The sequence below is a fragment of the Mixophyes fleayi genome, chromosome 5, assembly GCF_038048845.1.
Source record: "Mixophyes fleayi isolate aMixFle1 chromosome 5, aMixFle1.hap1, whole genome shotgun sequence".
Classification (NCBI taxonomy): domain Eukaryota; kingdom Metazoa; phylum Chordata; class Amphibia; order Anura; family Limnodynastidae; genus Mixophyes; species Mixophyes fleayi.
The window spans coordinates 172626363-172694189 of record NC_134406.1 but is presented as its reverse complement, the minus strand read 5'-3'; the positions used below and the strand labels follow the sequence as shown (position 1 = coordinate 172694189).

At 39.6% G+C, this 67827-nt stretch overlaps 1 protein-coding gene across 3 annotated transcripts; it reads right to left on the bottom strand.

The window, feature by feature from the left end:
* Positions 1–7187: 7187 nt before the first annotated feature.
* LOC142158779 (enoyl-CoA hydratase EchA19-like) lies at positions 7188–57628 on the bottom strand. Of its 3 annotated transcripts, none has more exons than XM_075213037.1 (7): positions 57584–57628; positions 55240–55308; positions 48166–48333; positions 38500–38597; positions 38230–38374; positions 23469–23618; positions 7188–9304 (listed from the first exon to the last, which is right to left on the bottom strand). In XM_075213037.1, exons 1-7 carry the CDS (start codon positions 57591–57593, stop codon positions 9084–9086), a joined length of 861 nt encoding a protein of 286 aa, XP_075069138.1. In that variant the 5' UTR covers positions 57594–57628; the 3' UTR covers positions 7188–9083. The 3 variants fall into 3 exon arrangements, with proteins under 3 accessions (XP_075069138.1, XP_075069140.1, XP_075069139.1); XM_075213039.1 differs by having other exon boundaries at positions 57588–57619; XM_075213038.1 differs by lacking the exon at positions 57584–57628 and adding an exon at positions 57228–57535.
* Between the last annotated feature and the right edge of the window lie 10199 nt (positions 57629–67827).

Below are 67827 nucleotides of genomic sequence, written 5' to 3'. Positions count from 1 at the left end.
AAACAAACCAAATCCATCCAGTGGAAGGCCTAGAACAGGCTCCCTGGGTGTAAGTTCTGACCTAAACCTCAAACCCCTAGTATGTCTTCTGGTATCCAATGGTACCAGTCTGTGAAGTTTTCATCCAAATCCATCCAGTGGATGGCTCAGAACAGGCTCCCATGTTCAAAGTTCTGCCCAGCGTACACTAACGGGATGTCCGACTAGGACCCTAACCCCCCTAAATCCTGTCCAGGATTCACTTGGACCACCTTCCGTTAGTTTTATCCCAATTGGTGCAGGAGTGTTGAAGATATTCACCAACAAACTTCTTCTTTCATATACACTATATGGACAAAAGTATTTGGCAACACCTGTTAACTCAATCAGACCCATTACCAGAGGTCTATAAAATCAAGCACCTAGCCATGCAGTCTCCATTTGTGATACAAAAATGGGTCGTTCTGAATACCTCAGTGACTTCAAGCATAGTACTGTGACAGGATGCCACCTTTGCAATAAGACAGTTTGTGAAATTTCATCCCTGCTGGATATTCAACGGTCAACTGTAAGTGGTATTATTAGAAAGTGGAAGGGCCTGATTGAAACACCTACATTCAATAATTAGCAGGTGCTGGCCAAATACTTTTGTCCATATAGTGTATATGTATAGTGGTGAATCAGTGTTATTGAATATACACTGACCAGCCAGACCGTTACAACCACCTAGCAGAAATAAATAGATCCTATAGCGCTTCCTTTTCATTTGCAAACATTTGTGATACAAAATGGGTCATTCTGAAGTGGTCAGTGACTTCAAGCATAGTACTGTGACAGGATATCACCTTTGCAATAAGATGGTTCATGAAATGTCATCCCTGCTGGATATTTCACTGTCAACTGTAAGTGATATTATTAGAGAGTGGAATCGTTTAGGAACAACAGCAACTCAGCCACGAAACTGAAGACTACGTAAAATCACAGAGCATAGTCAACGACTGCTAAACGCATGGTGCATAAAAGTCACCAATGCTCTGCTGATTCCATAGCTGAAGAGTTCCAAAATTCCACTGGCATTAATGTAAGCATAAAAAATTGTGCAGTGAGAGCTTAATGGAATGGATTTCCATGGTCGAGCAGCAGCATGCAAGCCTCACATCACTAAGACCAATGCCAAGTGTCAGATGGATTGGTGTAAAGCACAGACACTGGCCTGTGGAGCAGTGGAAACATGTTCTGTGGAGTGACGAATCATGCTTCTGTTTGGCAGTCAGATGGGCGAGTCTGGGTTTGGCAGATGCCGGGAGAACAGTACCTGTTTGACTGCATTATGCCAACTGTGAAGTTTGGTGGAGGAGGGATAATGGTATGGGGCTGTTTTTCAGGGTTTGGGCTAGGAACCTTAGGCTTGATTCATTAAGGTACTTAAATTAAGAAGCTTCTTATTTTAGTCTCCTGGACAAAACCATGTTACAATGCAAGGGGTGAAATATAGTTGTCTGTTTTGCACACAAGTTAAATACTGACTGTTTTTTCATGTAGCACACAAATATCAACTTTAAATTTCAGTGTACAAATAAGCTATGAAGTATTTGTGTGCTACATGAAAAAACAGACAGTATTTAAACAGAAAACTAATTTTCACCCCTTGCATTGTAACATGGTTTTGTCCAGGAGACTGAAATAAGAAACGTCTTAATTTAAGTACCTTAATGAATCAGGCCCCTTATCTCCAGTGAAGAGCAATCTTAATGCTTCATCATACCAAGTCATTTTGCACAATGCTATGTTTCCAACTTTGATTCAACAGTTTGGGGAAGGTCCTTTTCTATTCCAACATGACTGTGCCCCAGTCTACAAAGCAAGGACTACAAAGACATAGTTTGATGAGTTCAGTGTGGAAGAACTTGATTGGCCCGCACAGAGCCCCGACCTCAACCCCAATGAACACCTTTGGGATGAAATGGAATGAAGATTGCAAGCCAGGCCTTCTTGGCCAATATCAGTACCTGATCTCAAAAATGTTCTACAGAATGAATGGGCACAGAAACACTCCCAACATCTTGTGGAAAGCCTTCTAAGAAGAGTGGAAGCTGTTATCGCTGCAAAAGAGGGACCAACTCCATATAAAAGTATATGTATTTGAATACAATGTCATTAAAGTCCCTGTTGGTGTAATGGTCAAGCGTCTGAATACGTTTGTCCATATAGCGTGTATAATACATATATATATATATATATATATATATACATACGCAACACAGGTATCAGTAAGGGGAGACGTACTGTACTACTTTTTTTTCCTGTGATGAAATACATAGGACAGGGTTGTCCAACCCGCGGCCGGCGGGCCACATGCGGCCCAGCCAGCCTGTAAATGTGGCCCAGCGGTTGTGGCAAGGGGGCAGCGCTGTTAATGAAAAAAATATCCTGCAAAAGAAAAAAAAAAAAAATACTTACCTTGCGGTCACGTCAGCTGACGCTCCGGCTCCCTCCATGGTCTCCTCCTCCGTGCGGTGGTCGCAGTGAATGTCGGGGGTGACGCCATCACACCCGACATCCATTGCGTAGCGCAGCACAGAGGAGTCACCCGCGCAAACTATCAGCAGCAGTGAAAGATTATCCAGTATCTTATTGTTGTTACTCTGAATTTGTACTTTCTGCACCATGCAATTATGAACTAGCTGTGTTCTCTGTATGTATCTAATATAAATATTAAGAGATGATTGTATTTTTTTATATTTTAAACCATTTTAAATGTGCAGTCCTGAGTAGGGTGAAATTATCACCCACTGTTACCCTCATCGGAGGCTGCTCCATGAGCCATTTTTCCCGCCACCCTATCTTTAAATCTCTGTAGATTTCTATTAGTCCTCGTGATGCTACCTATATCGGTGACCATTTCAAACTGGTCAATAAAAAAAATTATTCATGGGTGCAGAAAGAGAGGAAAAAAAAGTTTTTGCCATTTAATTCCCCGAACCCCACTAAGGGGCAGATGCAGGTAAGTTAAATTGCAGCTGGTAATGGAACTACTGCTTTAATCATGATTCTGCAACAGGTTTCCTAACTCTTACTAACTTAATTTCCAAGTAAGTTTAATGTGTTAACTATGTTTTCTATGTTTTTTTGGATGATCAGCTATCGTTAGTGTTAGTGTATTTTATGTGCGGCCCAAACCAACTCGTCGTCTTCCAATGTGGCCCAGGGAAGCTAAAAGGTTGGACACCCCTGACATAGGGTATCCTTGCTTCCATCCCTGGATGACATCAACTCTTGTCTGGACTCGGGAGATTTGAGCTGGGAATGGAGCCAAAGTGACCCGACCAGCTCATAAAGATCAGCCAAAACTATGATTATTAATTTTAAGGGCATCACCTTCCGCTTTTAGCTGCAATTCAGTATCTCCTTTCCAGAGGCTGCACTGCCTTTGTTTGTTCCTGTCTGCAAGGGGTTAAGCTTTCATCCTTACTACTGGATTTCAATCACCTGTATCTGCCTTTCCCAGCAATCTGAGCCAGTTCATCCAGTGTCTTTGCTGTTGCTGGTCTCTCTGTGAAGCTCCTGTGTTCTGATCCTGACCGACTTCCTGATCATCTCATGTGTCTGGCATACAGCTTCAAGCTTTTCCAGCTTACCTGGACCTCCATGCAAACTGTGCCTGCAGACTATCGCTACCTCCTGGTTTGCAGCTCCAAGCTTCTCAGTTTAACATAGACATCCAGTCTCTCCGTGTCTGCAGATCATCTCACCTGCCTGGTCTCCAGCTCACAAGCTTCTTGGCTATCTGGTAATCCAGTACTGTGTTATCTGCTTTTTCATTTGCTACATCTCAGATTTACCTTTATATTCCGTGTTTAAAAAACCACCTTGTTTAATTTACATTACTCTCCTTGGTGTTCTTACTAGGAATCCTGATAAAGGGTTTTTACCCTTTTTTTTCTGCTTGCTTACAAGTGTGCGGCCGTATTGGGGCCTGTGTTTGTTGACAGAATAATGTGGCATGAGTAGGTCTGAGACTTTTTAGACTGTTCCATGACTGGTTGTGGAACATGGAAAATTCGAGCTCCTAAACTGCATATTGGACACTGGACTATGCTTAAATGTCTTACTAATTGGAATAAAAATAAGTAGTTTTAATATTTCATTTTTTATGCGCTCTTGTTCTTTTCCTTTATTCATTTTCAGCACAGTGTTTCCCTTTTTATCTCCTTTCACTTAAAGATCACACAACTTCTATGGACAGTTGCTTCTAAATGGATTTTGTAGCGCTCAAGGAAGTATATATATCCAATTGTTTGTACAGCTATATGTATATATCTTTTTCTTCACTCAGAGAGGCAAAACTATTCATCAATGGGCGACACATTATTTCAGCACAATGAAAAACTGAAGCCAATGGCCATGCCCTTAAGGTGGACCAGGTACTTACAAAGAAGTACATATTAAAGAGATATCTCAATAGATAGCATATTCATTGTTACATGTACTGCATGTTACAACTTTATATTTTATTGTAAATTCACATCTTCAAATGGCTGCCAGCAGGTGTAAAATATTAATGTGTTAATATCAATGACTGTGTGAATATTCCATGTATTGGTGGAAACATGCTCATTGTGCTCCTGAGAAATTGTCTGTGACAGTCTCCTAGTTGCTACCAAATGATCAGATTTATTAGTTTCACAGAGCCTTCATGCCACACTGACAACTCATATAGCGGTAACAATATACTTGGTTGGGGGTGAGGAGTGGAACTGATGTCGGAAGTATTTCAGTTTGTATAGCAAAATCGCTCTCTGCCAACGAGCAAGAGGACGCACGCATATGCGCCTGTGCAGATTTGCGCGATTCTGACACTTAAGCCATCCTGCGTTCTAATGTAGGCAGAGTACAGTAACGGCATGTACATGCAATTGCAAACTGAGGCAGACCAGGATAAAAGTATGCCTGAGAGAGCAGTATTAATTTCATGTGGTCAGTGGCAGGTGTATATAGAGGATGATGATGCTGGTCTCAAGCATTCATGAACTGTTTGCAATTGGCCGCTTGCGAATGCATGCCGCTTGGGCATATTTCATACTTTTGTGTTTGTGTGTAAGCAAAAAAATTTTCTTTTTGATGAGAAGGGGAGTTTTTTCTGCTGTATTAGAGAGATTTTTCAAGATTTAATAATGACTAATAGCGAATGTTTGTTGCACATAAAACAAATGGGTAAAAACATAGATGCATGTGGGATGTAAGAGTTTATGACTTGCGCCATGCGTATGGCTCAGCATATGGCCATAAATACACAGTTTGTATAGTCTTTTTTAAAAGTAACTTGCACCCATTTTGCAGCCAACTCAGCATCAGCTACAGTATATGCAGTGTCAATACCAAATACTTCGGAGATCATTACACAAACAGGACATAGCAAAAGAGAAGAGGACATGTGTTTTCATCTTCCGGTATGTATCAAGTTATTCATGGTAAAACTATTGCACTAATGTGGAATAACGTGCCTCAGAAGGTTGTGCAGACTTGTTGGACAGTTACAAAGAAAACATTTTTAGCTACATAAAATATACAGTGTATTTTGGAATGCTTATCCAGAGTTTCAATTGATTTGACTGCCATCTTAGAATGTTTATCTTATTGTGGTTGAATAGAATGGGCAATACCAACAAGTGAATAGTTGAGTTTAATAGACTCTTTGATCTTTCATCTACTGATTATGTAACTTAAAACAATGTATTTTGATGGGAGAAACACAAAACGTAGTATAAACTGTATACTGGAAACTGCTGAATAACTGGACTGAAACATATTATTCAATTAAATAGGTTAATGGGCCTTAAAGCATTATAGAGAAGTATAAATTGCTTTTGGTATAATCCCTTGGTCCAGACAGGCAAGCTACTTAAATAGGCTTGAGTGTTACGAGTATGGTAACTGAAATAAAGAAAAGAAAAATACCTGTATTTTAGAGTCGTTTTCACACTCGAGTTGGATGTATTTTCTTGAAGCTCTGAATCCGCTATAGAGTAAATAAGCAAGTCAGTGGCTCTCCTGTGTAAGGGAGTCCAACTCTGGTGGAGAATAATGCTCATAAATACGTCCTGCAGACATCTTGTCCAATTCATTATTTAAATTTCCTGTATATTGATCATAGATCTCAATATTTCAATTGTCCAAAGATGAACAATTAAGATTTAGAAAAAACCCCTAGCATTTATCTCCATTAGTAGGAAGAACTATGTGGCTCAACACATTGTATGGTCTAGATCATGGTTGTCTAGATCATTGTTGTCCAACCCGCGGCCCGCATGCGCCCCAGCATGCCTGTAAATGTGGTCCAGCAGGAGTTTTGGTTGTGGCAAGGGGGCAGCGCTGAAAAAAAAAATTCTGCAAAAAAAAAAAAAAGAAAATACTTACCTTGCGGTCAAGTCAGCTGGCGCTCCGGCTCCCTCCCTGGTCTCCTCCTCCATGTGGCGCTCGCGGTGAATGTCGGGGGTGACGTCATCACACCCGACATCCATTGCGTAGCGCAGCACAGAGGAGTCACCCGCGTGAATTATCAGCAGCAGTGAAAGATTATCCAGTATCTTATTGTTGTTTCTCTGAATTTGTACTTTCTGCACCATGCAATTATGAACTAGCTGTGTTCTCTGTATGTATCTAATATAAATATTAAGAGATAATTGTATTTTTAATATTTTAAACCATTTTAAATGTGCAGTGCTGAGTAGGGTGAAAATATCACCCACTGTTACCCTCATCGGAGGCTGCTCCATGAGCCATTTTTCCCGCCACCCTATCTTTAAATCTCTGTAGATTTCTATTAGTCCTCCTGATGCTACCTATATCGGTGACTATTTCAAACTGGTCAATAAAAAAAATGATTCATGGGTGCAGAAAGAGAGGAAAAAAAAGTTTTATGCATTTAATTCCTCGAACCCCACTAAGGGGCAGATGCAGGTAAGTTAAATTGTAGCTGGTAATGGGACTACTGCTTTAATCATGATTCTGCAACAGGTTTCCTAACTCTTACTAACTTCAGTTTAATATGTTAACTATGTTTTCTATGGTTTTTTCGATGATCAGCTATCGTTAGTGTATTTTATGTGCGGCCCAAACCAACTCGTCGTCTTCCAATGTGGCCCAGGGAAGCTAAAAGGTTGGACACCCCTGGTCTAGATAAAGGGTAGAGAAGACAGGATATTGAGTGCTTTTTCCTTCTTTGAAAATCAAGCTTTTATTTGTACAGTAAAACCACAAGCATTTATTCACAGTATAAGTATGTTAATGGGTCAACATAAAAGTAAAAGAAGATACTGGATGGTGGACTTTAAAAACAAAAAAACAAAACAAAAGCACAATGGTTTTAAAAAGTTTACTAAGCCTCTTTGTACCTTTTGCACAGCAGGGCTTCAAACTACAGTACTCATACTTGCAGAAAGAACGACAATCGTTCAAATTGGTTATGTCAGTATCAGTGATGCTCTATTAATATACAAATTATATGCCAACTATCTATACCTATGTGTAAGATGCTTCTTTTTTGTTCACTATATTGGTTTTTGTGTACTCCCTTGGACATTCTTGGAAGCGACACCATTCCTAGAAGCTTCCTTGGGATACCATCAGCTGAAACAGAGCATCACAAACAGACCGTAGGGAAACAGGCACTTTTTGTTATAAGACTTATCATATAAATCAATATCAATGAAGGACCCTGTTTGAGGTGACCTTGTATTTTGGAAGATATTGGTTGTGCTGATGTGGCACTTTTTGGAATTCTTATCTGTTAATACCAACGCACAATTATCCTATTGGTCGAGTTTGCTACATTCATACAATTGCAAAGTATCTACAACTCATCTGCATTAATAGTGTGCCATTAAAATGGACATAATAATTTTAAACAATGTTCAAAGCGCTTGGTTTCGGTATGTTGACACTTGTGGGAAGCTGGATAGCTTCAGATCCAATCTGCTCTCTTGCTCATTCATGGTTCCTTGCTTGCTTTCCAGGAATGTCCAGGCAACTCTCAAATTTTGGAATCCTCCCAGGAGAGTAAGTCTCCCTCATGGATCCCGTATGTCTTTGTTTTGAATGGGAGTGGCCTTGATGAGGCGATGTGCATCAACAGGCCCTGCCTTCGCTGCATGATTGGCAGAGGTGGGGCCGTGATGACATCACTTCATCATCATCATTTATTTATATAGCGCCAGCAAATTCCGTATCGCTTTACAATTGGGAACAACCATTAATAAAACAATACTGGGTAATACATACAGACAGAGAGGTAAGAGAACCCTGCTCGAAAGCTTACAATCTATTGGACAATGGGAGTTTGAAACACAAGGGCATGTGCTACATCATATTGCACACTGGATCAGCTAGAATGCAAAGGTAAAAGTACTGAGTGGGCTGTGTGTGTACCAATGTTGGTCAGAGGGTTGTCTTGTGTTAGCTGTGTAGAGGGTGGTAATAGGGGAGATTAAGAGGGTGGTAGAGGAATACTATAAGCTTGTCTGAAGAGGTGGGTTTTCAGAGAACACTTGAAGGTTTGGAGACTAGAGGAAGGTCTTATTGTGCGAGGGAGGGAATTCCACAAAGTGGGTGCAGTCTTAAAAAAATCTGTAACCGAGAATGGGAGGATGTGATGAGAGTGGAAGAGAGACGCAGACCTTGTGCAGAACGGAGGTGTCGAGTAGGGAGATATTTTGAGACAAGTGAGGAGATGTATGTCGGTGCAATTTTGTTGACGGCCTTGTATGTTAGTAGAATAATTTTATATTGGATTGGTTGAAATACAGGCAACCAATGTAGACACTGACAGAGTGGCTCAGCAAAGGAAGAATGTTTTGCAGGGAAAATCAATCTAGCCGCTTGGCCCTTGGACCTCCCCGAGGGAGTAATGACTGTATCGTGTATTACTGGCAGTTGGTACATCAGTGTGGGTAACACCCTTTTCATGATAAGTAGCATCATGTAGCATGCTGAGTAGACCCATTTGTCCATTGTCAAATGGGGTTTCTTAAATAGGCTTTAAGTAAATCCTTTTGTCCATTGTCAAACACGTAAATTATGCATCATCCTTGTATATGATTGTTCATCTATAACTTCCCTTTCCTCCCTTCACCTGCACTGAACCTGGTAGCGCCAGCGACTGACTCTTCAATTAAAACCTCTGCACCATGGTTGAATTCAAACTGCATTGCATCTGTGAAGCTGGTGGCGTCAAATGTGCTGTAGTAAGCAGATGCTCTGTCAGCTCGCATGCATTTCTGTGGGAATGCAGATATCTGTTCTGCTAGCTCAATGGCACACCGAAGTCCTAAAAGAATGGCAAAAGAAATAATATCAAATATACCAGCAAAAATATTTTACTTTTTCAAACTATAATTTTAAATGTTGTTGAAAAATGAATGATAACAAAATGAAGACATCAAATGTTTTTACATCAAAAAGTAACCTTGACCTGATACCTGTAAATAGTTAAAAAAACAAAACATGAAGACACAAATGTTTTCATAATACATAAAAATTACAGTATTCCTGCTGCCTTAGTACTTCCCCTTTCCTGCTGTGAATTCAGTATCTAAAGTACAACAAAAATATGGAATAAAGAACACATACAATAGGCAGGTGTGCAGCGTGTGATAGGAGGTCAACAGCAAGTTTCCAATGTTCATATTTAAGATGGCCACATTTTTCTTTCCCAATTTGACCACATAAAGTAGGTTTCAAATTTGGGCGATATCCCACTGTTTTGTTTAGGACCTTAAGGGTGTAATAGGTCTTCTACTAGGAGTATTTATTTTCCTTTTTTGAGACACATGACATTATGGGGAATGGCTGCTTGAGGTCACTTGCAGTTTTTTCGCTGTGCCAGGGGCAGCCTTAGGGGTGCTTTCCAGTTGCTCAGAAACCCTCCCACATTTGAATCACAATAGTTCTATGGTTTCGGAGGAGTAAATGGCTTCTAGCAAACTCCTACTTATGTCTTCATTAAAAGAACTACAACTGTCTGCAGTCTAAGATCTATTTTTGTATGGGTGGTGACTATGGTTTCAATGAACTTTGGCTTCAACAAAATGGCCATGGCCCTGATTATTCTCACATTTTCCTCTAGTGTTTGTGACTTTAGATACAAGGAAAATACAGTAAATTTAAGTAACTTGTGATATTCTGCAGTTTCTTGGCTGCTGCGAGTGATTTGAAATTCTAGGTGAGTAACGAACACTAACTGATTTCTTTCTTTAATTGTGAGTGGGAGATTAGTATTCATTTTGTTGTATTACATTACATTATATTATTTTAGTAAGATGGTAAAGAATAATTTATTTAAATTAGATTAATAATAATGTGGGTTTTATAGTGTACCGTTTACTTTATGACTCTACCATAAGTTATTTATTTACATTGTACATTTCTATTTTTATTATTATTGCAGCAAGTGGTTTTTTTCCTTTTTTTCTGAAACCATGCATTTGGAAACACCTCTAGAAGTCCTTTGTTTGCCCCTGGGTGCACCCTTTTTCTACACTGAACTTGACTTTGTCCTCTGGCTTCAGAAAAATGTCCCTTTTCTGTGATCATTGTGATCTGCACACACTGGGGTTATTTCCAACAATGTTGTTTTTCAAAATTCCTATTTATGTGCTTGGCATCTACATGTGCACATGAGGATGTAGAATTTTGCATGATACAGAATTTTGGAGATGAATGGATCACAAGAGGGTACCCTGTGCCTACTGCAGAACAAAAATTCAAAAAGCAAAGTGGAGGCTTTGCAAGCCACATATTTAAATGAAAAAAGTGGCGTTGAATGGGTAAACTTGGAGATCTTGTTGGTGAGACAGATATAAATTTCTCAACAGGTAGCCTGTATCATGTTCTAAAAACCCAGTAGGTAAAGCATTAAACCAAAGAACTGCCATGTTATGTATGCTTAGCAAAATATATCACTAAGCAGAACCAGCTGTTTTGATTTAATGAAAAACCATTAGAAATCCAAATTAAATCCGTAATTAAGATTAACGACTGATTACTGTACACTATAAAGATTAAGACTGACGTGTTGCATGTCAGGAGGAGTGGGGTTATCTGCATCAGTATTTGGGGCATATTTTTGCCAAATACTCTTAAGTTCTATCTGAATGGTAATATTGATTTAATGTGATGCTACTCTGAACCTAAAAAAGCAATTAAATCAATAGATTTTTTTTTTTTTTTTTTAAAACATGAGCAAAAACGTTTGCAGATGTATTTAATCAGTTTCCTTTTAATAAAAATAATGTTATTTTGCTTCTGAAACTTATGTCTCCATATTCCCTTCTTAATGTCTGTCTCCACCCGAACATCCTTTAGTTACCATGACCTGCCAGGAAAAATATGCCAAATGTCATTCTACTTTGCTTACAGAATATTCAGCAAACAGCACTTGATTTTATTAGGATTAGTTTTAGAGATAGCCCATTACCTGCCAACCAAAACAGTCATATTTTAATTTAAATAAGGACAACAACATACCCAGGATGCAGGGCAGCTGCAGTGAGCCTGCAGAGACATTAGTCACCTCTTGGATGAAACGAAGGTAGTTTCGGGAGGTCTGAATAACGTTCCGTGCTGTAACATTTTACACTTCATACGTGATCACCTCCCTAGATTCTCCTTGTATACAAACTGTACGCATACAAAAAAGAAAATCTTGGCATTGAATTCTGAAACACTTTTCACTTCTACTGTGTGGGGAAAGTCCATAACAAACAAAGTGGCCCTGTGGATCGTTATATCCAGCTGCTTATGACATAAAAGTTTTTTATTTAAATAACAAATTATGAAAAGTAAACGTGCAAATGATAATGGCTGAAATGTCTATCCAAGACGATATGTCTCAGGTCCTCAAAATCACCCCAAGCAAGGGCACGTACCATGTTTTCCCAAACCGTAACTTAAAATGCGTCTTCTTGAGCAGTTGTCAAACTGCACATCAAGCCACAATTTTCAAACTTAATATCACAAACCGCAAATCCATATAAACAATGCAATGTTTCAACTAATGGTTTAAAAAATGTTTGTCTTATGAGGTTTTCCTGCAGTTTTCTAAATATGGTTCTGAGTGGTAAGATTGCTCACATTGCATGCGCTTTGAGTATGATGCGTATACAAAAGTGAATATCACTATTTGTAGATTTTGCAGTAGCCCAAAGTGCTAAGAGCTAGACAGTGCATAGATCTTACTACAGAGCTGACAGATGCTAACATTTTACAGCACTAATAGTGCTATTTTAAAACCAACTGTAAGGCAAGGGAGTAGGGGGGTAAATTTCTCAAGCTGCGGGTTTGAAAAAGTGGAGATGTTGCCTATAGCAACCATATTCTAGTTATTCATTTAGAACATTCTACAAAATGACAGTTAGAATCTGATTGGTTGCTATAGGCAATATCTCGCAACTTGATAAATTTACCTCTCTTTTTGCTCCTCTATAGCCACAATCAGAATGCAGAGATAGAAGAGATGCGTCTTTGCTGATGTGTCTAAGTACTGGAGCAAAATCTGCTGAAGTGTTCCAGTTCCCCAAGGAAAGGCTTGTTCCCATGGAAATCTTCCAACCAATCAGCAGCCAGCTCTCATTTTCATCTGCACCGTTAGTCTGAAGGTAATGTAGTTAAAACAACAATGCTGGCCCGTGGTAGTCATATTTCAGCCGTGAAAATACCGACAGAGATATGACCGACACAAAAATGTTGACAATGAAAATACTGACAAAGAACAAATACGTAATGTTGTAAATACTGACAGGGAAAATATCCCGACAGGCTAAATACCTAAATGGAAGAAATCCCGGAAGATTGGAATATTTGTTAGGCTTTTTTTTTATCATTTGGAATATGGTTTGGCCTTTATTTTTTTTTACACACAACAATTTGTCAAAGCTTACAAGATTAAAAGCTTACAAGACTGGACTATTAAGAAGAACAGTTTAGGTTTGGAGTCTTGTTATTTTTAATAAAATTTTGTGGTAATAAAGAGGGGTTTGGTTTATTTAAATTTAAGTATGTGGAACTACAGTACTCAGCGGGTCTTTGGTGTCAGGGCATGGTGGCACTTGTGGTTCTAAAAGTGTCAGCATGACAGCAAGAGTCAGATATGTAGCTCTAATCCAACTGTTTGGATGAACTAAAAAGATGCCATCAGCAGCTTTATTACAAGTAGAAGGCAAAGGATTGACTTAACAAAGTCCAACCCATATGCTTCAAAATATAAAATACACGTGTATGTTAAAGACCAACCTAATCATCAGCTCTTCTCCCAAGCACTGTCTGCTCTTGCTGCTTGCTTCAGTTAATAATGCCAGCATATGCCAAGTTGTTAAATCATGGTGTCTAGAAGAAATAATGAATTCACTCATCGTTTCCTCTTGTCATATTCCCCATTAATGAGCAAAACAGTTTTGCTAAAATCTCTTAGTATTTTTAAAAATGTAATTATTTTATAGCTAAAATACAAAAAAAGAGCCAAAACTACACCTTTAATTAAAGGTTCCCATAATTATTTGTTCTGCCCTTAGAACATTACCACAATATTTCATGCTTGTGTTTTCCCAAGGATACAATATGTCTCCCTTACAAAGGAGTGAGGCAGTTAGGAGGATTTTTTTTAGTTTTAGCCGTTTTTGTCTACGGTCAGAGCAAATAGTGTAATCATTCTTAAAAATTGGTTACACAAGGATGTGCAGGAGATGAATATGTCAGTGCTAGAATAACGTGTAGACAGCCATAGCATTAAAATGAGAGTATTTGAGCTTAGCTAACCACCACATATTTATGTAGAGACAACTTTGAATTGAGAGGTGACCAACAAGCTGCCAATCTGAGCATCAGAATGTTAACAATACAGAGTAGTGATTTGAGGCTTCATTCAAACTAGTGCTGGAAAATTGTTGTGTCGATTGCACCTCGTATGAAGCAAAGTTCTTAATTCCAAGCCGTTCTTCCCCAGGAGGGGTGGCGGGGCTTTACATTTTTGCATGCCATTTTTTTAACCAGGGGAAACCATTAAGTCACAGGAAGTGCAAACAGTTCTCCTATTTTTAGGATGAACAGGTGCAATATAACTAACTAAATAAGCATCTACTATTATAGTTCAACATCGATCTATTAGTGCTGCCTTCCATGACAGGTCTAAATTAGATATATCAAGCATCTACCTGTGCCTTCCTTCCAGTAAGAAAATCTTGGATACATCACAGGGCTGCCCATTAAGAATATAGACTTGTCAAAAACTTCCACATTCACCCATCCAGTATTCAGCGTTATATACACTATATGGACGAAAGTATTTGGCCACACCTATTAATTATTGAATTAAGGTGTTTAAATTAGACCCATTGCCAGAGGTGTATAAAATCAAGCACTCAGCCATGCAGTCAACATTTGTGATACAAAATGGGTCGTTCTGAAGAGCTCAGTGACTTCAAGTGTGGTACTGTGATAGGATGCCACCTTTGCAATAAGACGGTTTGTGAAATTTCATCCCTGCTGGATATTCAATGGTCAACTGTAAGTGATATTATTAGAAAGTGGAAGGATTTAGGAACAGCAGCAACTCGGTCACGAATCGGAGGACCACAGAAAATCGCAGAGCGGGGTCAATGACGCATGGCACATAGAAGTCGCCAACGCACCTCCTCCATCAAACTTCACAGTTGGCATAATGTAGTCAGGCAGGTAACTTTCTCTCGGCATCTGCCAAACACAGACTGGCCCATCTGACTGTTAAACAGAGAAGTGTGATTCATCACTCCACAGAACATGTTTCCAAAGCTCCACAGTCCAGTGTCGGTGTGCTTTACACCACTCCATCAGACGCTTGGCATTGGTCTTGGCGATGTGAGGCTTGCATGCAGCTGCTCGGCCATGGAAACCAATTCCATTAAGTCAGACACATAGTTTTTGTGCTTCTATTAATGCCAGTGGAAGTTCAGAACTCTTCAGCTATGGAATCAGCATAGCATTTGCCCCACTCTGTGATTTTACATGGTCTTCTGCTTTGTGGCTGTTATTTCTAAACACTTTCACTTTCTAAAAACATCACTTACAGTTGACCTTATTGCAAAAGGTGACATCCTATCACAGTACCACGCTTGAAGTCACTGAGCTACTCAGGACGACCCATTTTGTATCACAAATGTTTGCAAATGGAGACTGCATGGTTAGGTGCTTGATTATATACACCTCTGGCAACGGGTCTGATTGAAATAGCTCAATTCAATAATTAACAGGTGTGGCCAAATACTTTTGTCCATATAGTGTATATGTATAGTGTTGAATCAGTGTTGTTGAATATACACCGATCAACCACACCATTAGAACCACCTAGCACAAATAAATAGATACTATAGCGCTTCCATTTCTCTGTGAATGTTCTCAGGAAGTCGTATAAAACACCTAGATCGACAAGAATAACTTCTCTCTCAGGGAGCTTCAATCTGGAAAAACCAGCTGTCCACTCTATTACACACAATAAACCAATATTCCTGGCGCCAATAGATTTTAGAAATATATGTATGCCTCTAAATGTCAATCTATCTGATTTAATAATCAGGTTTAAAAGACAGGTACTTATAAAATGTGTTTAATAAAATGTGTCTCAACACTGATAGCTGTATAACCACCTGCCTAATACTGTATAGGTTCCCCTCATGCATGCCAAAACAGCTCTGACCCATCAAGACATGGACTCCACAATACCTCTGAAGGTGTCCTGTGCTATCTGACACCAAGACCATAGCAGCAGATCATTTAAGCCCTGTAGGTTGCAAGGTGGGGCCTAGGTGGTTCGAACTTGTTTTTCTAGCACATTCCATGGATGCTCGATTGAATGAGATCTGGGGAATTTGGAGGCCTAGTTAACACCTTGAACTTTGTCATGTTCGTCAAACCATTCCTGAACAATTTTTGCAGTGCGGCAGGGAGTATTATCCTGCTGAAAGAGCCACTGCCATTAAGGGGTTATTTTGGTCTGCAACAATGTTTAGGTTAGTTAGTTATTCAAGTCAAAGCAAAATCCACATAAATACCAGGACCCAAGGTTTCAAAGCAGAACATTGCACAGAGCATTACACTGCCTCCATTAGCTCCCATTCTTCCTATAATGCATCCTCATACCATCTCCTCTCCAGGTAAACAAAGCATACGCACCCGGCTATCCACATGATGTAAAATGAAATGTGATTCATCAAAGCAGGACACCTTCTTTCATTGCTCCATGGTCCAGTTATGGAGCTCACGTGCCCGTTGCAGGCACTTTTGGTGGTGGACAGGGGTCAGCATGACCAGTCTGCAGCTACGCAGCACACTGCAATACTGTGTGTGTTCTGACAACTTTCTATCATAGCCAGCAATTTGTGCTACAGTAGCTCTTTTGTTGGTTTGGACCAGGTGGGTTAGACTTTGCTCCCCTGTGCATAAATGAGCCTTGGACGTCCCTGACCCTGTCGCCGCTTCACAGGTTGTCTTTCTTTGGACCACTTTTGGTAGGTACTAACTACTGCAAACCTGGGAACACCCCACGCGAGACCTGCTCTTTTGAAGATCCTCTGACCTAGTAGTCTAGACGTCACAATTTGGCCCTTGTCAAAGTCGCTCAGATCCTTACGCTTACCCATTTTTCCAGCTTCCAACACATTAGCTTCAACAACTGACTGCTCACTTGACAGTACTATTGTGACAAGATAATCAATATTATACACTTCACATGTCAGTGGTTTTAATGTTGAGGCTGATCGGTGTATACATATGTTGTTAAGCGTTATGACAGTTGACAACCTGGACGAACCATTCATATATATGGAAGAGATGAGCGACAGCCTTTCTTGACAACGGGCTGCCATAATGCTGCTGGTTTGTGACCGGCTGTTTTATATAATGAGAGAAGAGAAAATTCTACAATAATGGAAATCCCAGAAAATGCTTTTCATTATCACAGACTACATATGTCTTTGCTATCAGCATGCTCAGCATAGTACTGTTTGTTTCAGAGATGAGAACATTTAATAAAAAAAACAGATTGTATGGTGGAAAAATGTAATATTACAGAAATAGGGTAGTACTTCTGACGATGTGAAAAAGATGTTAACATGGGGCTTCCTGGCTTTATTAACATAGTTTAGTTTTGAAGGTGTGCTTGACTAGTGTCTGAGCACCTTTTTGTACCTTATTATCATCTCCTGTTCAGAGTCTTAATGTCCCCAATTTTGAACTGGGGGGATATTACAACCTGAAAATAAATGCAAATGTGGGGGGTTATATTCCCTAAATGCTTTGTTTATATCATTGAAAAGCTTTGTTTAGCTCCATAAATGCATTGGGTACCTCCAATCAGCAGTAACAACAAATACTTAAAATATTCCTAGATTAAGCAACACACCTTTAGATGGTTGTTGGTGGGGGGAGCTGGAAAAAAAAAAGAAGAAAATACATACTCGCGTGATCGCGGCGCCGCGTCCCTCCTCTCCTGTCTTCTCCATTCACACTGACTGTCGGGCGTGATGTCATCAAGTCACACCCGACAGTCAGTCAGTGAGGAGCACCGCAGCCAGTCACAAGACCAAGCAAGAAAAGAAGACAAAAGAAAAGAAAAGAAAGAAGCTAACAAAAGGTAAGTAAAGAAACGGAGAGTCAAGGGGAGGAAAGGGACAGTGCTATAAAGAAGGGGGAGAGAGGCGCAGATTAAAAAAATATAGAAAATAATGGCGCTGGTGGAGTATTGACCTCACAAGTAGACTGCTATTATCAGGATATTTCTTTTATCCCTTACCATTGGAACAAGATTCCTTATGCTTTTTTCATTGGACTGTTTATGTTTTTACATCATCTGGATCCAGTGATATATGGATGTACAACATCTATCATTCACATAATAGTGGGGAATTGTATTACTTTGATAGTGTGATTTGTTCTTATATGTCTATATATTTGCCTTAATTGGTATATTAAATTTATATTTGAATACATTTTTTCTATAGCAGTCTACTTGTGAGGCCATTATTTTCTATATCTTTGCATTTTTAGGGTACCAATAGACCCTTAATGATTAGCATGGGAGTTGATCTCCTATAGTAGTTCTATAGGAATCATTGTCATTATTTTTATTATATTTTTCTACTTGACCAATGTTGATACTTAATAGTATCAAAATAATTATTATTTTAATAATTTAGCACTTGTGTTATTTATAACTTTATGAATTTTTGTTTTTTATTCTTAATACGTTTTGGATGATCATTATTTATTATTGTGTATTAATTTATCCCAATTAGCGCAGAACTTAATCCTGTGGTGGGATATCGGTTGACAGATTAAAAAAAGAAGGGGGAGAGAGGCACAGAGTGAAAGAGAAGGGGGGAGAGCAGCATGGAGGGCGCAGTGTGAGCATAAGGGGGTACAGTGTAGTTGTGATGAAGGGGCACAGTAATGTGTGTGTAATGGCACAGGGGGCTTGTGGTAATGTGTGTGTTATGGCACAGGGGGCTTGATGCAATGTAGTGTGTGTGAGGTAGGTGGTGGCTAATTAATGGGTGCTATTTTGTTTGTAGGGTGATGGTGAGGCAATTTTATAGTGAGGACTATTAATTTAAGATGGGGTGGTTTGGGGGCTATTGAATGTGGGGGTGAGTTTGGGGAGAATGAGGTATATTTATTAAATGTGACTATGAATTTATTAATGGCAGTGATGGTTGCGGGAAATAGGTATTGCTAGGCTGTTTGCAGGAAGGGAAATAGGTTTATTTATTAAATGTGAATACTATTATTTTAATGTTGGGGCTGGAGGAAGGCCTAATTATTAATCGTGGGTGCTATTGATTTAACGCTGGGTCTGGCTGTAATTTTCTAAATGTAGCCATTTTTTCCCCCCCCAAATAGGTCCTCCAACATTCCAGGATCCAGACAAGCCGCAACTAAAGAAACCAGCAGCCACAGGTTTTGAAAGTGAGAAGAACAGGTAGGATAGAGCAGCAGAGTGTGTGAAATGTTGTGATTTTAGTAGGGACAATGTCAATTTTTGGTGAGTGTTGTGCCCAATGTAAGGTGCAGGCCAAGACTGAACTGTTTGTGTACACACTGCATTCTTTCTATCTACACTGTGGTGCTAGATGTCTTGAAAGTCAGGAGTGCTTGAACATATGTCACTCTCTGGTGAATTGAGGACCTAGTGATTTTGATGTGCTAGCCATGACCCAATGGCGCATTGACACGCCCCCAACTGTATGACCATACACTCCAATTTTTTTTTTTTTAGCTTACTCGTCTATGAGGGGGGCCCCGTGAATTTGTTGTACTGGGGCCCTGAATTCCTCTTGGCAGCCCTGGGTGTCCCAGTATCATAGATTAGTGATGTCAGGCTCTTGCTAAAATGACATTGGAAAATTGTAGAGTGCAAAGCATTTCTATATGACACAAAGTTTATACATTCAACTTGTTTCCAATTACAATCACAATAATCATAATAAAACAATGAAGTAGATTTTGAACTAATGCATATCTGTTTTACGGCAGTTTTCACCTAATAAGAACCAAAGCTTTCATAAAATGAAAAAAAAAACAACAAATATACTAGAGAGCTTTTTTTTAATATAGACTTTAACTATAAGTATTTTGATGTGTTGCATATTATCTCTAGCAGAATTGATGTCTGCAGCAGTCAAAGATTCCAAGGATTTTTTATTTTTATTTAATAATGAAAATTATGAATAAGTTTGGACAGTGATTAAATTGTGTGATGCATTGCACAGAAATCATTCCTTCCTAGCTCCAGCAACTGTGAGTAATGCTGGTTTCTGGGCCCCTGAGTAGACACAACAGTCATTCATGGCAGTGAACCAGAGTAGGGGCAGGGTTACATCCGACAATTCACCTTCTGACCAGAAGTTTATATTGTTGTCAGGTGACAGAATAATAGTACTTTCACTAGCAACATGGGAAGTGTAAATTGTCCTGACGTAAGTCAAAGGATTTTCACATGGCCCATTAGTTATTAATATGGTAACAAAGGCTCCTATACCAGTTTTATTCTGAAAATAAAATAAAATTATTTTGGAAAATATTACAGACGTTTGTTCTGTACCAGAGGAAAATGAAATCCTCCAAAATGAGTCTTAAAGTCTTTGAATTCTTTAGTGGCAGTGATGAGTCAGAGTACTGACCCAGCTTGGCATGGGACCCAAATAACAAAATATTAATGTGAGGCTTAGCATGACTTAGGCCAGCTGTTTACAGAATAGCAGCCTCTCTCATATGAGAGGACAGAATATGGTTAGGAATCTCCAGAAAAATACTATTCTATGCTCCCAATTTATTACTATAAACTACAAGTTAAAAGAAAACTATTAAAAATTATTTTGATGTAATGTATTGCCACTATACAAAATGTACAATTGTGACATTTGAAATAACACCTCACTTTAGTCTTATGACCATTAAAATCTGCTTGTATAAAATTGCATTTAGATATCACAACAGGCACTCCCTTTACAAGTAATAGCAGGCACCCCACTTCTGTCAAACACAAGGAGAAAGAGACCTTTGGTGGTTTTATTAAATTTTTAGCACTTAGTTTGCGTAACTAGATTTTGCATTTTTTTTTATTTACTTGATGAGTCATCAGTCGTTCAGCTAGTTTTTTTCAATAAGTATTTACATTTTGACCTGTGCACAGTAGTCAATTTCTAAAGTTACACTAAACTCTTATTGGACAGGCTGATGTAAATTTATATCTACACGTGGATGGTAGCCAATGTGACAATGGTTAAGAAGTGGAAGGCCTCTGCGCTGAAGGATTAAAAGATAAATAAGGCTGGTTAATATTATAAGTTATAATAGATTTGGTTATATGAAAAAACATGGAACATGTGGATTGGCTTTTCTTTATGTGATAGATCATATGGGGTGAAAAGAATTGGATGATAGAACCCGTGGGTGCCCATATTATTGGGACTGAATGAACAATTGCACAGTAGAATATTGCTGTTTGAAATACTATATATATATTGCACTAAATAGTTGTAATCATGTGTGTATGTATTGTATAGATCTGTGATGGCTAACCTATGACACGCGTGTCACTCCTGACACGCTGAGGCAGTTTGACTGTCTGTTTTAACCATGCCAAACATTTTCTTTATACAGCACCGCCGTGGATGCTTCTTTGACAGCGCCGCGGCTGCTGTACAACTCCCCATGGGCGAAACGGAGCTGCTGCGCATGCGCGGTCGCAGCAGCTCTTCCCTTGAATATCTCCCGGCATGACTTCACTGGCAGGCTTCCCTGGGGCACGGTAGGGCTTATAATGGATATTTGTAATATTTAATCGTAAAATAGCCTCAAATACTGGCCACGAGCAATCTTCCTTTACTTTTTTAATCCTATATTACAATATTTATATATAAATCACACAGCTCTGCATACCCTGCAGGCTCAGCAGAAATGGAGTCTTTGGTCTATTAATAAAAACACTACATAAGATTGCTTGTGGCCAGTATCTGGTTTCACCCTGTAACCCAATTATATATATATATATATATATATATATATATATATATATATATATATATATATATATATATATATATATATATATATATATATATATATATATATATATATATTATATACTTATTATATACTTTTTTTCGATTTTCGACACACCAAGCTGTAAAGGTTAGCCATCACTGGTATAGATAGAAGTTAAATTATCTCTTATATATATAAATGATTAAATGTTTAGTGTTGTTGGAATCACATGCACTTCAATATTACGGATATGTTACGATATATTGTTTACTCTTTAGAGATCACGTGTAATTATATTTTGTGGTTTGTGTGAATATGATATTTTTGGAAATGTATGGAATTGCCTAATGCAATGGAAAGAAAACCTTATAAAATAAATTTTCTTTTTTCATTTTTGCTTCTCTTCTCTTTGTCGTATTTTGCTTGAAAATAAAAATAAAAAAACCAATTTTTTTTTAGATATTTTATTTATTATTGTTTAGATCAACTCAAATTTTTAGTGCTGCAGCCATTTTTATCTTTGTGTTGACCCCATTTCTGCCATCTCAAATGATGTGTCAAAGTTGTGGTTTAGCATGACCAATGAGCTCTGCAGATACCCGTTAAACAGCAATGCCTCCACGATGCGCAAACTCCCCTCCTTGCAGTTTATTACAATATCTTTTCTCAAAAAATGTAGTTTTTGGATTGGTGCATTACTGAGGAAAGCGCTCATTAGCTACAGAACTCCCTGATCTGTCAATGTTTCACCCCTACTCCCATCAGAAGCAGCAACGTTTTGTTTTCCTAGTAATTCTCCTATACGGACGCGATTCGGATACATGTGCCCCACAATTGCACAGTAATAGGTGCCTGCTGTTAAAGAAGAGTCAGGTTGTGCCTCTATTTCCATTTCCAGGGAGAAGTGTGTTTCTAGGTTCATTTTCCCTAATAGGTACTGTATATAAAACAATAGGGGGGCATCTAGGCACACATGAGAAAAACGAGAGCATTTTGAGGGCACATTGAGTGTACTTTGTAAATGAGGTTCAGTGTATGCCAGTGGTTCCCAAAATTTTGCAGTTTGCGGCACCCTTAGCGTGTCCATAATTATTTCAAGGAACCCCTCCAAAATAATTACCGAGCAGTCCCGTTTTATAAGCAGTTGGGTCAAAAAAATGTAATACGTATTTAGGTCAGGACAGAAATACTTATTTAGTTGTATGCAAAAATAATACAATAATGCATCCCCTCACTCTGCCCCCCCTCCCCTCTGCATCCCCTCACTCTGCCCCCCCTCACTCTGCCCCCCCTCCCCTCTGCATCCCCTCACTCTGCCCCCCTCCCCTCTGCATCCCCTCACTCTGCTCCCCTCTGCATCCCCTCACTCTGCCCCCCCTCCCCTCTGCATCATCTCACTCTGCCCCCCTCCCCTCTGCATCCCCTCACTCTGCCCCCCTACCCTCTGCATCCCCTAACTCTGCATCCCCTCTCTCTACAAAAAAAAAGCAAACTCACCAATTCGGTGGTGCCTGGGACCCAGCATCCTCTCTTCTGCCACTTGTCACTGAATGTCAGGTGTGATGACGCCACGCCCAACATTCAGTGAGAAGGGAGGAGGAAGGATGCCGGGTCCCGGGCGCCGCCAAATTGGTAATTTTTTTTTTCTTTTCTCTCCCTGGCCACAGCACCCCTGTGACAGTGCCACGGCACTCCTGGGAGTCGCGGCGCACACTTTGGGAACCGCTGGTGTATGCAATAACTAGACAGCACCTGCCCTTAGAGTTCAATTAAATATACTAATTACTATGCGTTTTATATGCTATGTACAGCATTAATGCAATTATGTATGTGCAAAATAAAATGTGTGAATTTTGTGTGGCGCACAACAACAACAAGAAAATTATATTAGTTCTGGGATTTGTTTTAACTTCCAAACTGACCTTGTCCATCAGGGACCAACCGATTGGCAAGTCCAAACTCATATGCTTCTTGGGAATTAACAGGCCTCCCGGTAAGGATGAGATCCAGTGCTCTAGAAAGCCCAATTAACTGTGGCAATCTTACTGTTCCTCCGTCAATCAGTGGAACACCTGCAAGAGAAAAATCAGGATTTCCATTAATATTCATTAAGTGTCAAGTGATGTAAAATAACAGCATGGTGCAATAACGTGGGTCCAGCTTATAATTACTCTATACTAACAACCACAGTAAACAAACCAAGAGTTTATAGAAATAGATGTCAAAATGATATCACAGTGCTTACTTTGCATTGAAATACACAGTGTGTTACGGTTATGTACAATGTCACCAAAAAATATGGCAATGACACAGTATAGATGGAACCATGATTTTCGCACATATTATCTTCAGCACTATTCAAAGTTTAGGGTACCTAGAGCCATGTAATCTTTATTTGGACTGCAAGTTCTACAACTGAATCAATGTAGCCACATGTATTCTAAACATCCAACAGCTACAATTGACCTTAGAAGAGGGTGGACACTCGGTGCCTACGTTTAAGCTCATTTGGGCCATCTTTACCTTCTCTTTCATGTTATTGTATGCAATTCATGTCACATCAAAAGTACATTGCTGTGTAATATGTACATTCCCTACAAAAACATAGCAGTTCATGCTACCTCACAGCATTCTCTACAAATACCTTATAGCCCTTTCACATGTGAATAAACACATGTATGTTTTTAATATGCACATTGTGGTCCATACGCATTTGTTATAATGGGTAAACATTACCACATTATAGTTAATGTGCACTTTTAAATTACATGTTAGATACATATTGTATCTGGATAACAACATACAGAAACACCATCATTCCCCCTAAGAGAACAAATCAGAAACATTTTAAAAAAGATAGATCGCCCACATCTATCTAATCAAACAACCACAAAGCTAAATGCAGAGGTTACTATAGATGACATTGTACAAGTTACTAAAAATCAAAAGGTTTGGCTAAGATCAGGTGTAAATGTCGATGTACACAGTGGGGCTTAAAGACGCCCCCTGTAGGCGATGGGCCGTCACCTGGTCCTTGGGCCAAGAGGCTGCCTGAAGCCCGAGGTGCTACGTGTCCCCAGTGCTGTCTGAGCTGGGGGTGCACGAAAATGCACAGTGGAGAGAAAGGCACCAGTGCACAGAGTAAGGCATTTTGCACTATGTACATTTCATTTTCAGGCAGCACCATTTTTATTTTGCCCTAACCTTTAGGCCGGGTGCAAGAATAATTTTTACATTTCAGGCCGAAAGGCTGGAGCCTTAAGGCACTTATTTATTTTTAAACACGGAGCACTTAACACCAAGCACACTTTCACATTTTTTGATTGCGTGTCTTTGTTTTAGGACGTTTTTGTAGGGGTTCGGGTATAGACCCTTATGGGCGACCCTCTCCCCAAGTCTTCTGACTTGGGGAGGGGGGGGGGGGAGTTGAAGATACAGTACCCTGGGAGAAGATTCAGCCATCCACAGGGTAAAGCGGACTACCCGAGCCTTGCAGCAGAGGTTGTCCTGAAGACCCTTGCCTCCTGAGGGGCCTTTAGGTTCCGGAGGTCAGGGCCTCCCTAGCTTCAGCTTACGAGGGCCTAAAAATCTCCTTTTTTCCCCCTCTCTGGGGCCTTCTAGCTCCAGGGGTACGGGGGGCATGGGGCCCTTTCCCTTTTGGGAACGGTCCAAAGTCCCAAGCCCCAGCACAGTACCTCGGGCTTCAGTAATAGTAATAATAATAAAATAACAGGACCTAATGTTTTTTCAGTTGCATACTGTAAAAAATATATATATTGCTGTCAAATTGGCTCCCAACCATTTCTTCAAGGTGAATCTTTCCCTAATACCATGCTTAAAGCCCGTATAGTAGTTACCCATAAGGGATGAAATGACCCATACAACTGTGCTAATTATAGAGCCATTTTTGGAATGTAGCACATAAACTTCTCTTTTTGATTTCCCATAAATAAATATCCTTGGACATTTCTCCTCTCCTACCCTCCACGAACTCTAGACAAATATTCTATTAATTTGATGAACTACAACTTACTGGCAGCTAAAATTAGTCATAGGAACCTAGTGAAAATTATTTTTTTTAATTTGAGTCTGGTCCCCTTGGCTTTCCATAGAAGAACAAATTCCATAAGCTCCTCCCTTATAACACTTATCCACTACTCGGATCCAATAACTATTAAGACTAATTTTGATCTTACCCAACCCTCAATAGCATTCTTAGTAAGCTTTAGTAATTTCATTTCACATTACGCTTGTTCTCCTGAAGATTCCACCCTTCCTACATCCTAACTAAACAATATTACTGTACATTAAGATTTATTTTTGTTTCAAAACCTGTAAATAATTGTTTTTTTTAATATATTTATTGTAATAGAAAAACAGTGTTTGTTTATGTACCTTAAATGTAATATTATCAATTCATATTTGTTAAAATTAAAGTGTGCAGAAAAAAAATACACAGAACGATTGACAGGCCCTATTGTAAATATAAGATTTCAGCATTTATCATTCCAGATTTAAAATAATGTGCATATAGCTTTAAATGTGTGCATTAAACCATTCACACATACTTCTAAAACCAAATTGAGGCTAAATATGCATTTTTCATGTACACGTGAAAGAGCTCCACTTAAAAGAACATTATGTTGGTTTAATAAAATGAGGGCCAAATAGCACAGTTGGAGCAAAAGTATAAATACATTAATTATAGAACTTATTCATGCAAGCACATTGTTTTCATTAATATTCTGGTTTTCTAATGCAAGACTTAAGCTAGGATTTGAAAAAGGAAGGAGGAATGTCTTGGGTAATGCAAAGCAGCAGTGCTGCACCAAGAAATGGGACATTTGTTGAATATGTTTATTGGGTGTGTAGGGTGCCTACATAGCTGATCTGGGTTATAGGGCATTTATGCTATTTGCAACATGTTATTAAATAAGCTTTTCACAGTTTAATAAACTACAGTATTATGCCAAATGAATTATGTAAAATTGTACAAACAATGTAATTTTATACTTTTGCACATTAAACAAATGCTCACAAATGACTATCTGTTTTTTAATTAATAATTTCTCTTCCTGTGGTCAATGTCAAATCTGTATCCACCATTTTTTATTTTTTTGCCCCGCACTGGTTACAACTGGAATAACATATTTCTTTCACTCTACACATTCTATATTGTCTTTTCAGAACAGATAGGTCATAATTGTAGTACCATAGTTGAGTAAATAGAATTTTAATTCTGGGAAATATATTGGAAAAAACATGGGGAAATTAAGTAAATGTGCTCTGTGATTTTATTTTTCCTCAGGGGAGTTCAAAAATGTATTTAAACCATGAAATATAATGCTTATTTTATTTTGACTTCTAATGCTTAGAGCTATACCAAGTATGTCCACTTTATTGGATATGTGATGTATGTATTGGGGCATAATAAAATTAATGCGTAAAACTTGTTTGTTTATGTGTGCGTTTTCTAATATTAGAGATTCAATAAGAGAGATGAACAGGATCTTCCTAGATCTATTAATTCCCTTTAATGCAAATAAGAACATTGTGACAAATGAGATATCAATCTCTTGAGATTGTTTTCTCTATGCCATACTACATAAGATTTACATTGGTATCCCTACTTGCCATCACACCCCCCATCCCTCCAAAGGGGACTCCTCAATTTTTTAGATTTTCTTCCGCTATTGATCGCCAACTCGTTCTTATTCTTTATTTATATTAATTAGATCCCAAGTGTTGATGTTAACACAAATATCTCTATTCCGATTAACAGAAGAGCTTTGTTATAACTGTTATATTTATATTTGTTATAGATGTCGTACCCCTTTAACTTTTCTCTCTTTTCCGTATTTCCCTTACAATTGTTATTTGAAAATCCATTAATTAAAAAAAAAAATTTTTCTTTAAACTGCAGTGAGAGGGTTTAATTGCACACAACTCATATACAAATGTTTGTTACATTATATAAGGGATGAGAAGTTGCATCCAGCAGCAGTATTAACACAATTACAATTAGCAAAATCCCCGTGAAGTGGCGGGTGGCTTAAGCATACATTTGCAAATGTATGCAACCGAGACTTTTGCATTTTTATGTACAAGTAGAAATGGCAGCTCCTTTGCTGGCTATACTAGTGTGCTGGGGGATTTTTCTCTGTGTTTGCTCCTTTTAGGATAACCCCACCCTTTCAAGCACCTGCTATGAGCTTATAAATTGATTGAGCAACTTCCACTTCTGTTATTGACTCAATTACAGTCCTAAGTATGTTGAATTTTAAAACTAGGCTCGTCTTTTTTGCCATTATGGAAGTGGGATGGTACGTGCCCCAATTCGACATACTGGCACTTCTCCCCACTTCATTTTAAGCTGCACACAATGTTCTGATATCCTCCCTCTTCAACACAGTACTGCTGAAAGAAGGAAAGTGTAAGTCTGAATCCAATGAGGGAAGGGGGAGGGGCTGTCTGAATCCAATGAGGGAAGGGGGAGAGGCTGTCTGAATCTAATGCGAATAACAAGTGGCCTATTAATTTAATGGTGCACTGTGAGTGGGGGCTAATTATGTAATTGTGCTATTAAGTAATGACGGGGTATTAAATTTAATGGCATGACCTATTAATTTAAGGTGGGGTAATGGGACCTTTAATTTAATGCTTGGGTGGTTTTCAAGCTACTAATTGTATGTAGGGCTGTATTTGGGGAGAAGGAGAACAATTTATTAAAATGTGAATATGAATTATTTAATAAAACAGAAAAGTGATCTAGCGCTCAGACAAAGACTGTTCTATGAGTGAACCTGCTTTGCACACAGATATAAACTTGACACAAATTTAGTCTGTCATCATGATTGCCATATATAGCTTGATTGTTAATTGTAAACGCAAAAGTAAATTGGTGAAGATAAAATCAACATTTAACATAAGTTTGCACCGAAAACATATTGACATAGCACATAAAAAACGGCTAAAAACTTGCAGCACATGATTGTATAGTGGTTTTTGGCACCAAAAACAGTACAATTTAATACTTAAAAATAAAAACAAACATTCAACCTAAAAGAAAAAGTAATTGAAGCCAATGCAACGGAATAAGTCACTAAGTAAAATTCCTTATCGTGCAGTGCAGCCAACAACAGTTGTGGTAAACCAACAGCGCAGGAGATGTGAGTCTGTGATGGGAGTCTCTGCGTGCGTCCCAGCTTGGAATGCATGAGTAGTTCCTGCGACGTTGAAGGGGGCATGGCCTGATGCGTTTTGTTTGATGAATATACTCGTGTTTATAAGAAGTCCCAGTCACATGTCAATGTAAATGTCTGTTCGCTGCACATACTCTCCTCAAGTGTTACATTTAAGTTGTGAACATAGTTCCTGATGCTTTCTCCTCTTGATGTATAAACATGAATAAAATATTAGCAATGGCAGAATGGCTTCAAATCATTATTAGTATCCACTACTAAAATGTATATGCTGTAAAATATATCTTCAGCATATGAACACAAAATACTCATGGGAACTGAAGTGCTGAAATATTTGCTACTGACTAAGTTATTTTGCTAGGGATTTGCATTTGGGTTGATGTGTGAATTACACACACATCGAGGCTAAATTCCCACTACTGACTGTTAAGCATGGTTGAATGAATATTTGAATATACGCTGATCCACATTAATAATGGATCCCATGAACTGTGAGTACACTAATCGTTGAGCTTCAATATAATTGACACTACACCATTCTAAGTTATAAATGGCACTAATAAGCTATATGGAAAGATCAGAACTCCAATTTAATTATTGGAGTGCTGGATCACCTTCCTGTATTGTTATCTTAAGGTTGGACCCCTTCTAGATCTTCAGCTGCTCCTGTTTGCCCAATTTTCTGGCTGTGCGCACAATTCTTTTGTGTATGAATTATTTAATGTCGGGAATGGTTGTCGGAAATAGCTATATTTATTAAATGTAAATGCTATTAATTTATTACCAGGGATGTTTGGGGGGAGGGAAAAAGAATTCTTATGCTTATTAAATGGAAATACTATTTAATTTTGGGGATGATTGAGTGGAAATGGGGCAATTTATTAAACGTGTATGCTATTAAAATTAATTTCAGAGATGGTTGGAGCGAAATAGGTCTATTGTAAATAGGTCTAAGTGTAAATACTATTAATTTTATTTAAAATTAATAGTTGGGGCTGGAAGCAGGGAGAGAGGCCTTATTAAATGGTTATCATTGATTTAATGCTGGGTTTTTTGGGGGCTTTCTATATTTCCAAATAGGGCACCAACATTACAGGATCCAGACAAGCAGCAGTTGCAAGTAATGAAAGAACAGGTAGGAGAGAGCAAAATAGCCAGCAAAGAGGAGGTAAGTTATTTTAATTTTACAAGCATTTAATGAGCTGTGAAGTGGGTATTGGGGGAGTAGGGGCGCAGGCTGAAGATTTGCCTAGAGCATAGTGAGAGAAGCATGAAGATAGGGGCACATGGACAAATAACAGATAAGGGAAAGTTGAAGGGTCACAAGGAAGACATAAGGTAGAAGAAACACAGGACGGGTAGCCTTACACTATTTAATATGTTTTACATTATACTATATACTGTAAAAATGCATCTAAAATTAATTTCATACTATCAAAATCCACAAAAGCTCCTGGTGACCCCCAGCCATTCAATTTCCATACCAACATTGCTAAATTCCCACTTTGGCCACGGTATAATCATATATATATAATATTAATATAATAAAATTTAAATACGCACACACACAAAGAGAGAAAGAATAGTTCCATGAAATTTAAACATTTAATTTTATTTCCCTTTGTTTGCTCAGAATCTGTAAATGAACTACAGTTTGTATAAGAGGCTTGGTTGTGCTTTATTTTACCCACATGTTTCTCCCTGTGGGGAGGCAGGAAGACAGATTGTGTCACTGAATCTGGAAAATTTGAAGACAGATGTGTCCACCACAGTTGTCAAAATAGGCAGTACATCAAAAAAATATGGTATTTAGCTTGTGTGGCTTGAAAACAGACCACATGATTGTAAACATACAGCAACAGAACTCATGAAAGTAGTTCTCTATGTTTGCATGTGGTGCTGCAGATTCTAATTTTAACCCCGTGAAGCTGTCAACAAATAGTCACTACCATGCAATGAACAGCACGTAAAATGCAGGGCACCACTGCTAATGTACATACACAACCAACGAGTTCTAAGACCAATTATGCCTTGTCTGTCCTACGTGGCATGTTTGATAAATTACCCTGTCTTCGTTTGCGCATTAAAAGGCACCATGAGTTCGGTTTGTTTTGTTTAATATTGCATTTTGGATAGGTTAGTTAATGTGAAAATATATTTGCTTTACGTCTAGTCAACAAGACAGTCTTTCTCAATGCTAAGGAGGCAGCCACACTTCACTCCTTCAGATCTGTTCCTTTGATCTAAGTTTACCATGCCTCCCCTCTTCAGCACAGCTTCCTGATGTAATCTATTGTCTACCACTCACACAATACAAATAAGTCACTCTTTACTGATTGAAAAATATATACTTTATTTGCATAAGGTATACAAAAAAACAGACACAAGAATATTACATTGTGTCACACCTGAAACAAAATACACCATAAAACATATCAGTCATACTTTACAGTACAATACTGGGCATATGGAAAACAATATGACATCCTACACCAGTGGTTCCCAAACTTTCTCAGTTCGAGGCACCCTTAGGGTCACCATAATTTTTCCAAGGCACCCCTAAGCCAAATAATTACCGGGTATTCCTGTTTTTTAAGTATTTGGGTCAAAATGACGTAAGATGTATTTAGACCCCGTCACCATCACATTGTGCCCCTTCATCATATTACTGCGCCCCTTCACCATCTCACACACTGTGTCCCCCTCTTTGCCATCTCACACACTGTGTCCCCCTCTTTGCCATCTCACACACTGTGTCCCCCCCTTTGCCAGCTCACTCTGTCCCCTCCTTCAGCATCTCTATCTCTGTGTCCCCCTCCCCTCCTTCAGCATCTCTCTCACTGTGCCCTCCTCCCCTTCTTCAGCGTCTCTATCTCTGTGTCCCCCTCCCCTCCTTCAGCATCTCTATCTCTGTGTCCCCCTCCCCTCCTTCAGCGTCTCTCTCACTGTGCCCTCCTCCCCTTCTTCAGCGTCTCTCTCTGTGTACCCCTCCCCTCCTTCAGCATTTCTCTCTCTGTGTCCCCCTCCTCTCCTCCAGCGTCTCTTTCCTCCTTCACTCTCCGTTCCTTTACTTACCTTCTTCCTCATGTTCTGCTGTCTTCTTTCCAGATGTCCTCTCTGCTGCCGCTCCTCACTGACACTGTCGGACGTGATGACATCACGCCCGGCAGTCAGTGAGAACAGTGAGGAGGATCCGACGCTGGATGGGTACGTTTTTTGGGGGGTTTTCCCCCTCGACGGCGATCGCGGCACCCCTGTGACAGGGAGCCGTGGCGCACACTTTGGGAACCACTGTCCTACACTATACATCATGTACTGTACTATTCATTCAACATTTAAGGACATTTCCCAACAAATAACGATACTTATAGGGGAGGAGTTATGTTTTCAACCTTCTTCTACCTCAGAACTGTCAATGATGGAATAGTCTTTCGCAGGCTGTGAATCAGCTTGCAACAGTACTGGACCAGCATCATTCTCCTTTTTTAACATGAGGTGATACATAAACTACCAAGTGGTATGAGGGGCCTTTTTCTGTCTATGTGACCATGTTCTAGGGCAGGTGTCAGGGAACTTCTTTACCTTTTACCCCCAAATATATTTAGATACGCCGACGTTACCCCTTTGATTTGAAAGGAAGGAAATCATATATTATTAATTATTGGGGCTAGATTTACTAAGCTGCGGGTTTGAAAAAGTGGGGATGTTGCCTATGGCAACCAATTAGATTCTAGGTTTCATTTATTTAGTACCTTCTACAAAATGACAGCTAGAGTCTGATTGGTTGCTATAGGCAACATCCCCACTTTTTCAAACCCGCAGATTAGTAAATCTAGCCCTTGGAATTTTAAAATTTTGTTGAATCTATTCAAAATTTCTTTGAAAGCTTCAACTTCAAAACTTCAGGGTTTGGAGAAAAGATGTTGCTTCATTTTTGATACGAGAGCATCAATATTGGGGCATTTTGATGTCAGAGCAATTTGGATACAGTCTTCAGCGTCCAATCGATTTCTCTGCTTTGTTTTTATGTTCGTTAGAGTGGAAAATCCTTGTTCGCAAAGGTAGGTTGTTGCAAAAGGCAGCAACTTTTTGACTGCCTCCTCATGTGCAAATTTGAATGCCTTGCCAGCTGTTGACATACAAAAATATGACAGATCTGCTTTGTTTTCAAATGCAATATGTGCTTTATTATTGCATCGAAGCTCAAGAAGTGCCTCTGCCAACCCTTGAGGCTCTTCTGGTACAACAGCAATTTCACATTTAAAGGGGTATACAATCCAACTGACAGCATTACCCCCAGGAATTTCATTTTTACCCCATTTGGGGTAATTTACCCCTGTTCCCTGGCCACTGTTCTAGGGCATCTAACAGTAGATGGGGCATCCCCAAAAAAGGTACATAGATGTTTCCTCTTTTAATAAGAGGCACCAGGAGCAATGTTTGTAACTGCACAGGTTCCAGGAGAGCATATTGGTCCTAAGGGACAGACCACCATGCTATGTCTTTATGTCTCCTATTGAGCCTATTGGAGGCCACATTCTTTCATACAGTTGTTGATGCTGCAGCAGGAAGCCCAGGAATACACTCACTACAGTTGTTTCTCCCTCACAAATTTGGTCACATTCAGGTAAAACTGTGGAGTGTCCCAGTTGTAAGGGAAGAATCTGTTCCACTTTTCCCAGCTGAGGCTCCTCAGGAGGTAGGAAGAAAAAATGACAATTGGAGTTGTCTGAAGAGCTGCTTCTCTGACAAAGAGGCCTGCAGACACAATTACAAAATAAGAAAGCTCACAGCATGGTGGGGATATCCAATATTTCTTTGTCACCTTCAAGAGGCTCCTTGTAAATAAGTGCCCACATTACTCCATTCATTTTGGGTCCCATTTTTTATGAAACTGCAGACGAAAAGAGGTGGGCATACCTGGGCTGCGCACTACAGAATGGGGAGAATCTCTTTGCGCAGCACCAACGTTTCCCTGAGATGGTAAGGCCTAGGAGGCTCCACAGTCCAATTTTCTCTCTGTTATCAGTCTTTACACCCTGTGCCGCTAAAGCTTATGTAAAGTCTTTGCAAGTCTGAACGAGTGCAGTCACTAAAAGCTGATCTGTCCAGAAGACAGTGAAGGCGACCTAATACAATGAACACTTGACCTTTCGACAGTTGTGTCCCATACGATGATCTCTGAATTCTATCTGATTCACTTAGTGAAGAACTCTACACAACAAACAAGAAGAGGTGAGAGAGGGCAGCTGTGTGTCCCCTCAGATAAAACTGGAACGGGGTCAGTCTTCCAGTTGTGCCTTGACATTAACAGCTTTGTGCTGGTGAACATCAGGCTAACATATGAACAAAGTATTTTCTCCAAGCCAATTCTCTGCAGTGCCTTGCATATGAACTCATGCAAGATACAATCAAAGGCCTTCTCCTGAACAAGGCTGACAGCCCTGGTGATCCTTGATGCAATAGAAAATAACCCTGAGCAGGGCGAGGATATCTGCAATCCTGCTGCCCAGAATGTGACAGGTCTGGTACAGGTGAACTATTTGTCGGATGACAGCCATTAGCTGGTTAACAAGTACCTTGAGGAGGATCTTGTAGTCCATGTTAAGGACAGAGATGCCAATTTTTAAGGTCAAGGAGGCATTCTGCCCTCCACCACCATTTCCCTGTATACCTCCAGCAAGTCAGGGCCAATGAGGTCCCACAGAGCTACAGAGTTTGTCGTAAGTATGCTAGTTTTCAGCTGTATCTTTTGCACCCACTAGAGGGCAAGTGTGAATGCGGACTGATAATTATGATTGACACGGCATAGTCTGATTAAAAGTTACACGTATACATGCCACTAGCTATCACAGGACAACTGTATGCAACTAATAAAACGCATTGTATGTACAGTATGCATTGAAATAATCTGTAATGTAAACAAAAAGATATTTAATTTTTTATATAACTGATTAAACTGTTAGAGTTATTTGATCATAAAATAACAAAAGTTTTATGTGTTCTGTTGAACTTTTATTGTACTTGCGCATGTGCATATACTGCAGTGTATTGTGTCTACGTACGGCTATGATTTAGGCAGAGCGTACTTCCACCCAGAATCATCAAAATGGACCTTGAGATACACATGGATTTAAATACTGATGTAACTACGCACATGTTCCATGCTCTTTATAAGTTGATTGACTAGTGGTAACTGGAGTTAAGGGGACTATGTTCTACCAGTGTTTGTGTGGGTTTCCTCTGGGTGCTCCGGTTTCCTCCCACACTCCAAAAACATACTGGTAGGTTAATTGGCTGCTATTAAATTGACCTTAGTCTCTCTCAGTCTGTGTGTGTGTGTGTTAGGGAATTTAGACTGTAAGCTCCAATGGGGCAGGGACTGATATGCGTTCTCTGTACAGCACTGCAGAATTAGTGGTGCTATATTAATAGCTGATAATGATGACACCCTGCTTTAATCACACATCAATACAGATTAATTCACTTTCTCTTGAAGTGTGTGTGTGTGTGTGTTGGTGGGGGTGGGGATTAACAAAAATGTGAAGCACCAGTGTTTTCCCCAGCATCTATTCCCCGGGTGCTCCACCCGGCTGTTTTTACTTGCTACCGTGCTCTTGGAGACCAACAGAGTCCTATTATAGTAGAATCAACCATTGTTTAACCTATTAGAACAGGCACTATTTGAGCACTACAGCCAGCAGTGTGTGTCTGTTAGACCACTGACCACCAGTCTCACCAGTCCTGGCAGGTGTGGGCAATAACCTCCAACATTTTTCATTATTACTGTAAAGTATTACACTGCCCCCACCCAGCTGGCAAAATTTTCTGGGGACAACACTGAGCACCATTCAGGTCAAGGACACATTCATATCAATATCCCATTAATTTCAAAGACATTTTTACATGTTGCACGAATTAGTGAGTCATTGGAATGTGTGGGTCATTGAAATGAATGGGAAAAATTCAGCACAATGCTCGTGAAATTGCTTTCGTTAACCCCACGTATGCGCTACATGTAGAAATCCCATTGAAATGAATGAGCTATTGAGAAACCAGACAGTCTGGGCTCCCAAAGAGATGAATTGACTTTTTTCAAGTGTACTAACACGCTTTGAATACACTGAAATTGTGTTGCAGCAAATTTTTTTGGACGCTGCTAGCTCTAACGTTTGTAGTAATGTAAAGGGGTATGGATGGAAACATAGAATGGGTTTTATTGTTACATTCATTTGCATGCTTAGCATTTGTGTTAAAATCGCAAGTCAGACAGAGGGCCTAGTAGAGTTAGACTTAAATTATTTTTTTCAGAAAATACGTGTATCTGTACAGCACATGTGCAACAAAGATTTATAGGCATACCTCTGCCGCATCTTAGAGAGGCAGGCAACTGTAGGGCAAGTACTGTAATAAAGGGTATACGTAATTAGGACACCTGTCATGGGCATCTCTCTTGTGAGAGCTAGCCCCTGCTATTAAAACTTATTTATTTAGGATGTAAAAACTTTTTGTCCTTATTTAATCCCTAAAAAGTAGTTTTCATTACTTTCATAAACAAGTGTATATGTCGTTCCCTGTTCTTTGCAGTTATGATCATTTCTACATTTTCCTCATTAGCATAAGAAGTGTAAATGGCAGACAAAATGTCAGTATGTTATAGAATAGATAGTACAAAGAAACACAATTCTAAAGAGAAATTAAGGCAAAATTTCCATTGTTCCACTTTTATGCAATATGAATCCCCATTTGTATAGGGAAATTATAAATTATTAAACAAGTTTAGGACCCCAATCAGACTCAAAATAGCTTATGTAGTTCTTACTAAGTGTAGTTTGGTAGTGACAGCACAGTGTTGTGTTACATTTATAATCATTTTTGTTCTTACTTACGGCTAACATTATTACTTATTTCTTAACTGATGGGTGGCAACAATGCAAAAGCTAACTGAGGGCTGGTACTGGCCCGAAGGAGTATAAGCGCCCAGGTTGTTCGTGATTCTGCATTGTGGGCCACGCAGGGGTCAATGTTTTAGCCTGTGGATAGTTTCCAGGCACTGACCAATCAGAAGAGGTTACAGGGGACGGACTGAGACAAGGGGAGTGGATATAAACTTAAGACATGGTAAGGTTTCCGTCCCTCGTCACTGGAAATTGTCCGACCACCCAGTCCCTTTTATGGTCTGTGGCCATTGATTTGTATGCTTATCATGTTTTTTTTTCAGAAGGGTCTCAGTGTTGGTGAATAGCATTCCAATCAGTGACCTTAGACAAAGCATTTGGGTGGTGATGGAGCACTCTCCCTTAAGAGGGAGGCTCATTGTTAGTAACACGTCCCCTCTGGAGAGTTATGGGGCACAGTCAGTGTGGGCAGGCCCCAGCTGCTGAATCAAACGAGGAAGAGTGGGGCCTCTCGACCTAAGAGCGCCATGGGTGATGGGTCGCCCCATTTTTGGTGTTCGTAAGGGCTGCAAGCTTATTAGCCTATGCACTTCTTCACCACCACTAAAAAGGATTTAATTCAATACATTTCTCCACCAAGCAAGTCTCCTGCGCTGTTATTTATTAGTTAATGTAACCGTTGTCAGGGTAAATAATGCAAGGGCATTATGGATCAACCATTAGGAAGCAGATACTGCACAGTCAATAATAACTACTTGGTTTATGATGATTAGACTGACGTGGTAAACTCTACATTAAGACTTCCTTTGTTGTTTCTCAACTCTGTGCTCATGGTACAGCAGTAATATAAACTAAGTTAAGTTTTGGCTGATGTTATCCTTTAATATTTTTGAACTGTTGTAGTAATAACATTATTTTTTAAACAAATTACATTTTCCAGAAGAATTTACAATTTGAAGTAACAATGTCTGAAGTGTGAAGTGCAATAACACGTTTCAAACTTAAAACCACTAAACCAAATACAGAGCTTGACTTGTATAAAGAAAACTCACAAATATATATGTAAAAGCTGTAAAAGAGCTTATTCAAAATAATGAAATAAAGCTTTATGCTAACAGATAACAATAGCTTACACATATCTACACAGCAATGTAAATTCAAGATCAAATATCTTGCGTTCTATCAACATACGGACATTTTTACATACATAGGGGCATATTCAATTGACGGCGGGATCGCCGAAAATCCTGCGCTCGAAAAATATTACCGTTAATACGGTAATATCTCACTGAATTTCGCTGCGAGCTGAAACCCAGCGAGTAAATTACCGTATTATGGTTTTTACGCGCAGGATTACCGTATTAGCGGTAATATTTCTTTCAGCGTGGGATTTTCGGCGATCCCGCCGTCAATTGAATATGCCCCATAGTTTGGAATGTTATTAGTTGTTCCTTTAAACAACACAACTTAGTGGTCTAGTGATCCTTTATTTAAATAAACATTCAGTAAACACCTTACTTACTAAAATGGAGACCTATTAAGGTTGCAGTTCACAACCTCTGACAGTCAATAAGCAATCTCACCAAAACGCCTGCAGAACACTCCAAAAACGGCACTTTTCTCTACTACACGCAGATCTGCCAGAAGAGACAGCTCAAGACCTCCAGCTACGCAATAACCGCTCACAGCAGCAATTACCGGTTTGGAAAATTGCAATCTACTCGGTCCCTGAGAAATAAATATATTATTGATTAATGCAAATGAGCACACATTTAGGTTGAAGAGTAATGTACAAAAAATATTTTTGCTTTTTCTAGATCATATTATGCGTCTCTTTAAACTGTTCCACATACCATGGGTCCAGGTCCTTTGGTGACATCTGGTTCTATCTTGATTGAGCTTGGATTGTGAGCCACTTCTTTCAAATCAAACCCTGCACAGAAATTTCCCCCTGTAGAATGAAAAATATACTGGTATGAAATAGTGAAATGGCCACATCTGAATAACTTCATTTTTTTCCCCCTAGTGTTGTAAATAGTTACGTTATATCAACGGATTGTCATAAAATATTTGTCAGTAATTGCTAAATAAATTTGGTAAGAGGTCACCACTTGAATTGTGAAAATACAATATTGTCAAAATGGCCTTACAATTAAATGATTTGTTATGTTATATATAATATTTTATGGATATATTTCCTTAAAGTGTTTGTGTTACAAATTACAAAGAATTCATATATTACCATCAATTTTAATGTTAGAATGCAGGAAATTCCCTGGTTTTAAATATTACTGCACTGCCGCTAGGAACTCACTTGCTCAATTTACCAAGACCTGGATTGTTATATGATGCCACCAGTGGTGCAAACCTTCAAATATAGTTGAGAAAATGTTTCCTTTATTTAGAATAAAATTATTTTTTGCACTGGTTTTTTTTTTTTCCCTTCATTCTTTCCCTGGTGAAAAACAGTTCTCAGTGGGCCCTGGATGCCAGGGCATGCTGGCATCTGTGGTTCCTCAAAGATTTATTTAATGATGGGAAACTCCTGTCATTCACCAAAATTCAGAGAAAAATGTAGTAATTATTCGCAAATGTTAATAAAAATTATTCACAAGCTGTATACTAATCAGCATAAGATTTGGCCTAATTTGACCAAATTATGTTGGAGGAAGATTTGAGCAATGTTTCGGGACTGTCCAGTCATAGGTCTCCAATTTAAATCACACGGGTAATGGGGACTGATTTTGTGCTCCATATCCAGACACTGCCGCCTTGTAAAATTTTCCTGAAACTTCACCCTCATATGGGAGACATGTATGCTGGAAATATGCTTATCTCCCCTAAAGCGTCTATAGTGCAACAAAATAATATCAAAGATACAGAAGAGCTTTGAGACTGAAGCCCACCCGTTTCTATATTCCACATCAGCACCACCCCCACAGGTCAAATGGTACAAGTGGCATGGCTATAGTACTGAGAAAGATAACCACTAGCCATCAATATGGAGCTAGCAAGTTGCTGCATCAAATATTCCTCTGTACACTGTGTAAATGGCCAATATATCTATCTATATACTGTAGCACTTTTAGTATGTTAGTGTTATACTTAATGTTAATTGATAATCAAGAATGCCATTATTCCTATGTACCCATATCTCTATGCCGCATTTTAATTTATCTTTCTAATTTTTTTTTTTACCCTAAAAAGTACTTAAAAAAAAAAAATGAAAACATTTTAGAAAAAATAATATGGTATAATGTTGTACTGTATAACAATACTTTTATAACCTCCCCCTTTGTCCTATAGCTCACAGTACTTAATTATTTGAATTTTCTCACATCCCAAAGTTAGCTAAATAATCACAGCTAGCTAAATAATGTAAATTTATTAGCACAAATGTGACTTGTGTACGATAGGTAATGACCTATAAAATATATATATATATAAATAAATATAAAAATGTCTAGTGGCGTGTGTTAGTCTGTCTGTGTGTGGAAAAAATAAAACCAAGCTGCAGCGCCACCTGCTGGGCGGAGTTATACACTGACCTACTAAATTCTTAGTGTGTGTGGAAAAAAAAATTCAGAAAGGGCTGAAATTTGGTATACTAAGATGTTTTTAATTTGTGAATTTAATTTGTTAATTGTTAAAAGTGTTTATAAAGATTTAAAAAAATATATATATATTTCTTGAAGGAGAAGTGACAGTTGGGAGTGGTTGGTGGTTGCCGGGGGTGACAGTGGGGAGTGGTTGGTGGTTGAGGCCTGGGCTATGGCCCAAATGCATGACAAGAACCTTTTTAACACCTTAAGTAGCTTGATTTGACTAGAATGCATGAGTATCATGCACGGGTTAACTTTTTATATATATATATATATATATATATATATATATAATATACACACAATGGCTGCATAAAAACAAAAGGGGGAGAAGTATGATTAAGTGCATTTTCTTTAAGTTTTCAAATATTTTTTTTTAATCCCAATATGCTACAAAAAGAAAGTATAACTTTTCCTGAAAAAAATGTATTCTAACATAATACAAAATAAAACTGGGTCAAACATCTATTTTTGAAGGGGTTAAAAGGAGTTAACGTTAAAATATATTTGACATGCAATACATCTAATTACATAATGTATAACGTTTTTCATGTCACTATATTTCACGTGTAGTGTCAACAGCTTTTTTTAAAATAACAAATTGAGTTTTTATTTAAACCACACTGTGGATATCTTATCCAAAGTACACAACATAAGTAAATATTGCTGAGAAACTATACCTTTGCTAATTAAAAAATGCACAGCATAGATAAGACATAGATTGTAAAATCAATGACTTCTTTTTAAATCACAGTAAAGATGCTTCTCTACAGCTGCAAAGTGTTTTTAAATGAAAACACATTCACATTTGGCACCTCTGCAATCCGAGTTAATTAGGGTATAAACCTAACAACCATATCAATAATTATCTTTTTCACTTCTACATTTCAGTTTACTGTGAACCAATGTTCATAGAAACAATTATTAGGTATTTGAAATTACTTTATGTGACAATGTTTTCAATTTAGCGATTGGATTCAATGCAGCAGATAAAATATACTTTACCAACTTCTGAAAAACATGCAACAATAAAAATAAATAAATAAAAAAATATTGGGGATCTCTAAATGATGCATTAACAAAGTGTTTGTAACACAAAACAGCTGGTGGTGGGAGATGTTTGGCATGGCTTTCAAAATGCTTTGATGTGCTTGTTATTTGCCAGATTACTCAATAAAATTCCTGAAGCGCCATGTGACGAGTATAGTGATCTATTCTTTACATTGGTGTCAAAATGAATCCTATATATTAATGCTTATCCCGGTTTTACAAAATACATAATTGCCACCTTTCCCCTAATTTCCAGCCACAGTTCCAGGTTTTAAACATTTATCACTACAAATGGCCAGGGATCAACACGATGACACAGTGTTCACAGCACTGGGGTCATGATTTAGACTACAACCATGGCCCTATCTGTGTGGAGATTGTATGTCCTCCCTGTGTTTGCGTGGGTTTCCTCCAGGTGCTCTGGTTTCCTCCCACACAGTCTAAAACAAACTAGAAAGTTAATTGGCTTCCAGCAAAAATGGACACTAGTGTTTGTGTGGCAAGGACTTTTGGACTACAAGCTCCAGTAGGGCAGGGACTGATGTGACTGTTTCCATAGAATAACAGCTGAGCCCGCCCAATAGATAGGTCTTCCTCACCACTGCAACAATGTAAATTGTTTTGAGCCCTAGTAGGAAATTTATATATTTTTTAATTTCGACTAACTGCATAGCAACATACATTTTTCTGCATGTTAGAGGCGATCCTTCCCACTCCTTTTATTCTGTAGGCTTTAGAAGTCAACATTTCTAGAGGGATACTTAAAAAAAATAGGATCAAACTCAGTAAACAGGATTGTAGTGCTGCAAGATACAATGAGAGAAGATCGCATATGAAATGCTTAGATTCAAAGGCTCAGCAAATATTGTCCCTGGAAATTATTTTAACATTTTGTAGTATAGTATGCAGAATTAAATGCTCTGCAAAACTTATCTGTCAAATAGTTGTTTAAGTAAATTATTACATTTGATAAGTGTCTTGCACACTGATCTTTAATATTGTGCAGATCTGTTGTTGCTCCATTAAAATATATACAGGTCAGTTATTGCTATAATTTTAGTTTACAACTTTCGCGAAACTCATTTATTTTCCTCCCTAAACTAATAGGCTTAGTAGATGCTAAATAGTAAATCATTATCATTTATTTATATAGCGCCAGCAAATTCCGTAGCGCTTTACAATTGGGAACAAACATTGATACAACAATACTGGGTAATACATACAGACAGAGAGGTAAGAGAACCCTGCTCACGACCTTACAATCTATAGGACAAAGGGTGTTTGAAAACACAAGGGCACGTGCTACATCATATTGCACACTGGACCAGCTAGAATGCAAAGGTAAAGGTATTGAGTGGGCTGTGTGTGTAGCAATGTTGGTCAGAGGGTTGTTTTGTGTTAGCTGTGTAGAGGGTGGTAATAGGGTAATCTAGGGAGATTAAGATGGTGGTTGAGGAATATCATAAGCTTGTCTGAAGAGGTGGGTTTTCAGAGAACGCTTGAAGGTTTGAAGACTAGAGGAAAGTCTTACTGTGCAAGGGAGGGAATTCCACAAAGTGGGGGCAGCCCGAAAAAAGTCCTGTAACCGAGAATGGGAGGATGTGACGAGAATGGAAGAACGACGCAGATCTTGTGCAGAACGGAGATGTCGAGTTGGGAGATATTTTAAGACAAGTGAGGAAATGTATGTCGGTGCAATTTTGTTGATGGCCTTGTATGTTAGTAGAAGAATTTTATATTGGATTTGTTGAAATACAGGCAACCAATGTAGAGACTGACAGAGTGGTTCAGCAGAGGAAGAACGGGTTACAAAGAAAATCAATCTAGCCGCTACGTGCAAAATAGATTGTAGGGCTTCAAGTCTGACTTTGGGAAGACCAGTAAGGAGGAAATTGTAATAGTCAATGCGGAAGATGATGAGTGCATGAATTAAGGTTTTTGTGGTGTCATGTGTCAGATATGTGCGTATTCTGGAAATGTTCTTTAGATGTATGTAACATGAATTAGATATAGAGTTGATGTGGGAATAAACGATAGTTGTGAGTCAAGGATGACACCTAGGCAGCAAGCTATCGGGATGGGATTTATGTTCATGTTATCAACAGAAATAGAAATGTCAGACAGGAAGCTTCTGTTTTTGGATGGGAATATTATTAATTCAGTTTTTGAAAGATTGAGTTTGAGTTGGCGAGAGGACATCCAAGATGAAATGGCAGAAAAACAGTCAGTAATGCAAGACAACACAGATGGTGAAAGATCAGGAGAGGATAGATAGATTTGTGTATTATCCGCATAGAGATGATACTGAAATTCAAAGGAGCTTATTAGTTTTCCAAGAGAAGTGGTGTAAAAAGAGAATAGCAGAGGACCTAAGACTGAGCCTTGTGGTACTCCCAGGGCCGCCATCAGGGTGGTACGGGGGGTACTGTTGTACCGGGCCCGGGCTCACCAGGGGGCCCGGTACAACAGCTTAGCACAGACTTACCTGGGGCCCGCCGCTGGTCTCACGCTATTCTGTCTTCAGCCTGGCTGTCACCGTGACAGCCAGGCACCAGGATCCGATCGCAAGGGTGGAGGATTCATTCCCCCTGCGATCATGTGCTCTGCCTGTGACAGATCACATAATCGCAGGGGGAATGATTCCTCCACCCCTGCGATCGGATCGTGGTGCCTGGCTATCACGGTGACAGCCAGGCAGAAGACAGAAAAGCGTGAGACCAGCGGCGGGCCCCCAGGTAAGTATGTGTTGCTCATGGGGGGGGCCCGATTTTTTCTGAAGGCGGCCCTGGGTACTCCAACTGATAAAGGAAGCAGAGCAGAGGTGGATCCAGAGAAATTAACACTGAAAGAGCGATTAGATAGGTAGGATGAGAACCAGGATAGGACAGTACCGTCAAGACCTAAGGATTGTAGCGTCTGTATGAGGAGAGAGTGGTCAACAGTGTCAAATGCAGCAGAGAGATCCAGGAGAATTAGAAGAGAGCAGTAAATAAATATATATATATATATATATATATATATATATATATATATATATATATATAATTAGCCAGCCAACCCCAGGTGCTATGGCAAATTAATCTTTTAAAGCACCAGATTTATTATACAACTCTAACTTACTGTGTGCTGTGCACCACAACAAGTGTTGATAAAACAATTGAACTTGCAGAGCCTAGTTCTCAAAAATGTGCAACATTTTCCAATGAGATAGACGTGACGCTGAAACACACAGTTGTGTAATTACTCAGCAGGGTTTAATTAAAAGTAAATGAAAGGTAGGAATTAAAGTGGTTAGCTAAGGTTCTCTAAAAATAGCTTTCAAATTAGTACCATGAAGAGAATTGGTTAAAAATGATTTCACCAATGATGTAACTTTGTTTGCACTCACAATAAACCCTTCTAAGTAGGTCTTTCACAAAGTCGGCTCCCAATTATTAAAGATTTCTTTCCAGAGATGAAAAATGGAGGATGTGAAATAAGAAAAACAAGATTCTTCGGAAAGTTTAAACTTAATAGCTTCCCAGCTCAGCTCTCTGACTTCCTGGTCATGTAACAAAAGGTGCAAGTCATATTTTCTTTGCAAATAGTGAAAAAAGGGAGCCTGTATCTCAGTCTGAACCAAAGTGACGGAGAACATGGAAACTTACACTTGGCCCCTTTACCTATACGTCAGAACGACTACTGGGATTAGTGTATTTAGGGTAAAGTTACAGCGCTAACAGCAAATCATTTTTGAGACAACTCAGCTCACATTTTAGTCAATGTTAGCTGAATAATAACGGGCTTCTGTACTTTAAATGTAGCTTATAAAATAACCCAGAATTCTTATGTAGTTTATGCTGTATCTTCTTAGTTGGTTTATATTATATTTTTACTACTTCAATCTGTAAGGTAAAATTAGATTACCACCGGTTATTAATTACATAACTCCATAGAAATATATATATACATATAAACACACATGCATATATATGTACTTACACACGTATGTACACACACACACACACACACACACACACACACACACACACACACACACACACACACACACACACACACACACACACACACACACACACACGTTAACCCGTGCATGATACTCATGCATTCTAGTCAAATCAAGCTACTTAAGGTGTTAAAAAGGTTATTGTCATGCATTTGGGCCATAGCTCAGGCCTCAACCACCAACCACTCCCCACTGTCACCCCCGGCAACCACCAACCACTCCCAACTGCCACTTCTTCTTCAAGAAATATATATATATTTTTTTTTAAATCTTTATAAACACTTTTAACAATTAACAAATTAAATTAACAAATCAAAAACATCTTAGTATACCAAATTTCAGCCCTTTCTGAATTTTTATTTCCCCACACACTAAGAATTTAGTAGGTCAGTGTATAACTCCGCCCAGCAGGTGGCGCTGCAGCTTGGTTTTATTTTTTCCACACACAGACAGACTAACACACGCCACGAGACATTTATATTATATATATATATATATATATATATATATAGACACATAATCCTATGCAAAGGTTATAGGCAGGTGTGGAAAAAATGCAGCAAGGTAAAACTGCTTTAAAAAATAGTGTTAATAGTTTATTTTTACCAATTAACAAAATGCAAATGGAATGAACAGAAGAGAAGCTAAATCAAATCAATATTTGGTATGACCACCCTTTGCCTTCAAAACAGCATCAATTCTTCTAAGTACACTTATACAAAGTCACGGATTTTGTAGGATTATAGTCAGGTGTATGATTAACCAATCATAGCAAACAGGTGATAATGATCTTTCTTTTCATATGCAGACTAAAACACAGTTATTAACTGAAACAGATACAGATGTGTAGGAGACTTCTATTTTTGAAAGCATTCTTAGGGACATATTCAGTTAGCATTCGTGGCCAGGATTACGCACGGCTGCACAGGTTCCAGTATCGCAACATCGTGGATTTCTGTGCTCACTTTACACATGCAGCCACGCATAATTGTGGCCACGACTCCTAATTGAATAGCCCCCGTACTTTGCAGTTTTTTCCACACCTGCCTAAAACTTTTGCACAGTATTGTATATATTCACATACATAAACAGACTCAGTGGTCACTTTATTAGGTACATCATCTAGAATGAGCTGGTAGTCCTGGTGTGGGTGTGGGCAATACCCCTTGTTCAAGGGTATTGCCCACACCTGCCAGGACTGGTCAGAATGGTGATCAGTGGTCTAACACACACTGCTGGCTGTGCTCACATAGTGTCTGATCTAATAGGGGAAACAATGGTTTGTCCTATTATAATAGGACTCTGTTGGGCTCCAAGAGCCGGTGGCAAGAAAAACCAGCTGGGTGAAGCACCCGGGAAATAGGTGCTGGGGAGAACACTGGTGCTGCACATTTTTGCTAAACCCCCTCAACACACACACTTCAAGAGAAAGTAAATTAATCTGTATTGGTGTGTGATTAAAGCAGGGAGTCGTCATCATCAGCTATTTATATAGCGCCACTAATTGTGCAGTGCAGTACAGAGAACTCGCATCAGTTCCTGCCCCACTGGAGCTTAGTCTAAATTTCCTAACATACACATGCACACAGACAGAGAGACTAAGGTCAAATAACCTATTAGCCAATTAACATACTAGTAAGTTTTGGCTACACTTACCACTAATCAATTTATAAAGAGCATGGAACTTGTGCGTAGTTCCAACAGTATTCAAATCCATGCGTATCTCAAGGTACACTTTGATTTGAGTCTGGGTGGAAGTACGCTCTGCCGAAATCTAATCTAACCTAAATCTGCTCTATTGGATTAAGATCTGGTGACTGTGGAGGCCATTAGAGTACAACACATTGTCATGTTCGTGGAACCAGCTTGAGATGACATTCTTTGTGACAGCGAATTATCCTGCTGGAAGTAGCCATTAGTAGAGGGGTAGACTGTGACCTCTCATGGCTGTTCAAAAAATTAAAAACATAAGAAAATTATTTGAAATCATGAAAAAAAAAAGATAAATTATGTTTATCAGTAATGCATAACAAGAAAAAGGTGATTTACTTTTACAAAAAAAATGTAAATAAAAATTTCATAGAAATAATAAACACACTAAACACCAATTACGGTAATATATTTATGTATGTACTAATGTGTTTTGTCATGGTATAGATAATAAGTGAGAAAAAAAAAAAACTATGTAGATACTACAAAATAGAAAGGTTGTGTAATGCAATACAAATGTATGCCAATGCATTTTTATTTTTAATTATTATAGATGACTGCGTTAAACCCTCCCCAAAAAAATTGCAAACACCAATGATTAAGGCGCAGGTGCTGGGTTACCCGTTTTAGAATTGAATTGCACTATTTTTTACGCGGCGGTAGATAAAAACGGTCGGGCCATCGGGTTAAAACCCGCACGGGTATTTTTTTTTAACCCGGCGGGGAGAAAACCCTGCAGTCAATTGAATTCCTCCCAATGTCTCTTCACTCTTAAAGTATACCCACTTATTTTTCTGTATTTCATTAATTAATCTGCTTTCCGGCACTTCCTTGCTACCATTTATTGCAGAGGCAGACTAAGCAGTTAAGGATAACAAATTTAACATGTATAGACAGATTTAGAGTTAGGAAGGGGCATGTCCTAGCTCAACTCTACATTGAAATAAAAAAATAAAGCTGACTAGTATTTGTATGCTAAAGCAGACATTATTTACCCTGCACTGCACGGCAAAAGCAAGTTTGCTCTTTTTATGATTTGCACCTAACTTTAAATGAGGCCAAAATTGTGTAAAAGGCAAAACATTTATTCTTGAACTGACTGCATTTAACCTTCTGACAACAAATACAAATAAATTTAAGAGGATATTCACCTAATCCATGAATAACAGCCGCCGTTAGGGATGGGTCCTTCTCAAATTCATTAAATGCTTGGACAATCTGGGATGCAGTCTCAGGATTTACAGCATTTCTGGCTTCAGGCCTGTTAATACCAATTGTTAGAATAGTGCCATGTCTTTCTTTAATCACATACATAATGCCTGCAAAGAAAAATAAACAGGAAAATGAACAACAAAAATGCAGTAACCTTTTCAAATAAATTGGCTGCTTTAAATCTTGTTTGAGTTCACATGACAGTTAGGGTAGGTAAGGGTACATATTGTTGTTATCTATTCCTTATATGCTTTTTGATTTTATTTTATCATTTGGATTGGCATTTTAGGTTTTGCTGTTTTTATTTCACAATACTTTTTATGAATAACATCAAGTACAATAAGAAACATTACAAATATTCAAGGGAGGTTCAGCAAGAACATTATATAACCAAGTTTAGGGTACATAACACTCCTCAACAATACTTTTGCAATATGAAATCAGCTATATGCTGGTCTTGTACTGTAGTGATGTTATAGTTTTAGCATTTTAAACAGGTAGTGGAAGGGATTATAAGATGTAGAGGTGAAAGAGGTACTGTTCAGGATTGTAGAGGGGGTATGGGGAAATAGGGAAGAGAGTATGGGGAGAATAAGTTCACGCGATGAAAATGCTGGTATCGATTAGAATCTGAGTAGAGGTTGATTATGATAGAAAGTCCATGGGGACCAAGCTTTGTAGAAGGATACGGAGGAGCCACTCAGAATGCTGGTAATATGTTCCACCTGGTAGGTGTACCATACCGCAGTCCATTTAAAGTGTTGGTGGAGTAGGATTCTTCCAGGAAGCTGCTATTTGACAGGTCGCCACACTAATAATATGTCTGGAAAGTTTATGAGCATTAGAGGGGAGGTTTGGGACAGGCAAAGGCAATAGCACGTGTTTAGGTTTGGATGGTAGAGGGATATCGAGAATTGTCGAGGTTAGGGAAAGGACAGCTGCCCAGAATGGACTTAGCTTTGGACAAAGGTTCCAATGTGGCCAGTTTCTCCAACAAGCAGCGCTCGTCTGTGAGTATATAGTATGAAGTCTGGAGGAGACATAGTACCATAATTTATTGGCGTTTTCCTGAATTCGCACATTTATGGAACATCGTGCTGTCCATTTGTATATATCCGACCAGTCTTCTTGGTCTAATGATTCTCCCAGAGGTTTCCCAATGTGTCTGGAAAGCAACCTTAACCTCTGTAGTGAGAGGGAGCATAGCATCATATAGCACAGAGATGAGACCTTTTGATGAAGGTCCAGAGAGACAGAGGTTCTCGAACACAGTGGGCGCTCTAGCAGACAGCTGGGTTTTGACAGTTTGACAGAAATGCCTGATCTGCAGATATTGATGGAAATGTCTCATGGAAAATCCACATTGTTTTTGCCTGTTCAGAGAACTGTGGGAATGTGCTATACATAGGTTGGCAGAGGCCCCATATGAAGGCAAGATTGGACCAGAGGGGTATCAAAATGAAGGGGGCAGGGGAGAGAGAGGCCATTCTGTTACATCGGGACCAGATTGAGAGGGAGAGGGCCACTACTGGGTGAGATCGTGCATTGGTTGAACGTTGTGTGGTAGGAAGCAAGAGAATGGAGTTAATCGGCAATTCCTTCAGTAGGTCCGATTCTATATCAACCCAGATTCTGGTTCCAGGTGGAGAATGCCATTGCACACATTGGGCTAGACTGGCAGCATAGTAGTAATTGTGAAGATTGGGGATGCCAAAGACACCTGTCATGGGAGAGCGTTGGAGAATGCGGGCGGAGATCCTAGGTCATTTGTTTGACCAGACAAAGCACATTAAAGAGGTCTGCAACATTTTCAGGGTTGGAGCAACCCTGATGGGGATATTGTGAAAGAGGTACAGTAGTTAGGGAAGTAAATTCATCTTCACTGATGTGATCCAACCCACCCAGGATATCAAATCTTGGTGGTCTTTGATTTGCTGTGAGAAGGAGCATACTTAAATACTTTAGACAGAGGTCATAACAACGTGACAACATTTCTCATTTTAAAAGTTTTTCTTTTTTACTTCTGTGCATGCTCACAAAGCATTAGTTATATTTGCTGCCATACGTAGACTGAGTTGCATCTTGAGCTGACGCCTGCTTGGGCCCTTTGAAATTGAAGAGACGGAACATGGGAAGGAGAAGGCGTGTTGGAGCAAATGTGATTTATCTAGACAGACTCAGATGCACTTGTCCACAGACAGGAAACTTACAGGTGCTTAATCACTAGTGTAAGTACTGAACTGATAGTGATGACCATGAGCTGCATCTGGCTCAACAGACCCGTGTAAGAGGCGTCCTTTTATTTTTATGGATCCAATTTCCGCCAACTCTACACAAGACCCCTTATTGCACACTGCAAAACTCCTTAGTTTTGCACCAATGTACCTAGATGATCTGCCCAGTACACATAAAGGTGCACTTCTACTCTCCACCCTCAACAGAGACCTACTCCAAGTAGAAGTGCGCACAGATGTGAGGTGGAAAAATATTAAGAGGTGCATTGTGCAAAAATGTAAGTCCAACTTTCTACCCATTTACAGCCACACCCTTACATAAAATGAAACTTTTTTGTTTTTCTCCTAAAATACTGTAGCTTTGACAATGATTTCATTGAACATAGGTAATGCTATTAACCCTATAATGATTCAGCAGAAATAATTGTATTAGAGAAATTCCTCTACTTGTATATGAAATCACAGTACAATACAATCACTAGTTTAAATTATAATATGATATAAGCATTATCACAGAATAGATTATTTTGCAACAAAAATGTTCAAAGTACGGATACTATGCATATCTTATTGTAATGCACAGGTACTTAGCTATCCAACACATGCATCTAAACAGGAGTATAAAAACAAACAAATATAATTATATATATATATATATATATATATATATATATATATATATATATATATATATAAAGAAAATACATGGGATATCAGGACTTTATAAAACATTTGTTTTATCTTCAGTTGAAAATATTGTTCTTAAACAGTGAAATAGTAAAAATATATTGTACATATGGGATGTGTAAAAGAGATCCATGCAGGTCGTTGACCCTTCCAGCAGTGTCTGTGCACTGTTCCTCGGCCGTCATCAGTCGGCTAAGAAAAGTGGCAGGAAGGAAATGTGGTCAAGAACACAAGGTGCAGATATCAGTGGTTCTGGAATATAGCCAGAGTAGTGGGTTGATGGTCCTTAATTTATTCCACCTACTTGCCCCAACAGAGTGATCTTGTGCTTGTGTGCGGCTATTGGACTTCAGGGATAAGGAACGGTTTATTTTGGCTGTACACTTGGTAACCAAGAGAGCATAAATAGAATGATGTGGGTGCCCAGGTATATGCTCTACTGTGCTCCGAAGTCAACAACTATATTTATTAAAACAAAGCTTAGCATATTTGGTCCAGTTGTAATAACATTGGTTTGAAGGGGGAGACCCTAAAGTCTAATCTAAACTTCATATGCCCTGCAATGATAGGTCTTCTTTATTAAGGTCTGTAGTACAAAATTCTAAAGGGGGAGATAATAATTTACACTTTGTGGTACTAATCAGAGCATTTTGTTAATAAATGCTATGAAATGTACACCTGATCTGTTAAGTAAAGCCAAGACTGAAAACTTCTGGGCGAATATCCTATCCCGATCCCAGAAGATCAACTATTTGGGCTCAAGCGATCATGCAAGTGGGCCAGACCTCCAATGCCTGGTGTGTGACTGCTCTGATTATTAGTTCTTGCCTGCAGTGTGTTGTCGGTAGTCAACACCCTGTCTGTAGAAAGAAAGAATGCATCAACAGGAAGGGAAAAGTTTGACTCTGAATGGGTGATGTTATCTTAAACATTAAGCATCTATTAGATAAAAAGGTCAATAAATGTCATTAATAAACTAGGCTGCCTTAATGAGTATTAAGATCCTTTTTAGTTAAAAACAACTGCACTCCACTTTTACACCTGACTCTATATAATGCGTAACATGGTTCCAGCAACTAATATGATATCACACAGTATAAAAACGTATATCCTGATGTAATATAAAACTGTATCAGTGAACGCAAAGCACACAAGGGAGAATCATCATCACCATTTATTTATATAGTGCGACTAATTCCGCAGCGCTGTACAGAGAACTCACTCACATCAGTCCCTGCCCCATTGGGGCTTACAATCTAAATTCCTTAACACACACACACAGACAGACACACAGACTAGGGTCAATTTGTTAGCAGCCAATTAACCTACCAGTATGTTTTTTTGGAGTGTGGGAGGAAACCGGAGCACCCGGAGGAAACCCACGCAAACACGGGGAGAACATACAAACTCCACACAGATGAGGCCATGGTCGGGAATTGAACTCATGACCCCAGTGCTGTAAGGCAGAAGTGCTAACCACTTAGCCACCGTGCTGCCTCATAAATAAGAATAATTATAAATGCGTAATATGGAATTTCCATCACTAACTATGAAACCTCTTATACCTATTTATAACACTTAGCACATTTCTGAGACAACACAATGCTTTGCACTGCTCTGCGCTACATTATTTAGGGAAAGTAAGTGCAATGAAGTCAACCAAACAATTACTGTCAAAAGACCAATGAAATGAATGAAGGGAGAGGAATATTACCTTCACCTCCATTTTTAGTTTGTTCTAAACCATAAAGGAGTATTTGGGAAACATACATTTGCTTCAGAGAATTTCAGTTTACATTTGACATTCTGCATTATTAATTGCACCATTTTTAATAAATGTTTCTAAACATCCACTGGGGGACAGCCAAACTGTGATCATTTTCATACCTAAACACAGTGTAATCTCTCAACTAATTTTTCCTGCATCTGTCATAAGAGCGATTATATAGCTGCACATATACTATGTAGAGCTTTACAGGCATTGTGTTTCCTGCCAGCATTTCAATCTGCAAAATATTGAAGAGATTTTTCCTAATGAAACCAGCTTATGTAACACTAGCCTTAATGTTAAGGAGAAATTCTTAATGCTATTTCAACCAAGGATTCCCTTTAACTGTCTGTTACGATTCAACTTGGCAACTACAATAATTTTATTGCCTGCTGAAGCCTATGGTCAGCCGTTAGAGGTTTAAGTCCTCTCCTATTTGTCTGTGTGTACAAGGAATATGATAGAGATTGCAGAACAGGTAAACAAAAAGGTCGAGTGTTTGAGCCTTAGATAACTAAAATGTGTTTCCATTATTTATCAGTAGAATTTACGTATTATACTAGAAATATGTATGCATATCTCACTCAAAGATTTTTTTTTTAATTTAGTTAAATGAAGTCGCATTTTCTATAACATAACAGACCGCCCTATTCCTGGTCATGAGCTAAGGTGACCTCCTGATGTTCTCAGCTCTAGCACTTACTATAATAAAATCTAAAGAGTTTCCTACATCAAAACATCACTTCTGAATCTGCACGCTATAAACGAAATTAAAGAAAGTAGTTATTTGGACATACATACTATATAAATAGGCTATAATAGAATGCAAGACCTTTTTGTCATCGCACACAGAGTTTATGTGAAAACGAGCCACTTACCAATAGATAACACAAAACTTGCTTCTGAAATCCCTTTCATCCATGTAAGTCCAAGGGGTATATTTACTAAACTGCGGGTTTGAAAAAGTGGAGATGTAGCCTATAGCAACCAATCAGATTCTAGTTATTTATTTAAGTACATTAAACAAAATGACAGCTAGAATCTGATTGGTTGCTATAGGCAACGTGTCCACTTTTTCAAACCCGCAGCTTGATAAAATTTACACATTACACATTCACATTTCTTTAGTTCTCCATAGGCAATTGTTAAAAATAATATAAATATACAACTTGAGTGACAATGATTCACTCATGTTGAGAACAAAATGAGAACACACGAGTGACAATGGCCTAGATCATAGATGCATAATTTGTTTTAGGCATGCCATTTCTCTTACTGTGTGCACTTTTATGTTTTCCACTCCAGTCTTATAGCTTTCTTGGTAACATGCTGTTATTAGAGGCATTACTCAGACAGAGAACGTGTAGAAATGTCTTTCTATATACTCTTCTACACAAATCCCTGGCAGAGGAGCCAACAGCAATGTGCTCCTTAGTCCATCACTAGTGAGACTTACAGCACTCCTGCTGTTAGACCCAGGAACTGCTGCACTGTAAATACATATTTTAGTTGGATACCTAGCAAGCAAAATGTACCCGAGTGTAAAGCGCTTTTCACAGAATTGCATCTGTAGAGTTTAGCCAGAGCCTTCTACTCTGTGCAGTGTTTGAACTTGTGCATAGTTCAGATTATTTGACTATGAACTGTGGACCATACTGTATCTGATAAGGCATGGACTATGGACACCTAAATGTGATTGCAGAAATTGAAGAACTGAAGGATTTAATAGTCATAGTGTGCGTGGTCATCTGCTGACTGCAGTAAAAGTATTGAATGGCCAGTAGTATCCACTCACATTACCAACATATGTGACAAAATTAGAAAAGAACTGAGCAGAAGTACTTTTTTCTCAATGATCATTACCATCATCAAATTTATTTATTTATATAGCACCACTAATTCCGCAGCGCTGTACAAAGAACTCATTCACATCAGTCCCTGCCCCATTGGAGCTTACAATCTAAATCCCATAACATACATACACACAGACCGAGAGAGACTAAGGGTAATTTAAAAGCAGCCAATTAACCTACTAGTATGTTTTTGGAGTATGGAAGGAAACTGGAGCACCTGGAGGAAACCCACGCAAACACGGGGAGAACATACAAACTCCATACAGATAAGGCATGGTCGGGCATCGAACTCATGCCCCAGTGCTGTGAGGCAGAAGTGCTAACCACTAAGCCACCGTGCTCTAGTTTCTCATATATGAATAAATATAAGACATTTGTGGACAAAAATACTGTTAAACAGAATGCTAACCCCCAAAAATCCTTAACTACAGAGTGGAAAGCACATAATAAATACAATTAAATAGTACATACCTCTCTGTTGTGATCTGCAACTGCTGGAGGCCAATATCTTCTTACAGGAAAGTGCAGTAATACCAGCTCCTACAGGAAGAATCCAAGGAGAGTTATACTTAATGATTATAAAGACTATTAAACCTAAATTAGAACTTTATAAAATATATAATAATAATATTCACAAATATATCTGTAAGTCCCAGGAGCTTGCATTAACTAAATATATTTAAGATAAAAGTTGTGACTTTTGGAGGAAGATATAATTCTACAATTTTATGGTCACAGAACCAGCTTCCGGAGAACACAATGGGAGGGATGTCATGGGTGCTGTAAGTTGTCATAAATAACTATATTAACTGAACTGAAGCATCATAATGTTAAATACAGAAATTTTATGTTCTCAACTTCTACCTCAAATGATGGTTTTTGTTATCAAACGAACATCGTTGATTGACCATAAGCTTGGAAACCCTTCTATTAGTATTCTGGGTCCTCCTTCTCCTCTAGATCAGGCCTGTCCAACCTGCGGCCCTCCAGATGTTGTGAAACTACAAGTCCCAGCATGCTCTTCCAGCTATCAACTGGTTGTCTACTGGCAAAGCATGCTGGGACTTGTAGTTTCACAACACCTGGAGGGCCGCAGGTTGGACAGGCCTGCTCTAGATGCTGCTATTACTTTCAATTTTGGAATAACAAAACTAAATTTACATGCCCTGAGCCCAAATGGTGTTTTTATGTCCTGCATGCAGCAGTTTATACAGCAAACACATAGATCTGTGTTGCAGGATGGCAGATTCTATTCATTGTTACAGGTCCTTGGAAGCATATGGCAACTATTGTAATAAAACATTAAAATGTAAAGTTTTGACATGTAATAAAAAACGTAATGCCCACTTGCTATTATGGTTATTTTCAAATACATAAATGAGGCCGGAATTAACAATATTTTATAAAGTAAAAAGTCGGGAGCGATAGCAGGCTGGACCTTAAAGCAGTGGCGGAAGTACTACTATCACCCGCTGCAGCCCTTAGTGGGCCCAGAAATAACCAGGTCACCATCCTAAGGATCCCACTGTGTTCTCAGATGACCATAAGTGCAAGTGCCATACAGTGAGGGCATGCAGATGCAAGCGAGCCATGTCACTTAAGGATAAGTTTTAACTTGAGCAGCAAAGAAAGCAGAATATACTTTGCCACAAGGTGTACATGTGGTACCTGCATAAACCAGCTTCGCATTTCTCAGCTTGTTTATATTGTTGCATCTTTGCTGCGATGTAACTAGAGAGTTAGATATTAAATTTAAGATTACATTCACTGTTTTTTTTTAGTTTGAAAAAGGTGCAGATACTCACTTAAACTGGTCCTATTTCTCAATAGCCCCCCTACTTCAGCAACAAGCTGTAACCTATACTAACTACATTGGGCCTCCAGTTCCAAAAATGTTGAAAAATTAGATAGTTAAAAAATAAATTGCATTTATTTAAAAAAATAAAACCTTCATTCATTAAAAAATGCATTAGTCAAATAATAATTGTCTTCAAATTATATTAATCTGTTGTCTGAAATGTCGATAACAGAACAGGCATTATGGCGGTACTCACACCGCCACAATACTTGTTAAATAGGCTTCCCCATGCAAACATTTGGAAACCCCCCTTTTAAAATCCTGCACTTACCCCTAAGCCTGCCATTATTTACTTGCATGTTTTTTAAACTTCAGGCAGCAATTTTTTATTGGTGTTACTTTGGAACAATTTCTGAGAATCACAAACCCCATTTTTTCACTGCTGTTGTCATTTTAATTGCCAGCCTTACTGTGAACTAACTTTCTTGGTCACTGCAGCTCTATACTCCAGTAACAATTACATATTGTCCTCTGTTGGAAGTGACATTGGGAGAAGAGATTGTCACTCAGTCTAGAAACTACAACTTGCAGCACCCTGCACTTGGCTATAAGTTTATACTTTGTTTAACGTTCACGACGAAGATTATTATATTACCCCTACCTGTTCTGTGTACAGACGTCCGACTGAGGAAGGGACACAACTAACAGTACAGTCCATGAGCAAGCACTCTCTCTCTCTAGTGGCCAGGTAGTGTCATGTGATCAAAAATTTATTTTGGTATTCCAGGAATTGTAGGTTAAAGTATGTAGAATTTATGCGTAAAGCAAAACAAGACTATAAATATGTAAATTTTAAATTCGACCATCACCACTAACAATCTATCCTTAGCTGAAAAGAAAGTCTGCATGGCATATTGTGTGTTGTACTATATTCCGCAGTTTATCCTCAGTTCCATATATTAGTTTAAAAAGAAAAAAAACCCCAGATGGACTCAGATATAATGCTTGTAACCATACTTGCCAACATCTTGGCTGGAGGATCATGGAAGGGAGATGACGTCATTAAACCACGCCCCCGTGTCACAACGCCGTCATTTTCGGCCTATAGCATCGGGAGGGGGAGGGGGGGCGGGTCCAGGATGACAGGCAACTATGGTAATAACTCCTCACGTTGGCAATGTAGCTTCAATGGTAGGTTATTAGCGTGAATTGGTGCCCAAGGGGGAAAGGAAGAGTTTGTGTTTATCATCTGTAATTTGCTTCATCAAATGACACAAGCACGGTGATTGATAAAAGTACACAGTAGTCTGAAACAGTTATTAAGTTATATGACAAAGGAAACTACACACTATTAAAAAAAAGATCAATTACATAGCCACTGTTTGCTGTACTTGTTTGATGTAGGCATATTGTAATATATACTGTATAGTATTTGTCTGGGACTACCTTTTTGTAAATAGAGTCACTTTAAGATATATACCATTAAATTTTTCTACAAGCCAAACACAATTTTATATTATTGATTGCATTGATTCACTTACTTTTTAATTAAATTAAATTACTGATTAATTGGAATGCATTTATTAAGAATATCAAAACACCCCACACGTGAAGGGGGGGGCACATTGTGCACACGATTTCTGTTTACAGTTCTTAGACACAGCCACAATAAAAACCCACATGCCCTTTTACCAGTGCCGTAACTAGCCATTTTAGTGCCCTGGGCGAGATAGGGAAGCGGCGCCCCCCATCTAAGTGGGAGTGTCAATTGTCGAGTGGGCGTGGTCAACCTACTGTGGGGGGCGTAGCTAGCTCTTTACAAGTTCTAGACCGCACTGAAACCACCTCCCTCCCCATTCTTCTCGGTCTGGCTTTGTAAGGATCTTTATGTAATAAGCCTCCATAGATCAAAGTACTTTAAATGCAGCTATCACATGCTAGCTGTATAAAAAATGAATTGGTTATTGAAATAAAACTCACTGAAACAAATTAAAACAAATGTAACAGTACCATCTGTATCACACTGCCCCTTCATCACACTGTGCCCTCCATCACAGTTTCTTCTTTATCACACCGTACCATGGAGCCAACTTTATCCCATCGTGCCCCCTTATCACCATCGCACGAAATGAATATATATATATATATATATATATATATATATATATATATATATATACACATACACACATACAATATAAAGAGCCTCCTAGTGTCCGCCATACCTTACAGGGAGCATTCCTGTGACCACCATACAATACAGAGAGCATTCCTGTGACCACCATGCTATACAGAGAGCATTCCTATGACCGCCATACTATACAGAGAGCATTCCTATGACCGCTATACTATACAGAGAGCATTCCTATGACCGCCATACAATACAGAGAGCATTCCTATGACCGCTATACTATACAGAGAGCATTCCTATGACCGCCATACAATACAGAGAGCATTCCTATGACCGCCATACTATACAGAGAGCATTCCTATGACCGCCATACTATACAGAGAGCATTCCTATGACTGCCATACTATACAGAGAGCATTCCTATGACCACCATACAATACAGAGAGCATTCTTGTGACTGCAAAACAGATAAATACCTCACCTGAAATTAATAGACCCTACCATTAAATTAAAAAGCCCCAACAATAAATTTAATTGACCCACCAGCACCCCACAAATAAAATAGTACCCATTAAATAATTAGCCCCCACCTAAACGTCACCATTAAATTAATAGCCTACCTCCCACCCATGTACTAAGACACCTAACCTCCCTACCCTCATATCACACATTAATACATCCCCCCTTCCCTCACACATTATGGCAGCATACCCCCCCTTCCCTCATAAAGCATAGCAGCATCCCCCCTCCATAATAGCAAGATGCAGCACACATTCCTCCCCTCCATAATAGCAGCACACCCCCCCTCCCTAATAGCAGCTCACATCCCCCCTCCTTAATAGCAGCTCACATCCCCTCCCTCCATAATAGCAGCTTACATGCCCCTCTCCCCTCCCCTCCCTCCATAATAGCAGCTTACATGCCCCCCTCCCTCCATAATAGCAACTCACATGCCCCCCTCCCCTCCCCTCCCTCCATAATAGCAGCTCACATCCCCCCCCCCTCCATAATAGCAGCTTACATACACCCCTCCCTCCATAATAGCAACACACATCCCCTTTCCCCTGCTTTGAAACTTACCTTTTTCCTCTTTCTTCCTGTCCAGCCGTCGCTGCCTGGCTCCTCTCTGGTTCTCTGCTCCTCTGCTGCCTAGCAACGTCATGACATCAGACGTTGAGGCAGAGGGCAGAGTTCAGAAGGGGGTGGAGCCGGGTGCCGGCCGCCATTTTGGATGCGCCGGGCGGCCGGCAGTCTGAATCTGTTTAATTTTTATTTTTTTTCACTCCTCACACAGAGGCAGGTGCGGGCGGCCATTGCGCCCCCTTGGGACTGCGCCCGGGGCGGCAGCACCGCCCGCACCAGCCTCGTTACAGCTCTGCCTTTTACACTTTTCATAATCTCGTCTACTCCAGTCCTTTCAACCACTTTGAATACCATAACAATAGTTTCTGTATCACATTCCACCCAACTGTCCCGATTTCAGCTTGTACTGCTGCTGGGAATGTTGGGGAAAGGGTGATAACTAATAGGCAGCCCATTGTGATGAGGCTATGCCCCTGCCCTACTCCCGTTGACAGACATGTTGGGGCATATTCAATTGTCCGCGGTTTCTGCCGCAGGACAAACTATTACCAGTATTACGGTAATAGTAAGCTGGATTTCAGCTGAAATCCAGCGAAAAAAGTACCGTAATACCGGTATGGCGGTAATAGTGCACGCACAGCGAGAATTTTGGCTATGACGCCAACAATTGAATATGCCCTGTTGGGAGAGATGGTTTCAGGAGAGTAGAAAACCCATAATCACAATGCAGATATATATAGTATAAAATAAAATCTTTACTTCTACAATAATGTTACAACATATCTTCAATATTTTAACTGTACACACTGAACGTATAGATGATACAATATCTGTGTGTTATGAGCTCCTGCGCTAATCTTCCTTCCCGACCGGCTGCTACAGCTGGGACACGCTGTTCTGTGATTGCAGTCACATGACTGCAATCATAGATCTTTGGAGCATTCATATTGGCCCCTATGTATTTAAATGGCAGACAGAGCTTAGAGTTTTTGTCCTGCATTACGTGTTGCTGAAATCTTTTTCTACTGAACTACCTGTTGTCTGATCCTGTTTTTTTCTTGATTCTCCTTGTCTGCTGCCCGTCTCAACCTCTGTCATGTTGTCTGGACTGTCCTTGCTCACTTCTAGCCCCGACCTTCTGGCTTGACCTTGACTTTCAAGATACAGGTGTACTCTTTAAGCACTAAGACCATATTGATACATAATTATCATAATTAAAGACAAATACATGTTAAACTCTGCAGTTATATAAACTCTATAATAGAACAAAGAGAATAATCATGAGGGGATGAATTCATAAAATCACGCATACTGGGCCTGACTTGTTAGGGCATGCATGAATTTCATGCTCGCATTTAGGCTTTGCGTGTGCTTGAGTTCATTAAGCCATGACTCTCAAGACCCTTTGCCGGTTGAATTCTGGCGCAGGGCTGCTCTACAACACAGTTGCTGCAGGTACGTATGTACCTGTCAGCGCCTGTAGTAGTTTGCGGGTCTGGCGGCATTACAGCTGCCAGCCCCGTTGGCTCTGTAACTGGTTAAAAATAGAAAAAAAAAAATAACAAATGCATGGTGTCCCCCTCCAAACACTATTAACCCTAGTGCTGATTGCGATGGAAAAAAGGGTGGTGTCCAGGGTGGGGAAACGTGGGGTTCCCCCAATTTCACGAAAACCAGCACTAGGCCAACCAGCTGAGTCTGTTGGCACTGTAGCAGGGGGACACATGGTTCCCCCTGCCATAATGACAAACCAATACCAGGTTGTTCAGCACAGGGATGAATTTCCTAGGGAGTGGGGTCTTCAAAAAAATTGTGCGGGCCCTCTCTCTAGGGAGACCCAGCCCTGTGCTAATAGCACTAGAGCTTTTCCTACACTCCTTGGGCAGTGGGTATAGTGTAATAAAGTGTGGATAAGTAAAGAAGGAGTAAAAACACCACTGCAGTTTGTGAAACTACAAGTTCCAGCCAGCCCTGGCTGCCATTAACAGTCTGGGTGACACGGCTCTGAGGGTTTTTTGCAGATCCCTTGCCTCTACTATAGAGAACTTGCCCAGGAGTGCGGAGTCTAACGGATAGGAGGTTTTCACCAGGGATCCCCGCAAGGGAATATGGTCTCCGCTGCTCCTAGTCCGCAGGTCGCGGTCTCCCAGACTAGTACTCAGTAGAGGATGGTGGAGACAGAACACAATGATAATCTCAGGATAAGTTTACGGCTTAGAAGCATCAATAATAACACAGGAGAAAGTAGTAGTGCTGCAATGTAGTGTATTGAATGTTGGTACAACAGGAATGGAAGAAAATAAATATATATATATATATATATATATATATATATATATATATATATATATATATATATATATATATACATTGGCAGAGATGAATACACGGCAGTTGGTCAGAATGCAGACACAAATCACATATGCTACTTCATAGTCGGTAACCCTTGGCAACAGCATGAGATGAATGATATACAGTTCAACGCAGTGATGATAAACAAGAACACTGGATCCAATAGAGAACCACACAGCAGATGAATGTGAATCACTGGTACAGCTTATAGTCCAAACAGAGTAGTATATAGAACTTGGAAACTTGGGCAAATTAGGGTGTAACCCATATACAATAAAAAATGGAGTAGAAGAAGTAGATTCATGAAACAAGTTATTATGAGCAAACTCTGCCCATGGTAGGAGATCCTTCCAGTTATCTTGTGAAGCAGAAGAGAACATACGAATAAAGGTCTCAAGGTCTTGATTTACTCTATCTGTCTGCCCAATAGATTGAGGATGATATCCGGATGAAAAGTTAAGCTGGACTCCTAGTGCCTTGCACAAAGCTTGCCAGAATTTGGAGGTAAATTGCACTCCCCTGTCAGAAACAATCTCTTGAGGACACCCATGCAGTCGAAATATTTCTTGAATGAAGTGTTGCGCCAGGATTGAGGAAGAAGGCAAGCCCACAAGTGGTACAAAATGAACCATCTTTGAAAAGCGGTCCACCACAACCCAGACTGTATTATGACCTCTACTGGTAGGGAGATCAGTTATGAAATCCATGCTGATGTGAGTCCATGGCTTGGAAGGTATAGGAAGGCATAAGAGAGGTCCCATAGGACCCAGGCGAGAATATTTGTGCTGTGCACAAACATCACAGGAAGAAACCAAGTCCTTAACATCAACACAAATGGATGGCCACCAATAGGAGCGGCATATTAACTCGTAGGATTTCTGAAACCCTGCATGGCCAGAAAATTTAGAAACATGGTACCAACGTAATAATTTCTTCCGGGGTGTTTTAGGAACAAATGATTTACCAGGAGGAGGAGATTGAGACACAGTAGAAGCTAGCAAGCACTTAGGATCCAAGATGGGGCGATTAGTAGATGGATCTGAATCTGCTGAAGTATCAAAGGCTCGAGACAAGGCATCCGCTCTTTTATTCAAATGTCCAGGTTTAAAAGTGACATGGAGATTAAAATGAGAGAAAAAGAGAGACCATCGAGCTTGTCGAGGATTGAGACATTGTGCCGTTTGTAGATACAGCAAATTTTTATGGTCAGTGAAAATCAGTCAGTGAAAATCATTACTACATGTTGAGCCCCTTTGAAAAGGTATCGCCACTCGGATAACGCCAACTTCATCGCTAGTAACTTTGTCACCGATTGCGTAATTTTGCTCTGCTGGTAAAAACTTTCGAGAGAAAATAGCACATGGCAACAAACGGTTGGTAGATGACCGTTGGGAGAGGACTGCTCCAACACCAACTGCTGATGCATCCACTTCCAGGAAGAATGGTTGTGAAAGATTTGGTAGTTGGAGAATGGGCGCTGAAGAAAAGGCCTTCTTGAGATAAGAGAAAGCCTCTAAGGCCTCCACTAGCCACTTCTTCGGGTTAGCCCCTTTTTTGGTGAGGGCTGTAATGGGAGCCACTATGCTGGAGTAATTTAAGATGAACTGTCGGTAGTAATTTACAAAGCCTAGAAAGCGTTGAATGGCTTTGAGTGTAGCTGGCAGCGGCCAGTCTAGAATGGACTGAACCTTTTCTGGATCCATCTGTAGACCCGATCCGGAAATGATGAAACCTAGAAAAGGCATAGAAGCTGCTTCAAACGAACATTTCTCCAACCTGCAGTACAGATTATTACTGCGAAGCCTAGTTAGTACTTCGGCCACATGCTGCCTATGAGTATCCAGAGTCTTAGAAAAAATAAGAATATCGTCTAGATACACAACAACATAGGAGTAGAGAAGATCCCGAAATATCTCATTAATAAAACTTTGAAAAACGGCTGGGGCATTACAAAGTCCAAATGGCATCACCAAATATTCGTAGTGGCCATCGCGGGTATTGAAAGCGGTTTTCCTCTCATCTCCGGACCGAATACGAATTAAATTATAGGCGCCTCTGAGATCCAGCTTTGTGAAGATCTTAGCACCTTTAATTCGGTCGAATAACTCGGTAATCAGAGGAATAGGATAGCAATTTTTGATAGTCACCAGATTAAGCCAGCGATAGTCAATGCAGGGACGAAGCGAGCCGTCTTTTTTTTTTACAAAAAAGAAGCCAGCCCCAGCCGGTGAGACAGAAGGTCTGATAAAGCCTCTTTGGAGCTTCTCTTTGACATAAGTGGACATAGCTTCAGTTTCAGGTTGAGAAAGAGGATAAACTCGACCTCTAGGTGGAATTTTGTCAGGTATTAATTCTATGGGGCAATCCCATGGACGATGAGGTGGCAGGGTCTCTGCACGAACTTTATCAAAGACGTCAACAAATGATTGATTGAGGAGGTAACATAGAAGGATCTGACGGTGAAATGACCTTGGAGGAACGGAGTGGTCTTACTTTGGGTAAACATTCTGAATGGCACCGAGAACCCCAGGATAGGATCTCAGACGTATTCCAGTCTAGTTGTGGCGAGTGGAGTTGGAGCCATGGAAGGCCCAGGATGACTGGAGATGTGGTACAAGGCAATATTAGGAAAGAGATACGAAAGGCAATATTAGGAAAGAGATACTTTCAGAGTGTAATGCTCCTACACCAAGAAGAAGAGGCTTGGTACGGGAACGAATTACCCCCTTTTGAAAGCTGAGATCCATCAATAGCTGTAATGACGACAGGAGTTCCTAAAGGAACAAAAGGAAAGGACCATTGAGTAACTAGACCTTGCGAAATAAAGTTCCCAGCAGCACCAGAATCGATTAAAGCTTGGGTAGAGTGTCTCTTAGAATCGCATAGTAGAGAAACAGGAATGGTACAGGCAGCAGAAGAGGAGGTTTCTTCAAGCCCCAATCTGACCTCCCCAGAACAGATCAGGGTTTGGCGTTTCCCGGCCTCTTGTGACAAGAATTTAAGAAGTGACCTGAGTCACCACAATAGATACATAACATGTCTCTGCGTCTGCGGTCACGTTCTTCAGGTGTCAGCCGAAATCTTCCAATTTGCATGGGCTCATCAATTATAGAAGAATGTGAGACAGGATGTGGCACTGGCTTATGGATTAGGCGACGAGCTACCTCCTCCACAGTTCTCTCTCTGAAGCGTAGATCCACTTTATTACATAACAATATTATAGCATCCAGAGTAGTAGGAAGTTCATGGGAGGCTAATGCGTCTTTTATGCGGTCAGATAACCCCTGCCAGAAAGCAGCCACCAATGCTTCATCGTTCCAAGACAATTCAGAAGATAGAGTGTGGAATTCAATGACATATTGTGCCACTGAATGATTCCCTTGGCGTAAACGGAGTATAGCCATGGAGGCGGAGGAGAGTCGGCCAGGTTCATCGAAAATCCAACAGAACGTCAACAAAAAAGGAGCATAATTAGAAAGAAGCGGATCATTCCTCTCCCACAGTGGGGAAGCCCAGCCTAAGGCTTGGCCATTTAGTAGCGAGACCACATAGGCCACTTTAGCTCTATCAGTGGGAAAATTTTGCGGTTGAAGCTCAAATTGAATTGAACACTGATTGAGAAAGCCACGACACAATTTAGGGTCCCCATCAAACTTGGCCGGAGTAGGTAACCTGAGCGTAGAGGAAGTCACAAGGGAGGCCTGATGTCCCGAAAGTTGCTCAGGAGGAGAAACAGGCACTGCTGGTTGATTTGTTTGAAGCGTGTCCAGACGCCCAGCAAGTGTCTGTAGACATTGTGGCAACTGACGCTGTGTGTTGTCCTGCTGTTCAACTCGAGCAACTAGATGCTGTAGCATATCCTTCGCAGAAGGCTCCACCAGGGGATCAGACATTAGGGCCTGTTCTTACTGTCACGGCTCTGAGGGTTTTTTGCAGATCCCTTGCCTCTACTATAGAGAACTTGCCCAGGAGTGCGGAGTCTAACGGATAGGAGGTTTTCACCAGAGATCCCCGCAAGGAAATATGGTCTCCGCTGCTCCTAGTCCGCAGGTTGCGGTCTCCCAGACTAGTACTCAGTAGAGGATGGTGGAGGCAGAACACAATGATATTCTCAGGATAAGTTCACGGCTTACACGCATCAATAATAACACAGGAGAAAGTAGTAGTGCTGCAACGTAGTGTATTAAATGTTGGTACAACAGGAATGGAAGAAAAAAAAATATATATATATATATATATATATATATATATATATTGGCAGAGATGAATACACGGCAGTTGGTCAGCATGCAGACACAAATCACATATGCTACTTCATAGTCGGTAACCCTTGGCAACAGCATGAGATGAATGATATACAGTTCAACGCAGTGATGATAAACAAGAACACTTGGATCCAATAGAGAACCACACAGCAGACGAATGTGAATCACTGGTACAGCTTATAGTCCAAACAGAGTAGTATATAGAACTTGGCTGATCTGAGAGTAGAGGTGACTCAACATAGCAGGTGGTACTGGAATCGCGGTGATTCTTATTAAGTAGAGCAGTAAGCGTTAAACATCACCCAAGGACTTGGATGAACACTGACACATGCAGTATAATGTTGCCTAGAAGTAGCAGAGACCTGAGTAGTATCTGAACCATACGTGGAACTACAGGTAGCAGGATTCGTTGTAACTGCAATGGTAAGTTCGCTGTAGTATGGAGTAACTGAACAGAGACACGCAACTTGAGCCAAAGTACTAGCCACCGGCACAACAAGTAGTTCACAATAACAGTCCAGTAAACAGGTAACAGCAGAGTAAGGATAAACCGTGCCAGATGTGGAACTACAGATGACAGGTAACTTGATAGTAGCTCTAACAGTGAGATGTAGCGGTCTTAGCCAGCCAGACGTGAAGTTGAAACAATAGATAAGGCACAGGTTTAGTAACAACTTACGATACTCCTTCAGGGTGCAGATGAATAGCGGAGAGGAGTTCCAGCTTGCAGGTGAACAGCGGTGAGGGGTTACAGCTGAGCCGACCAGGAAGCCAGGATGACAGGTAGCTTCGGCGGCAAGTATAGTCCAGCGAGCAGGTAACGGATACACGGAAGAACAAGGTATACATCCAGATCCTAATGCAACCAGAGTAACACGAAGAACAGGCAATGAGTCCATATTCATGGGAGGTTAATATAGTGCTCCAGGACCAATGAGGTTCATGAGGTGGTCCAGATCACAGTAGCCAGGAACACCTGTGAAAGTAATGTCTCTGAGGCAGAAGCAAGCAGAATCATGGTTCTTAAAGGGAAAGTCACAGCGCCGGCACCTAACTATGGGAGCGGCGTGTGACACTGGGCATGCTGGCACTTGTAGAACTACAAGCACCAGCATAACCATGGCAGCCAGGACATGCTGGCACTTGGAGAACCACAAGTGCCGGCATGCACTAATACCAGGGCTCGTTGAGCCATGTAGTGCCACAAAGCAAAATCTGAATAAAACACACTACCCTCATTAAAACCATATTACTTTAATAAAAATAATAAAACCCATAAAATAAACCACACACCTCTTTTAAACCACATATATTTATTAATAATAAGAAAATCCCAAATCCTATCCATCTGATGTCTTCATCTGTAAACAATCCAATATTGTAAGCTTTTATTCCAATAAGGCTTGAAACCATCCATAGCAAAAACCATA

Bases quoted from the DNA above. Each gene is read 5' to 3' on its own strand.
- LOC142158779 (XM_075213037.1), bottom strand. The intron at 38,598-48,165 runs GTGAATATCCTC...TTCATTCTACAG, and splicing joins GGCTGTTATTCATGGATTAG to GGGGAAATTTCTGTGCAGGG. The intron at 23,619-38,229 runs GTGAGATTGCTT...TTTCTCTTGCAG, and splicing joins AGTGTTCTGCAGGCGTTTTG to GTGTTCCACTGATTGACGGA.